Source organism: Sinohyriopsis cumingii, chromosome 10 (genome assembly GCF_028554795.1).
Source record: "Sinohyriopsis cumingii isolate HCF-2022 chromosome 10, ASM2855479v2, whole genome shotgun sequence".
NCBI lineage: Eukaryota > Metazoa > Mollusca > Bivalvia > Unionida > Unionidae > Sinohyriopsis > Sinohyriopsis cumingii.
Genome location: NC_142970.1, coordinates 106,576,665 through 106,648,753, shown reverse-complemented (window position 1 = coordinate 106,648,753; position 72,089 = coordinate 106,576,665). Strand labels below are relative to the sequence as shown.

Sequence of the window (72,089 nt, the reverse complement as noted above, 5' to 3'; positions counted from 1 at the left end):
TCATGAAATTGCATTACTTTGCACCGGATGTGACCACCTACCACATATGAGTCACTATTGGTTATGGCGTGTGTGGTCATTGTAAGATCAGGCTAAATGCCAAAAGGACGAGAATTTCAATATCAATGACATTTCTAACCAAACTTCATTCATACATGTAAATATCATGCACATTTTACATTTGAAGGAATTTGCATTATAATTCCAGTATAAGCCCAGCGGATTGAATCAGTACAGTCATACCTTGAAGAGATGATATACCGATTTATTAACTCGCGGAGTATGGTATGTATGACTGATAATGTAAGGTTCCTCGATTTATAAAAGAACCATTTACTGCTAATATATAATGTAAACATGCTAAAATTAGCACTGTTGATAGGACTAGGATGAGATAGGAAAGATTCATGATAATAGAAAGAAATTGTAGAAGGCACACGTTTTAAAATTCTTTATATACATGTTACACATCATTATCTACAGGAGAGAGAGAGAGAGAGAGAGAGAGGAGTTATATTTCATATTTTCTTCTGACATCATGTATATTTCTCTATTAATAAACGTTTATTAAATTCAAACTTTTGAAAATTGGAGGAACGTAAATTATGAAGAGTGAAGTTTATTTTTTGGTTATGTTAACTACATAGTTTCAGGTTGAAATTGGCATATACCTACCGGTACAGTGAAACTCAGCACTGGTGACTTTGTCATAGATAATCACACAATTTGAGCAGTAATATCTCATACCCTGCTAACACTAAACTTTAGGTTGCCCTCTTTTGTGTGCCATATATAGTCATTTTATGGATTAACAAAAATGGACTGGAGCATATGCAAGATGGAGTGATTTTACTTAAATGTCCAAGAGCCTTTTAAGCCCTTCCAAAATCAGACTTTCAGCTCAGCCTTCGTAATCTTCTGGTAAATAAATCACGTGATTCCCAAATCATTTCCAGAGAGATTTATTAAGACTTTACTAGTGTTTTCAGTTACCTGACATTGTGACAATCTAAACATTAATATGACTCTACAAGCATTTGTGTTTTATTTTATTTTCTGTTTTGTCTGCATGATAGTTTGTCCTTGATTTTTGTCGTTTGTTTTGCTAATTTGTTATTTTCAACGTGACATATAAAAACGCTTACAGTTATGTATATTATATTTTGATTTGACCCGAATTCCGGTCGTCATTGTGCAACTATATCTTGTTCAGCGTGGCTTGGTGTCGCATTCGGACACGTGTAATTTGATGTCGTATTCGGACACATGCAGTTTGGTGTCGTACTCGGACACATGTAGTTTATATTGGAAAGTTTGCTGCCCATAAACCGCCACGGTAGCCTATTCCTGCTGACCAGATAGTGCTAATCGAACCAGCACCCCTCTGGCCACGAATCCAATACCTTAACCATTGATCTACTGCTTCTCATCCGATTATATTTAAAATGCACAGTATAATAATTCACTGCCACAAAACAAAGATATAATTTTTTTTATATTAACATCAAGACACCGACACAATATTTTGTTTTTCCGTAATTGTTCTTGAAACATATATTAATCTTTGAAATAGGTGGCAATTAATAGCTAAACAGTTTGCATATGCGTCAAGTTACAGTGAAATTGATACTGAATAGTTGTAGACCAAACATACACATTTTATCCATTTGACTGTTTGTATTTTATTTATCTATGCTAATCCTAGCTAGACGACGCATCTCAATACAAACAAAATTTTAAAATCGAATTCAGTCAAAAGGAAGTTCTAAATGACTTATGGTAAATATTTGTTCAATGTTGAAATATGTTTTCTTTCATAGACAGTCAGCAAAATGGTAAAATCGACAATGGAAATCTTTGAGATGTGCAGATGAAGTGATTGTAAAGAATAGTAATTGTGCTTAATTAACATCATTCCAATTATGAAAATACACTTGTCTTGACATCAAGTCCAATCATAAAGTCACAGCCTTGGGATAAGTATTAAATAGCTGTTGGAAAGCAATTGCTAGTCCATGTGAGATAAGCTGACTTTGAAATAATCACGTGAATAAGTGTCAATTGACCATATAACTGTGTTGTAAAGTTTTATCTTATTAGTTTAATACGATTTGATCATGAAAACTAATGCTAATCAATTATAAACTCGAAAATGAGATTCACATTTTTCCATAAGTTGTCTCAGCATTGTGAGGTTGGATGCCATTCAGATCTGACTATAACAGATAAACAGGTATTACTTCCACTTTTAGCCGGTGTCTTTCGTTTCGCACCCTAGGAGATTTAATTCTGTCCTGCCTTCATTAGAGGAGAGGAAACGATTGAGGTCTGAGATGACGTGTGTGTGTGTGTGTGTGTGTAATGATTCAAACAAAGGACAAATGCAAGTGGTTAATGATTGGTTCTACGACTCCTTGTAACAAAACCTGCGTAAACGAATTCTGCGGACATCTTTTGCAAAGCGTTCGTAGAAGTCTAGGACCAAAACCGTGTTTGAAATGCGGTGTTGGAGTGAGAGGAAAAAAGCGGTTGTGTTTGCAACGTGGTGGTAAAAAATATAGAGAGCTCAATAATGACAGTGACAAGGTTATAAAAATTGTAGACGATTATCTAACAAGATTTTCAAAGTAAAGATTTAGACAAATTGTTATTTAAACAAATGATGATATATACAAATGGAGCAAGCGGAATTTGTATGACACCCTATTATAACAAATTATGAAGCGACTTGTGATAGTGCAATACAAGTCGGTTATGTTAATAATCAATGTTATCTCATATTCAGTATCATTGAAAATAAAATAAAAATATATCTTTGTCATAAATGTATTTACGAGTGTTTCAACGGAGTGCTTGAAGACGGTCTTGTGATCGATCATATTTACTCAAATTCCAAAAATAACTCTTTATCAAATTTACGAGCTGTCACATAAAGCCAAAATTGTAAATCCGGTATTATTGGCAAATATTCAAAACTTGCAAGATCAGTTACATCTAGAAATATAGAGACTAGCAAAGAAATTATATTTCAATCAAAGAATGCAGCTGGCGAGTTTTCATGTCTTCGGTATATTTTGTAGTAGAATATACAGCTAAATCTACTCTCTCTCTCTCTCTCTCTCTCTCTCTCTCTCTCTTCATATCACTGTTAGAAATATTATGATAGAACGATTATTTGACCATTTAAAGACTTTGGTGAGAAAATATCTATAATTATGTATATATATATATATATATATATATATATATATATATATATATATATATATATATATATATATATATATATATATATATATATATATATACACACAGAGAGAGAAAAACAATTTTCCTGGACAAAGAGAAACATCGGCATCGAAAATGACTAGAGGAAAATCAAAAAGAGATAATCAACAACCTAATCAACAACCAAATAAATCAACAGATGAAATTGACTTCATCAATGTAAAAAGGAAACGTGTAGTAGCTAAAAATCACACACGGAATAACCAACAACCAAAACATGAAAAGGAAATAAAACAAGCATCACCAAGAGCAAGAATTACCTATCAACCAAATCACATTGAAAAAAATAATAGATCCATTCGAAACAATTGCAGAAATGATCAATCAAAAAACTTAACAGCCCCAGGCACACAAAAGGCGACCTATGCAGATGCAGTAAGAAATGGGGTGAAGAAAACTACACAAGAATCCAACAGAACCGTTATAGAAACAACAGAAAGTCTAATGGAAACCCCCAAGGATCTGTTGAAAACAACACAAACAGAAGAAAGAATAGGAGATTCATTAGATTACAAAACAAGAACAGATGGAGGAAAGAAAAGAGAAGAAAAAAGAAAATCGAAAGAGGAAAAGAAACTGTGTTAAACCTTTCTAAACGAATTCTAATAGTGATTACATTCTTCTAGGTAAGGGATTATCATATTGTCCGAGAACCAAAGTGCATGATAATATTAATTTAGCAGAAGCATTTTTCAAATACACAAGATCGTTAAAATTAAAAGAATTTTTCTCACAATCATGTACATCTTCACAATATGAAAATAGTTTTCATCTACAAAATAAGCCCTTTTACAATAAAAAAGAATCAACATTTACACCTTCTAGTGGACGAGATATTCTAGTGGACGAGATATTATTTATAAAATACTTCATAGTAAGCGTTATTTACACCATATTGTTTATTATATAAATTGAGTTCTAATAACCTATTTAATAGCTGTAAAAATGATATTAGTACATATATTTTATATATTTATCTTTCTATTTTTTTTAATTTTATTAATATTTTCTCGTTTTTCCTTAATTTTCTTCTTCTTTTCTTTCTCTTTTTCTATTTATTTATTTTCTATACCTCTAATAAGTGTGCATTATACAGAATACAAATGTTGCTAAAACTGTTTATCTCTATTTATTAATATATATATATATATATATATATATATATATATATATATATATATATATATATATATATATATATATATATATATATATATATATATATATATATATATATATATATAAATTGTATGAAAACGGAAGTTTGCGAGGTCACAAAACATGTAAGATATAATAATTGTTTTTATCTTGATATATTATTCAAATTTCGAACCGCTCCGGTGGCCTAGTGGTTAGAGCGTCCGCCTCGGATGTGGGAGGTCGTGGGTTCGATCCCCGGCCGAGTCATACCAAAGACTTACAAAAACGGTACTAACAGCTGCCTCTCTTGGCGCTCAGCATTAAGAGGTTAGTGTTAGGACTGGTCGGCCCGTTGTCAGGATAATGTGAATGGGTGGGACGTTATGCTACATGTCTGCGGCATAATGCCCCAGTGCTAGACATCACTATAAACTGTCACACTGCAGACATCGTAGCGATATGACTGAAAAATTGTTAAAGCTAGGTTAAAAGTCTAAATCACATCACATCACATCACATTCAAATTTCAGTAGTATGGAAGGGAGAAAACTCTTCGCTCCTTCACAAAGTAATTTAGCGGTTACCTCCCTTTCTTAACGTCAATGACCTGAAGGACGGAGATATAACTTTGTAGTATATGTTTGTCCGTAGATCGCAATTCATTTTGTCATGGTAATTAATTAATTAATTAGCCATCTGTGTCATAATTAATATCAGTGAATAATTGTATAATAGTTCAAATTAGAAGAAGGATAATGTATGGTTTCTAACTTACAAACGAAATCAAGGCAGAACATGTACAATATAACAAATCTGTTACGCAGAAATAAACCTGACTTTGTCAAAGCAAAAATACAGTTTCTAAACAGAAAGGAATTCACGCTTTAATTTTACACAATACTGTATCATAGGTAACTTTATAATAATTTCTGAAACGTATGTAAGATTGGAGCATGGCGTAGTGCTAAAGCATATCACTCTGATACTCGCGGTCTGGCAATCAAATCCCATGACTGACAACTGTCGATAGTTACGAATATTTCGCTATGTTTCTATATAAAATTGGTTGCCCAGCTCCGTCTCGAACTTCAACAGAAAGAAACACACACACCATTTCACCATCTTTTCCCGGATTTGATTTTGAAGTGTGTTTGTGTGTGCAAAAATATGTTGAACGCAGAGAAGGCTCCCGTATGTTGTGCCGTCCTTAAAACAAGTTACTTTTATCTGTGACGTCATTAGAATTAAGAATGTACATATCTAAAACCTCACGTTGGTTATTCTTCACTAGGCAAATCATAAGTTGGCTATTCTCACTAGAAAAATATTAATTTGGCTAACTAGAAAAATATCAATTGGGCTATTATCACTTTGACGTCTTTAGAATTAAGTATTTATATACGCTGTAAATACATGCTTATATATACGCTATACATATATGTTTCTATACAATGCTGTGTATATGCTTCTATATGTATTTGTGCCGTCCTCAAAAAAAAATTATATGTTGCGTCGTCCTCAAAAACGGTCAATGATGACCTAATATATATATATATATATATATATATATATATATATATATATATATATATATATATATATATATATATATATATATATATATATATATATATATATATATATATATATATATATATATATATATATATATATATATATATATATATATATATAATAATAATAATATAAATTTCGAAAATTCCAATGCTATTATTTCTGCAATAAAAAAGTTAAAAAAGACGTCATAAAAATTCAACTTGATCCAGAGAAAATCTTTTCTGATTTTGAATCATTACAAAATCGTCAAATTGAAGGTGGCTATACACTATCAGCAGAAGATCGACCGATCAAGACAATCCAGCAAATTATGTTACAATCTTTATCAACAGTTAAAGATACAGAAGTAGAAAAATTCTTCCCTATTGCGATCGCAATTGAGAACATTAGATCAAAATTATGTAACGAATATGAAACGAAATAAATCATCAATACACGCGTAAGACAACTAAAAAAGATTATATAAGATCGTGAAAACGAAACTGCTGTTATTTATGAAAGTGATTGCAGTAACATCGTCACTAGTGAGAGCGATTAGTGAAAATCAGTATAAAAATATTGTTATAATAGAAAAATTATCTTTTAATTTTTTAAAATTAATGAAATGATTTTTTATTCAGAATTAGACAATATTTTTTGAAGTTGATCAAATTTAATGCAAGAATGTGCATAGTTCAGAATCTTATCTCCATCACACGTGATCATATAAATATGTTCTCGCCACAGTTGACTTAATTGTTCCTGCGTCAATAAAAAGTCTTCGTTGCCGTATTCATAAATAATTATATCAGCACTTAATTGTTCTGTGTTGACTGGAGACTGTCATTATTGTTCTGATCGCGTTTTCAAGTAACTCCTTCTTGTCGTGTATACAAACCATCACGTGTTGGCACATTTTATAATATACCTCCTGATTTTAATTAATTATAGAACACTCTGCATGGTCTAAAATCTACGGACAATATTTATTATTTTTGTTTTCCTGAAATATTCTGAATTTTATTATTTTTTTCGTGAAAATTAGTCAAAATTCATCATTTTTTCACCTATTTAGGTCATTTTTGTCATGGGAAAATCTATCAGATTTCGTAATTTTTGAGAAACGCTGGGGTTTCCACTTTCCAAAATTACGATATCTGATATATTTTCCTCGACAATTTTATGCAGGATAAAATAAATCTGATTTCACGCTGAGGTTGAAAATCGTTGAGATCTTTCGTAGAGATTTATATTAGAAATTCTTCACGCAGGTCAAAAGAATGTCCGGATTGGTCAGTAAGTTAGAAATTTATTCTTGATAATAACGGATTATGACATCATAGATAAACAGGATTAATAGGTTCTTATTCAATCAAATATACAGAAGGTACTTGCGGAGCAAATGTATATAAAATATATCCTTGCTCAGATTGATTTGATTTGTCAAGATCTATTTGAAACCTGCTATCAATTACGTCGCGAACAAGATTAACTACAATTGTTCAAGTTATATTAACTATTCCTGGTGAAATATGACGAACTTAACCATGCGGATTAACATTATTGGAGGAGGGGCTATTTTTTGCCATGACTCGACGATTTTAGGAAAGTTTTCGTTGATAAGATCGTTGAGTGTTTATTAGTTCGTCTATATTAAATCCAGGAAGTACAAATGTTGGGAACTCTGCTTCGGTTATTTTGTAATGATTGATACACAACTGTTTAAGGGTTGTTTGATCATTCGCGCGATAAGTTCCGACGATTACCGTTCCAATATTAACTATGCTGACATATTCAAGGTCTGATGCAACCTGATTTAGATGTTATATAATTTCAGTGATTTGCTTTTTAAAATTGTTGTTGGGATACTCATGAATCTAACTCCGGAATAACTGTTGTAGAGTCGCGAATATAGTTTGATGTTCATTTTTTATTTAATCAGAGTATGGTCTAAAACCTTTTTCATAAAACACGTGGAATACGGGTTTTGTAATCAATATCAATTAACGATGATGTCGGTACAGTAAGTTTTTTTTTGCCATCATATATAATATAATCAGGTAAATATTCATTTCCCCTATTTTCTTCTAATCGATGCCATATATCATCATCCCTTCCATACTCTGGAAGCTTTATAAATAGTTTCTTGTCCGTGATAAAATTATCAAGTTTTGGTTCTGGTATTTCTTTATATTCTGGCGGGATTTCAGGCCATCCTAAAACAGATCTAATCGACGATTGATAAATTTCTACAACGTAATCTGGAGAATGTATCTCTATCGTAGCCGATAATGATGGTTCGTGAACTGAAATAGCTATTTTCGCTTCTTTTCCTGTTATAGCTTTTAGTCTGCGTTGAAATTCATAATTGATTTGTTCGATTTGATAACTTACTTTAGGAATAGAAACAACATTCCAATCATCTTTATTTCTATTTGCAAATACAAGCGAATTATTCGCCTGTAATCCACCAAATGATTTTGATATGATATTTGGCCAGCTGTACTATACTCGTAATTGCGCTAGTGCGACTTCTTTTTCACTGGAATTGCAGTTGGAAAGTTAATACTAAATTCAGGATTAGTTGAGCTTACCGATATCATTGTTGTTTTTGACGGAGTCGTATTCGTTACGATTTGTTGTAGTAGCTCGCTTGACGATGTCAGTGGAGTTGACATTGTTATTTAAATCCTGATTTTCTAAATCAATCACTGTCATTGCTTCTTTGTAGATTTTGATCATCTCCGTGAACTAAAAATCTGATATTTTTCCATCACTAAGGCTCGTTGATAATAACGAGGATAATTTGGAGTATGCTAGCGTTGCTGTATGTAATTTATTATATATTCATACAATTTTGCATTTGTACACGTACATATTTTTAGGCGACGATGCTGTGAATACCGGCAATAGTTGCTGCAGTTGAAACACAAATTGTTACAACTAATGGTGCCATCATTGCTATTGTTGATAATAACACGCCGGTTCCAGCAATAACAGCAGACGCTGAATAAACAATTACATCAATAAATATTACACGTCTGCGATGTTTCATTATTTTTACTAAATTCTTGTCAACGATATTTTTTAATTTTGTTTGCCCTTCACGTGCTTGATTATATCTATAATGTTGCGCTGCAACATCACGATGAACGTTGATCGGAATACTCATTATATTTTGTTTAGTAATCAATTGAGGTGTTTCAGCAACAAATTCTAGACACCACCAGTAAGACGTTGCGGTAATTTTTTATCAGATGCTTCAAGTATAAATGTTTCTTCGTCTCCTATATTTAATATAATAGAAACAACACCAGAAAAAGTATCGGTTGAATGACGCTAGAGATCCGCAGTAAATATCTTAAATTTTGCAGTGCTGAACATGTACAGTCTATACACACTAGTGATTTCTGCAGTATGTTTGAGAGTGTTATTTTGCTGTGACCATTTTGAGAATCATGATGAGACAGTGTATACTATGTTAGTAATCTGCCAGTGGGGGATTTTAGTTAGATTAATTTTTTAAAAACTATATCAGGAATTCCATTTATAATATTTTCTTGTCTTTTACTAATCGTTTCAATATATGATATTGCTGTTTTAATATCGCCAAGGTTTGTGTTAATATCAACTTGTTCTACGTTAATAGTCAAGGGGGTGCCAAAGAAATCATCTGCGAAATCATTGTTTTCGAAAGTTTCTACGAAGTCTTGTAAACGCGCTTACGTGAGGGTCATACTCAGCTCGTTGCGTGGATAATTTAGTATCTACTGTATTATAGTTATTATCTACATAATTTTTGTTGTACCATCCTCACCAGATGTTGGATGTCTTAAAAGAACTATTTTCTTATTTTCGTTCATGCTGTGTTCGCCTGTCATTGCATCACCGGTGTTCCGCAAATAGTTAGCAACGCTTCTTGCAATTTCATTTCTAATAGTTGAGAATGATATATTTGAGTCTCTGATTCTACCACCGTCAGTAAATACTAGAATGTTATCCCCAGGAGCACCGAGAACTATACTAACTATATCATTCCGTTTGATGTTGCTCGTCTTTAAAACACCGTATTTATCCTGAAAAATATCAACTTCATCTCGGTCAACTCCAGAGAGGTTCACAATATCGCCAAGTTCATCTTTAGGCGCGTAATTTGACAAATCAATACCATCTTCTTTTTTCTTGCCCTTAATTGTACCACTAAGAGAATTTTTTTGTAAATATGAACCATTATACTTTAAGATCTGTTTAAAACGACGCGGTTACTTGTATAATCGTGCACGACTTTATAAGGTGCATTGGAAGATTTTGATATAGCGTCAAGTACATTAATTACTTCACGAACACATATCGGTGTATCAGTTAGTGTTTGTGTTGGTAATGTTGATTACCAGACTGGAGTTTTTATTGTGTTTATATATTTTAAAAATTCAGTTGGGGAGCCAACCCAAACGAATCGAAATAAAACATTCCACGTGGATCAATTGCGTATGCCATCCAATGAGTACCAGGCCCTGAATTAGCATCAAGATTAACAATACCTGTTTCAAAATGGTTTGGTTATTCTGGTAATTGGTCACGCATAAAAACACCTCTGAAATTTTTTATATTTAATTTTTTAGCAGCATCAAGTGAATCAAAGTTAGACATTGGAAGAATTAACGAAGTGTTCCTGGAAGTCTCAAACCTTTTCCGTACCGATATGGGGTTCCCGGTAATCTTAGATCACTTCCCTTTTTATATCCATGTCCTGTTGCTTTCTTTAATGCCATTACAGCGGCGGTTCCAACAGCACCTATTGTAGCTGTTTTTGCTACAACTGGGCTGCAACGGCTATTAAAGCTGGTATAGCTGCAAGAAGTGGAAAAATACCGGTTGTTTTAATTGAGTCTTTAATAGCGCTCGGAGAAAGATGAAGTTGAACTCCGGTTTTTGATTCTAAAGCCATATTAAAATGTTTGAGCTGAGTCCTGGTTAATGATAATTTGTTTGGTCCACCACTTGAAATTTTTTTAGTTATATTTTTATTCTGCATTTACTTGCAAGTTTTGATTGTAATTTGTTCAGAGTGACTGTAACGTGACTATACGACATTTTTATAATATCATGAGCGATTTAATTACATGTTTTCTACTGGTGCGTCAATAACTCTCATTCTTCCACCAGCACCTTCAAGTAACATTGCTTTATCTGAAAGCATAACTGCAACTGCTCTGTATACTCACACCACCAACTGGGTTTACACGAGCACGAAAGTGAATATCAATAACAGATTGTCTAGATAAATCAAGATGTCCCAATGAAAAGTAATCGATCGGATACATATTTCTAAAATCTAACTGCGATATTTGTAAACCTGTATCTATATTTTGATCACGTCCCATAAATGTCATCTACACGTACTACATGATTGTGTTCAAAACTTAATAATATATCTTCAGACGGTTCTTGATGTCCATTGATTCGTAAGGAAACTTCACTAACTGCAAGTGTGTCAAATATCATATGACTGCGTTCTTGTGAATCTAGTCGATTAGTATATTGTAAAGCGATAAATATATTCCTCGGTTCAGAAACTCCTTGTTGTGATACTATTTGCCATGTAAATAACCCAGCAATATTACTTTGAACGCTATCTGTTGGTATTGTCAACCATGATAACAATGATTTACCACATGAATCCATGAAATAATTTTGTTCTTCAACAATTGATGGAGTCATTATTGGCATCCATAATGAGAGTTTTGTTGATCTTACCATACAATTGTGAGCAGCAGCAGGAAGCCAGATTGCATCACTGTCATTGGCTTTACTTACAAGTACAACTGTATGTTTAGTTCCAAAAATAACTTTCTAACATTTCTGCAAAATCCAAAGATATGAGATAGTTGAATTGCACATGAAAACACCTCTTCATGATTTGACATTGATATACGTGCAGCGAAAACTAAGTTGAAATTTTCGTTCATTGATGCAACTTCGGTTCCAGCTGCATTCATTGTTACGTTTGCATGTTCAGGATGAATAGTTGTATCTTTATTGATTGGCCGGTTGATCTTGTATAATCATCTGAATATCTTGCTAAACCTAGTATCGTTGTAGCAACGTCGACGTCCTTCTGAATTAATTCAATATTTCTTCCATCAATGATATATGTGGCGCTTTCAAACAACACTTTAATACCATTGTTAACAAAACCAGGAAAATCACAGAGTACAACTGCTGCACCATCATCTTGCAAAATTCTACTATCTACTTCAATAAATTCTTCAGCGGATAGGAAGTATCTACTTGTATCTTGTAATTCGATTCTTCCACACTGATTTGTTTGTCTTGCGTCATGATAATAAAATTGATAATCATGTATCGATTCATCTTTGAGAACTGGTGCATCCATATCAAATGCTGGATCGGATACACGTTTTAACATTTTATTTTACTTGCTATCGTCTAACAAAAGACCACTTCCAACTATCAGGCTAGCAGTTATATTTTGTATGCTTCACCAGCTAACTCTGATAGTTTTTGATTTGCAGCTTGATTTATTATTTTACTGACATTTGCAGGCATAACTTCAGTGCTAGCCAGTTTCACTGGTGGCTGTGGTTTTCGTCGTATTAATCGTGTTAGTATATCCTTGATTGTCGAGAACACTTTATCGGCAAGATTACCAATAGCACCGATGTCTTTATCACGAACAGCCTCAATAGCCTTCATTCCTAGTTGTTTTGCAATCGGTATTGCTTTTTGGAGCCATCCTTTTGAATAGACCTTGAACAAGTCCATCTCCGTAAATCGCTTTGTACGTTGGAAATCGCAAATTTACTACTCTAACCATGATTGGTCTACGTTGAGCATGATGTATAATCATCTTTTTAATTACATACTGATTAATTAGTTGTTTTTATTCGTTGTGATAATCATCAGCAATTTCATCCATGAGAGAACGATAAACATTGATATCCATAATACAGCCAGTAAACAACCTTCCATAAATATCAGATATTTCATTAATTATTCCCGGCTACTTATTTCCAGTACGTTTTCCTCCAATCACAATTTCTAATCTGTCTACGTCGGTAAGAACACTGCCAGGCCAAGTAATAAGACCACTTCTCCTGGCGTAGTTGAGTAAAAACCACTTCCAGTAGCGCCTGACCTAGGTTAGTAAATTTCATCAGGGTCATTATATTGCTGTTTAAGTTTTTCAACTGTCTTATTTGTTATTTTTTATTTATAGCAATTTCTTCATATATTCTCTCTCTGCGACTCATTACTTCTTGTTTAAAGTTAATAAATTCCTGACTAGTAGTATCTAAAGAATCTCATTTTTATGGGCGGCATATACTGTAGCAATTCATTTTTCAGGTTCTACCCATTCAACAAATTCGTCCTTCAAATATTGTTTTCTATTTTCAAAAAAAGAAGGAATATCTGCTGGGAATGTTTGATTATCAAGTGTTCTATGATCTTTTTCATTAAATAGGTTGTTGTGACCGATTAATTCTTGACCCATGTAGTTGTGGGGTTTTTCTTTTCACTCTATTTGTTGCTGCGGTGGAGGAAGTTGATAGGAAGGTTCTTGCTGGGGAGGTTGTGTTTCTGATTGTCTTGGTAGCCTTGGTAGTTTTTGTTTCTCATCTTCTAACTGCTGTAGAAAATTATTTATGCCCCTAGCATAATTAATGTAGTTTATATCGTTACTATCTATCTGATCAAGTCCTTGATGTACACAATACACCCACTTATACCATGTGTTACGACTAACACCTTTAACATGTTTAGGGTTTTAAAAATTCTTCTTCAAGCATAACCTAACACAGCAAACGCAGATAATTTAATTATATCTTTATGACTTTTTATTTCATTAACACCTTTATCAGTAAATTTTACTATAAATTTAACACCTTTTCTTCCCTTTGGATTTTCTCTCTTGTTTTTTCTATAGATTATTTTATATCAGCCAATTGATCAAGTATTTCTTCAGGTACATCATCAGAGGAGGCTGAACAGCAACAATTGCGGCTGGAAGTTTTTGTAAAAGTCTTTTTGTTTTCTTAGGATATTTAGCAGTCTGTTCTAACGTTGGGTGAAGACCTTCAGTTGCTTCTGCAACTCTTTCAGTAACATTCGTAATAGGTTTAAATAGTTTAATAATTTAATCTGTACCTTCTGCATATTCAACTTGTGATTCTTGATTTCTTGAAGTTTTTGTCGAACAGGCAAAACATTTTGATTGCTTCCATTCTTTCTCGAGCTAATCTAGCTGTATAAGATTCCGTACCTGGTGTCAATATTGATATAATAATGATCTAATTATAGCAGCAGAGGAGGCGCGAACTCATTGAGACGTCAGGCGGGTAAACGACTACATATATATTTTAAAAAAAACATAAACTACAAAAATAAAGTAACCAAAGTTAGAGGTTTTGGTTTAGCGTTATTGAACTTTTTTATTTTTATTTTTCGTATGAGGTTTAGTTTTGAAAGTTACGTTTCAGCAAAAGGTCTGTTCACCTCCTCTGCTGCTAGTCTACGCAGGGTTTGAGTATAATCAAAATGATAAGCATCACAAAATTGGATAATTGTTCCCAATCAGAGAATGAATCGCAGTTTCTTTTCAATAAAAAGTATATATTGATTGCTTCGGATTTTCGGGAATGTCATCCGCAAAGGTAGCCTTTGAAGTTAATATATTAAAGTTTTGATACGAGAGATCGGTACAATGTAATAAAATAACCTCCATTTATTTCCAATTCAGTTATAACTAATTCAGTATAACACATCACTAGTTAGATGATCCTGCGAAAATGTGTCCGTTTCGTAATCATTTTCATGCCTTCAAACTCAAGAAAATAAGTCTTAAACAAGCATAACGCCGAGCGCAGTGCAGTGAGCAGGGTACATTGTACGCCTAGGATCATTTAGGACCTAAGTACGTTTCCAAGAACGGTTTAGGCCGAGTAGATATGTGCCGTTTGTTTTGTTCTCTTTCATTACAGAAGTTGTATAGATAATGAAAAACCTATTTGAAGGTATAGGCCCGATTTAAAAATATCATACTAAGTAGAATTTATATTCACACCAAAATTATAAGGAAAGCTGTTTAGTATACATCATTTAAGATAAGATTTGTACCAGAATGTAAATCGCTTAGTGAGGAAGTTTTATTTTCTCAGACTGATTAAAACAATAACATAAAGAATAACAACTAAAACAAATAATAATAATAATAAACTGCAAATCCTATCGTGCGTATCTCGGTGCGCTTATGGCCTGCATTTATTGGAATTCACGCACGAAGCGCATGCTCAAAGTTATATTTGTTTACCAGATAGTTTAAAGGCAATCCTTAGATCTACACCTACCTAGATCAATAAAGAGAATATGCATTTTGCCGTTAACAAATTAACTTTATCATCCTTTTGTGCTCAAGATCGTCATCTCTTTCTAGCAATATCCTAAATGTGTCGTTGTGCAGCACTACAAAAAAACGACGGAAATATGGAGTAAAATGCTTTGCCCAAGGATATAGCTGAGTAGCAGATCCAGGCTGAACTGAAGGTAGGATTCATATCTGCACCCTTTCTGTCAGGAGTTCGGCACACTAACCAAAATACATCACTGCGGCTCCCTCCTCTTAAAATCTCATCTAACGTGTTACATACATAGAAGGCTGCATAGGACATATTCTACAGGACGTTAACATAAAAAAAACTTGATTGTAAAGGCTGTTAAAATTCTATCGAGCCTTTAGTGTTTAAAAAGTGTTATAAAAAAGCAACCCATAAACTACCCAACATACCTTATTCCATATTATATTCTCGCTTCCCTGCGCAGTCTGTGTCCGCTTTACAAGGGACATTGCTTCCTACCCTGCAAGTCGGAGCACGATTACTTAAGTGTTATTTTCTTGAGTAAGAAATGGACACACGCAACAGATTAAGTCTGTTAATACCGTATTTGAAATGAATGTTCTAAAATGCTTGCATCGTTCAAAGACAAGTTTTGATATGCTACTTTCAGAAGCTATCTTTTCGCTGGGTATGTCCAAACATTGGACAAAAGTAGTGTATACTAATTGCTAACTAATTCGTATCATACCGAAACGAAAGTGAAACTTATAGTTAGTTTTAAGGAGAAACAAAGAAAAGGTTCCGAATTATCATTCATCCTAAATACTTTAACCCTGCGTTCACTTGATCGCTATGCTTTCCTGACAACGTTCGCGATCATATTGGGTTTAAAGTGTTTTGCCTCGAGACACACCACACTAGCCACAGAAGGCTGATCTGATTATAGGATTCGAGTCTAGTTGCGAGTCAGGTGGTAAATCAAATTGATATTAACATCAATATTCAAGCTGAAAATGATAACACAGATGTCATATTGCTGATTGCTTCTACTTGGATTCCAATAATAATATAAAGGGACAGAGTTTAGCCTACTGGTGAAATTATTCTGCCGATTTTAAGTATGCGTTTCACGCACGGCAATAGAGAACAATCTTAGAATATCAACTTGACGAGGACAGGATTGTATCATTCACTACACTTAAAAGAGATCAATCTTGGAAGGAGCAAGAAATATGCCGCAAGATATACATTTTGGATTATATAGCACACGAAAACAAACAAACCTTCACACACCCCAAACCTCCCACCCAAACCCAACAAAAACAGCAATAACACCGAAAACACATTCTCGTGAAAGCTATTAAACGGGGACAAACGATTTTTACTATCAAAAATGGGGACATCTTTATCTAATACCTTTGGGAGGGAAAGGTCAGTTTTCTATATTACTATGCTTTGGATATAGTTATGTGTTTTGCACACGATTTGTAGTCACTCTTAAAATATTTTGTATTTGAAATTTTACCTTCAGAACAAGGTCATAGAAATATGCCCAAAGTGTAGGAATTTATCAAATCAAATTTGGAATAGTCCATACAAATATATTTTTATTCTGTACAACTATTTCAAATATTTTAGTAATATCAACTCATGTATATAGTTACCTTCCACAATAACACGCTAAAATTTAAATTTATGTTGAAGTTCTATATTACGTTTGATTTATGCATATTTTGAAATATAGAAAAATTGTAATCACCCCATCCACACTACTTGAGGGCAGGTGAAACATCATTTTAAAACTAACGTTTTCTAAGCACATTTAGGATAATCTATCTCCGTCTTTTTCAATAAGAAATCTGAAACGAAACATGAAATATCTTTATTTGATAACGATTTAAATTGTAAATTCGACGGTTGGATTCTTGTGCAAAGTATGAAACCTTGTCTGAACCTATCATTTACCTCCAAGCGTTTGTGAAATATAGAAAGAAAAGAAAGTGATGCTAGATTATATCGATATTCACATTCTGTTGTCATTATTTTGTGCATCAGAATATTATTTTTCCGGCGGTGATTTTCTACGATTTATTCTTTTGTTTAATGGAGTTCGAGTTTAAAACGTACGGTGGATCATTTTGATGGTGACAGCTTTAATCTTAAATTCAAAAGTGTAACACCTTTACTGGAAAAGGATTTCGGATGAACATCGCTATCTGCCCCTCTATCTTATCGTATATTCACTACAGTATTCACAAATTCACTTGTTCCATGGTGCTGCATTGTCGCAGAATAGAAACCGAGTGGGTGTTTGGACTAAATGAATAAGACAAACACAATCTGAGAAAGATGGAAATTTATGAAATGAATTAATAAAGAAAAATATATGATATGATGTAAAAAATACAATGATTCTCTCACGCTCTCAACATACGATTGACTCAGTGACTCTACACAACATTCACACATTGAAAATAAACCAAAAATATGAAATAAATATGAAGTACAGATCCAAAAAACCTCATGGACTGTAGATACGCTTCAAACAGTATTATACACTACAAGAGAGATTCACATAATCTCAAGTATGAACTCCGATTAAGATTAAAAATAATCTTATGAACACAACTAAGATTCAAAATAATCTTATGAACACAACTAAGATTCAAAATAATCTTATTAACACAACTAAGATAAAAAAATCTTATGAACACAAAAATGCGATTGGAACAACAATTGAACCAAACGTATGCTTCTAGACCCCTTGTACAGTTTCACGATTCGTCGGGTTGGCCCACACTCTTGTCGGCCGCACGCACCCTTTATGGATCCACCACATGTACAGTCATACTTATACACGTACAGACAGCATACAGCCCCCTTTTTGAATTAGCTACTTCTACGTCCGTGGCTCAGACATACGTACATACATACATACATACCTATCGACAGCACGTAGCCTTAAATACTCTGGAAACTCCAGACAGCTCTAAACAGCTTCAGATAGCTCTAGACATCTCTAGTAAACTATAGTCAGATCTAGTCTTAGTCACAGTCACAATCACAGTGACAGTCACAATCAGCTATAATAAAACCTAATTGGTCATAATAGTAGTTTCTGTAAAATCTCTAGATATATGCTAATACATTAACCTCTAATAGTGACTAGTAATTCAAAGTTCAAATCTGCGTTGTAGTAAATGCATTATTACGCGATAAGACATTACAAACCGAATAAGCTTCGCGTCTCAAATGAAATGTAAATTTAACACTTACTCTATGGCTGGAGAACAATGGAGAGCGTACACTCCTTGACGTGATCCTAAACGACCAGTGTCGGTTTAGAAATCTATCTTACTTAAATCCATAGGAGAGTGAGCAAAAGTCAGGGTAAAATACCCGTGCATATCAAGTTATTAATGTCCCTTCGTCGCAAGTAATTTCCGGCGAGGTACATGTTAATACAGTCACTTACCTGGAAAACACTTATTCACCCTAGATAACGTTGTACGCATGTACAACGAGAAATAGTCAAATAGTTCTAAGGCAAAACCAAGATATTTTTTGCCTAATTCTGTGACATGCATATCAGACACTTTTGATATAATTATCCATGTTAATTCCATCAAAAATTCAAATGTCGGATTCGATAAATTGCATTCATTTCTGTCTAATTCCTATTTTGTGTTACAAACAAAGCACTAATGCGTTGTCACGTTAAAAGTAACAAATACAAAATTAACGAATCCGCAATGCATCATAAATTTAAAAAATATGACATGTTTTCGCAAATGACTTAGGAAAGAGTTAAATATACATACTATTCTTGTAAATGTGTTGTTTTGTTTTGGGAGATGGACGAATGATTGTAGCACATGTGGTTCATACAGTTGTTTGAGAATTGTCAGCTTTTCAGGAGTCATATAAACGTATACTTGTCTGGTGCTATGCTAATGGTAGCTAAGTCGATGCAAACTAATCACGCTGCTTGATTACAATTACTTATTACAATGTCAATATATTATGCACGTCTGCTAATACAGACATGTTTCTCAATCAGAATTGTAATCTGAGGATATAAAGTCTCATCTTCGCTAGCCAAGGTTCCGATATTTTAATCCTCGATACACCTTGGCGGATCGAGCAGATATTTCCGTGCTTTGGGTCTGTGAATTTCATTAGACACTCCAGTAAGTCACAGAATACAATCAAAATTAAGGAGACAAGGGGAGCACAAAACTTAAATGGACTCATAAATAAGCAATTTTCCATATATATATTAAAGAAAAATATTTTACCATCCTATGTGAACACCTAGGGTACTCATATAACATTCTAGTAAGTCCAGAGGGGTGCTTTTTTACACTAAGGACAACACAACCCATATAATACTCTAGGGTGCCCAAATGACATCCTACCAGGCTCAGGGGCATACGAAACACAACCCCCTATGTGAGCCTCTAACTTGTCAAACAACAGTCTAGCAGACTCAAGAGGGCGTGTTTTCGAGGACGTCATAACACTCTATTTACACTATTTACATCTGGGACGGCAGAATTTCCTCATGTAAACACCTAAGGTGCCACCGCATCTTAGCGAGTTTACAAGGATACAGTAAACCTTAATTAAGTATCACACAATACATAAATCTAAATTAACTTAATTCTAAGGAGGAAGGCACAATAGCCCATGTGAACCCCTAGGGTGCCATCGCATCTTAGCGAGTCCACAAGGATACAGTAAACCTTAATTAATGACGGCACAGCATATACATCTTAATTAACTTAATTCTAAGGAGGATGGCACAATACATTTACAGTATTTATGATAAGGTGTTCATATTAAGGACGGCACAATACATATGGTACGGTACAGACGGACATCTGGTCATTTTCTACGCTCAACAGATTTTGCACACCCTCCCGAAAATAAAGCACTGGAGGATGCAAAAGGCGCTCGTCACGTGTTGACATGGCGGGAAGGTGTGTTTCTCTGTTGAGTTTCGAAAACCCCAATAAAGAAAACGTGTCCTATAGTATATAAGCTGACTGATACTTGGAAATTCAAAGATAGATGTGACTTATATTCTTAATTTTTCTTAATTATAATCGCAGAAAAAATACAGATGAACCAGAAAACCAGACGGAGTCAGCAAAACATATATGTTATCTGTGAATGTTTTTATTTATTATTTATCTTTAATAATCAATTACACCTGCCCGTGTTGACAGTCCTTGATTTTATTTACTGGAAGTAAAGAGAGATAGACCGTAGTTATTTTACTTCCGTGTGTCATCGAACCTTTACCACAAAAAACTATTGCCTACATGTATTCTGAAATCAGAAAAAGACTAAACGCGAGGAAAGAGTGATAATTTACCTTTGAGTTTATAAGAAAACACCCGGCTACACACTGTTGTTAAAGGTAGCATTGTGGCTTGTATTTTAGATGCGCAGTACAGAACAATGACAGTGAAACCAGGAGGCGATTAAACAGAACAGGAAACGAGGATAACTCTGTCAACCCCGTTACATATCATCGGTAGAGTTGTCTCAGTTCATTGCCTCTACCATTACATAAGAGGATGAGATCCAATTTTCGGACTTGTTTCAAACAGTTGATTTGTGTATTTTATCTGCTGCATATTGAACCCCCTGCGGGTGAATACCGAAATACTTGACAACTGCATTTATTGATGGAAATATTGTTTCGTTACGGGCCTCTATAATGAAAGATTTGACGGCTCTTCTTCTAAAAATTCTTTCGTATTTCCAAGTCCTCCAACGTGCAGAGTTCTGGCGCTGTGTGATAGCTTGAATATTTCGTAAAGAATTATCGAGTTTATTGTTGTTAATATGATCGATCACAAGACCATCTTTGATCTCCCCGTGAAAAACCTCGAATACAAACCTGTGACAGTAATAATTTTCTTTCAAGCCTTGAATCTAAGATAACCCCCTATTACCAACTACTTTTTTTAGTCGACAGTGTCTAACTACACCATCACTAGATGCTTCATAATTTTTAATGGTGGGGTGTCTGCCAAATTCTTTTTGCTCCATTTATATATAATCAGATTTGTATAAATTATAACTTATCTTCAAATCTGATTATATAGTCTTCAGGGGATCTTATAACTTTATCAATGACAGGTTTGTTATTTTTTATCACAATATGGTTTTAATTCTCTGTATCTATTACCACCACAACACGCACACAGCTGTATTTTTCCTCTAACTCCAACATCACATCTTAAGCAAGGCTGTAGACCAAGGCTCACCCGTCGCACACTTTGCAAATGTTGACCGCAGAATTCCTTCACGCAGGATTTATTACAAGGAGCTGAAGACCCCACCATCGACCACCGACACTGATTTCTTATTTGAGCCATCGTATATATATATATAATACTTTTTATTTAAATGCTTGTCTGAAATATAATATCGAATATTTTGAGAGATTATCTACAATCCAGCCTTGGAAAAATTCCAGATTCGATCTTGACAGAAGAACCCCTGACTTGCGGAGGCGAACTCTGACTGATCCGACTATTAGTCTGATTAATATTATCAGAAATGCTGAAAAAGAATTTCGTGATGATGGAGCATCTCACACGGGGTAGACATTCAAAATTGCACATGACACCAAAGGTGTCGACGAAGTCATTGATGCTACAATGAACGATACGGCTGAATCGGTTAAGGATACCGGAGCTACAATTAATGATGTTGCCGAATTATCAAGTAAATTGAAATCTCCAATAATAGTACAAACGTTAACCGGACAGGTTTGGTTTGAATCAGAGAATAAACGAAAGAGGACACCAATTGAAATTGTTGATCACCATGCATACGCGTGGACCAGCGCAGTAAAAATATTTCCACGAGATCGAACTGTAAGATGTACCCCCCCCCCCCGAGAACTCTGGGAGAGGTATGTTTGATTTTATTCACGAAATAAGTAAGAACAATCCTGTGTCAATATGGTTATTTAAAAGTTCACATGATGAAAAATATGATCAATTTGTACGACCTGACGGCACAATATATCGTAAAGAATCTCTTCATGAAGAAATGAAAAATCTTGCGTAGAAATTTTCAACAGAGAATACTGAGCAATTATTAAAATAGTATTTTACAGTTCCGTCAGTTGCAGCTCATTTTGTTAGAGAGAGAAATTCATGGAAGCCAACGCAATTTGAATTTCTTAAATATGTTCAGTTAAGTTGTTGTGAATATGGCCATGGCGATTTGTGGAATACCAAATACAACCACAATGATGTTATTTCATTTGACATGGCCGCGTGTTATCCTGGAAGTTTTCTTCGATTGAGTGAGTGTGCTGAGTATTTTAAAAGATTTGGACATCCCTGTCATGAAATGGCAAGAGTAGCAGTTAACGGACCATTGCCTGATTTTGATCTGACAGGGTTTGCTTGTGTTTTATCATTCGAAATAGCTAATGGTCTTCATCCGATCTGTTATGTTTGGTTTGGTAGACACTTTTCAGAAAAACACTGGGCACCAATAGTTTTATTATGATGGATGATTGATTGTAAAATATTAATATCACTGACGGTCAGTGAGGCAATTATATCATATCGGAAGCAGACCAAAGTTTGGTTATCATCATCAAAACCGCCCTCTTATCCTACTGACCTTGACGACTTCGATGCGCGATTAGACATTTTCGCGAAAAATACCACCGAAGAAAGCATCGCAAAGAATCTCGATAGAAAAATAATCGGTAAATTCACTCAAAGTGGTGCAAATGATCATAAACGACATTATGCACGATTAATTCTAGATGATGCTGAATATGATTTTATAATCGTTGATGCAACATCGAAAAATATATTACCTGTCCAACGGATAAAGGTTAGGCACAATGTTTAGTTACATTGATGGAGAATCACATACACATATGTGTCGCTTATGTCTCTATAAATTTATTATCAATGATAAATAGATTTCCTGCAACGCAGTTAGAGTTGCAACGGATTCATTTTACATCGATAAAAAATAGGAATCATTGGTAACTCGCTTTACAGACATTAATGACTCGTGGGGTTCGTGGAGAATAAAAGATGAAAAGTTGTATTGTTATGATAAATCTGCGGATGTTACAATCGAAGATAATTATTACAAAGTAATAAAATGTCAGAACTATCGTCTGCGGCATTTCTGTATGATCCAGTATCCAGACACAAGAATGTTTATCTAAACGGCCCAGTAGGTTCTGGTAAGACGACTCGGGCGATCGAATTATTTCGATAGAATTCAAATGACATGATGTGCTAACACCAACACACAGACTTGCGAGAGAGATGAAACAACGATGAGTACAATCGTGTACTTAACACAGCTTTTTCAGATACAAGGCTGACACATGGATGAAGTGTGCACAGTATCTAAAGATATATTAAAAATGTTTATCGATTAGCTGTTACTGAAAAATACAGCTGTGATAATGTGCGGCGATCACGGTCAACCACCACCGTTTGTTCGACCATCTCCGCACGATTGGTTAAAGACTTTTATACGAGGATATAAGTGATGATCACAGATCACTTGATGCAGAAATAAGTGAGTTAAAAAAATTATTCAGCTTACAACCGAATAAAATTCAATGTGAAATAATGCGTAAAATAATTTTAGAAACCCCTATTAACAATTTTTGGAATCTGTGGAGACCAAATGATATGATAGTGGCAAGTAGAAAGGTAGTTCGAAATACACTTCCACAACAATTATTTCAGTTGCATAATAAAAAGTTTCCAGCGCTGCCTGTACCGTTGTGTTATATACCAGCAGATACACGACGACAGAATATCAACGTTGATATACCAGGACAGTCAAGAAAACAGAATCTCATATTAAATGATGTCGCAGTTGATAGTAGTATTGTTGAGGATGCGCTGAGTACGGATAAATCCCCGTGGACGTTAGGATACGCAATGACAATTCATTCATCTCAGGGGTTAACCATCTCTGATACTCGAGTTTGGATTGTAGATGATCGTGTCGAATAGTCAAATTTAGTTTATCTCGCAGTGTCTTGAGTCAGAAGAATATCTCAGCTGCGGAGAATTGTCATGGATGTTACAGAAATTATTGATGATGTTATTTACAGCGATATAGTACGAAAATAATTAACCGGTTATGAACAAAGTGGCAACAAAAAAAAGTGACTTTGATCTAGATGTTGAATTTATCAACGCGCTGAAGCAGCAGCAGAATAATTACTGTGCGAGGTGTAATTGTGTAATGTTGTGGCAGTACTCGAGTAATAACCCAAGACAATTTACCTTGGATATGAAAGATAATCGTCGTGTTCATACACGTGAAAATACGATGCTGACCTGTCGTGAGTGTAATCGACGTCGTGGTTCTAGTTAAGTGATCGCGGTAGTAATTGCGTGTCTTTGGGAATTACTTGTAATTGTTCACGTGTAAATCCACGCTGAAGAGCAGTTGAATGTAATCTGTAGATTGCAGGTCTACCCGTGGATCTTACCACGCTAAATACTTTATGTGTCGTAATACTCCAGACAGGATCAGTTTTTTTATCACCTTAAAGTTCACCAGGTTCATATAAATATATTACAGTCACATTACTCAGTACTGGCTGCGATGAAAAATCACGTGGTTGTATTGGTATGTGTTTTTTTTTTTTTGTAATTCCATTAATAGGTTTCATGTTGGTTGTTCGAGTAATTTCATTATTTAATGCAGCTATCACACTTGGTAATCTCGCAACCCACTCGCGAGATCTCGTATCTTGAATTATTTACTCTTGGTGAATAATAAATCGACTCCATTATTTCAGTAATCGGTTGATTAAAAATTACCGTTTCAAATAGAAGCTTACCCTTCATTGCAGATCTCACCAACCAATTAGCTAGTGATTCTTTGAAAGATTTATTTTTTTATGGAATTTAGCGCGTGAATTAATTTCCCATCTGCTATGTGTCTGTCTTGCAGATCTTTACTTTTGTAAGTTACATCATGAGCGTGACACGCTTTGGCAATAGCAATTATTGGATATTCACCTGGTTTTGGTTGATCTTGGTTATCAAATCTGATATCAAGTCTGGTACCAGGACCACGGTAATTATATCCTGGAAGATGTTTTTCTCCTGGGTATTTAGCCCATGGAGTTCCTGGTAGTTTGGCTAACTTGGCAGTAATATCACCTCCTCGCTTTTTTTAAAAACCGACTTGTCACCTGACTGTGTCAGGGGTATAAATTTAAATTTTTATGTACGCGACATACATTTCACACAATATAAATCCATATTATATTTATATTTCTATAACATGAATGTAATTGATTTCTCGGCGACAAGAAAAACAAGAGCCGCTTAAACATCATGCTGCGCATCCAAATTCTGTCCGAATGATCATCATATGCCCATCTGGATCTGGTAACACGCAACTGTCCTTTATCTGATTATGAGGTGTTTGAAATGGAATAAGTTGTATTTAGTTGCTCCGTCTGTAGATGACCAGCGATGTTACGAAGTCTTAAAAGACTTTAATGAAAACGCAAAGTTGTTGGATGAGCGGGGCGACGATGTTATTGATTTTATTACTGATATCGATGAAGCGCCATCTGTAGATGATATTGATAGGTTCATTAATAATTTAATACTATGATATAATGCTGGATAAACAATCTAATCCTGCTAGAATATTTTAATTAATAGCAGCAGAGAGGGTGAAGTCTCATAATTGTCACTCAGTCACTGCAATCCCTTTTTTGAGCGATTTTATTTTTGGCGATTTCCAGGAAGGCTTATTTTTGCGAATAACGAACGAGTCAATTAGAGGTTGTTCGCCCTCTCTGCTGCTTGGCACCTTATTTCTTTGGCACTAAAGGGGTGTCCTTCCTTATGCTCTTTAGCAACACCATTTCTCGTTTTGTGGAGATAACACGCTCTTTCTAGGCATTTTGCACTTGTGCATTATATACCAATCACATGTATTTGGTAATTTCTCATTTGCGTTAATCAACGTTCTCGCCTCCTGTGGACACTGCTACACAGTTGCGCTGCACGATAACCCACCAGGGCCCGACTGTGTTTCGGCGAACACAATTCGTGTTAATTCATTCTATAATAGAACGTTTTGAGTAGATATCGGGCTGTTCAGGAGTTTTAGAGAAACACAGCCCTGGGTAAATAGGGAGTTGCGAAGCCCCCACGAGCTCCCCATTTTTCAATGCAGATGCGTGTGTCTTATAAAAATAAGGTGCCAGTTTTTATTTGGATAAGCCGATCCAGGCCCGGTGGGGTTGTACAAGTCGGTATATTCATTTAAAATCTATATATCCTACTTCAGCCCAGGAACATATTCCTCTGACACTTCGTATGTAGAATGATTATGATTGAATATCCCAACAATTTCAAATCCGAAAGTCGAATGCGCTGGACCTATTTCTTTTTGTTTTACTTCTAATATTCTAGTTGTGCTTTTCTAATGTAGCTTGTTTTTAGGTTCAAAGTAACGCTTGAAACATGGAAATAAACGCGTTTGATTTTGTTAAAAGGTTAAGTCATATCTAGCGTAAACAAGCTGGCTGTCTATTCGAATGCGTTAAATATGACGAAACGTATCAGTCGCGGTTTCTACCGTTTTAGGTGTTTATAGTCGTTTTCGCACCGAGTTTTGACACGAGCTGCCTTCAGTAACCAATGTAAGGAAATAAAAACAATTATTGTCTGTATCAGTTGCACAAAGTGTTGTGGCATTGTGGCCAGAAGATTATGTATCCGATATTTGCTTGACGTTTGTTCATGACTGGAAATTGTTTTAAGACCATGGTTATAGTAACTAACATGTTTACATAACTAACTTTTATCTATGATTGTAAGTTGAAAATAATATGTTGAAATAGCTTCATGAGCTATTACAATTCTAGAAAGAGACTTGTTTAGAATTTGATTGGAACTTTCAATTATAATGACTCACATCTTGGTCAAGTGAAACTGAGTATAAATAGGGACTTGGTAAATAAATAATTCCTTCCTGTTTTACGATCAGTGTGTGTGAAATCTTTACAATTGTGTCGTGATATTAGAGCAATTATTTATTTACATTATTCTTTGGACTAACTAAGTGATCACTGATGCTGGATTAACACAGTACTTTGGAATTCATGTGGACTCATTCAAAGACATTCTGTATTGCATCATTGTGGTACACAAGAACATTCTGTACTTTTATACTTGTGATAAGACAGTTTGGATTATTTGGGATTTAACTGACAATACTATAAATGCCTCTTGAAGTTTGACTTAGTATTTTAGAGAAATAAAAGTGGTGGTTTCACTTCTTTGTGTTAATTTAAATTCTAGATTCGTAACATAGCGCTGTGCCATGTTTAGCCAAGGGACTTGAATGTATTTACATCATAAATGAAAGCGGCAAATTGTTCACATGTGTCACAAGCACTGTCACCTATCTCCCAAGTGCATTGCGAGATGTTATCTCGATAAAACCGTGAGCGGAACGATGCCAGTTATGCATGAGGGTGATGAAGAATGCAGGCTAAACAGATCGTAGCCACATTTTAAGAATAACTTTCGATACATTCCTGAAGTATCATTTATTATGCATTAAACGATAAATATGAAGACGCATTTCCGACATTAGCATCATATCGTAAATAACATTGCCACTTTTGAGAGATAACATCTTATTTCTATAACCTAATGTGTCATCTCCATTCGTGATCTCTATAATGTCGGTTGTACTGGTTTACCTAGGCTGTATCGACACAACATTGCGTACTATGCGCGTCAGATTGTTGACCTGGACAAAAGCAAGTGTGGGTCATTGAGTTTTGTATGACAACACGTTGCATAAACTATATTTGTAACAACTGTTGAGCAATGATATATATTATATACCCATTCGATTGCATGTTCGTTTCAGAACGCTTTAATTCAGTAAGAAATTCCTTTTATATGTAACTTGAAAAAGAATACGCCTGTCATCGCACAACAATGTATCAAACCTTTTTATGGACCATACCTTGGTTAATTACGAATAAAATAATCGAATTACTATGGTTTCTTGGCATTCAACTTATGTATCAAACATGCTTAAGTATCCATATACGCATGGCATGCACCTTGCGTATTAACATGTTTAAATACCATATACTGCTGGCATAAAGCGTACGTATTAATCATGCTTACATACCATACATTGATGGTATACAACTTACGTATCAACATGCTAAATGCCGTACCCTACTGACATACAACGTACGTATCACACATGCTTAAATACCATATCATAATGGCATACAACTTACATATCAAATATGGTTACATACCATATTTTGATGGCACACAACTTACGTATCAAACATGCTAAAATGCCATATACAGCAGGTATACAATTAACGTAACAACCATGCTTAAATATCACATACTGCTTTCATACAACTTACGTATCAATTAGGCTTTAGTACTATATCTTGGTAAACAATGTATACTGAATACGTGTATGCTATATCGGTAATGTGATTCATGAAGACATAATCTGTTTCTATATACAGGCCTGATTTACAACGAAACAGTTAAGTTTACCGATTCTTGTAGGGGTATCACATATTTTAACATTGCTTTGTCTCTAACTTGGACGAAGAATACTCTATAATCTGCTTCCGCCGACGCTGAATTGTGTGCATTTGTTTACTTCTGAAGATAACTAACCTGACATTTCGTATGGTTCTCCTTTAGAAACAAGAGTTATGTTTTACCCTCCCAAAATATAAAATCGTCATGTCCATGTATTTTACAAATGGTTTTTCCAGGTCAAGGACATATTGCGTTATATTCTTCACTCTCCGTGTTTACTTTATATAGGACCGAATCGTCGAATACAGGTGAGTGCTTTCTCATCTCTCTCTCTCTCCACATGATGAATAGATCTTAAAATATGCCAACACTGTACAAATATGTAATTTATGAAGAAGTACCATAAGAAATACATAACACAAACTCCGAATAATAATACGGAGCTTCCATGTATGAGCTTTTTTATAAATAGTTTTACAAAAAATGTATAACATCTTCCCGTTATATTACTATTTTTTCTAATATATATATATATATATATATATATATATATATATATATATATATATATATATATATATATATATATATATATATATATATATATATATATGTATATATATATATATGTATGTATATATATATATATATATGTATATATATATATATATATATATATATATATATATATATATATATATATATATATATATATATATATATATATATATATATACCTGAAATAAAAACAGCTATACTACATTTTGTTTCATGGCCCCATAATATGTCAAAGGATAATTCAGTGAAAACCGTTGAGTGCGGTGAATATATCGTCGAGGTTACATTGACCTATCCACATTTTTCTCCCTACCTAAGAATACACTGAAAGATATACTATAACGAAACTACTGTCTGATCACTATTGGATATAGGTGGACAAGATTCAAATGAAACTTTGATTTAAACATGAGCTTATATGGGGTGTGTTCATTTTTAGGATGCTATTTTGAAATCATGGTTAAGTTATTTACTTAGGACAACCACCCTTAATAGGTAAAAGGAGTGTCATTCAGTCATTTGTCCGCATCAATCCATGATAATTATCATAAATGAGCTCGACATTGTAGTTTCGGTTACCTGTTGTTTTTTCTTTGGTTCGATATCTATATGGATATACGTTGCAACGTGAATATTTGAGTCATGTATTTGTCACGGTGCTATTGTACCAAGATGGTTAATTACTAATGTGTGTGCAGTAATTAATTTGTTTGAACATACGTTTTAATCAGAGAACTGAGTAAAAGGTACGAGCTACACAAAGATTGATAGTTTTGCAAAGAGTGAATCGTCGATTTATTTATTTGTGCTGTTCTCACACACGTTAAATGATAACAAAACTGATTATTTCATTGGCACCACTCCACTGTACCATTATACCCAGGTATAACTTGTTGAATAATGTTCTTAAATAAACATTTATTTTCCAAGGGTATTTATTTGAAAGTAAGGAGTGATATAATCATGTGATATTTCGTTTAAACGAAACTTCTTTAAAGGTACATAAACAAGTATTCATGTAAGAAGTTTGCATTTCTTTTGGAAAAATGTCTTTGAAACGAAATAACCATCTATGCTATTAAAAATTAAAGTTTATCACACAGCTGACGTATTTATTCTGTCGGTTTCATTACCCATGTGTCATGGAACTATTGTTGTGTCCGTTCACAAATATTCAAGTGGTCGCTCTATACGTTTGAAACTCACTGGGTAGGATGAAATATTAATTTAAGCAATGTTTGTATGGGTTGCATTGTCTTCAATAGGAAAATAATGGACTCAGATCAACGAGCATGCATATTATTATATGCTCATTTTTTTCCCCGATAACTTTTCAGTATTAGAAAAGTTCAGAATTTTACGATATTGCACACCTTCATATTGCATTCATGTGCATAAAGGAATTACTTTCTATTGTAAACAAACAATGGACACAGACGCCAGAAATTTTGATTTGTAAACAAATCATGTACACTCACGTAGTAGGCGCTTTACGTTTTGGTTGATTAAATTTGTTTCTCAATGAAGTAAAGAAGATATTTCGTGGACTGCCACATACAAGCTACTTTGGCACATTCCGCGTTAACTTTTTTTGATATAATGTTTCGGATTTAGGCTAGCTATACAGTAGACGCAAGAAAGGGTCCTTACAAATAACATACAAGTGACAAGGCATAAACTGTCTTCTTTAGCTGGTAATAAGAATGGCAAAAAATATACTTAGAGTTTTATTTCCTGAATTTCCTCAAAATGTACTTTCTTAGTTCTGCAAATCCGAAGTACATGAGCCATGTCATATGTTTTCAATCTTGATTACACATTTCGAAATTGTACTGTAATTTTGAATATAAGTGCAATTATATCATCCTTACTGCACTCAAAATGATAATTGCAGTTGAAAGACTTCATATGTTTCCCACATTATGATTTCAAATATTCAATAACAGAAACAGAAACACATTTGCAGATATCAACACGTTACTCCCTCTCTTCTTCAATCTGATGTATTTCATGTGGAATTGTCATATATAAATCCAGTCCATAATCACGCAATTTCGTAGAATGGAGAAAGAAAGAAACAAAACCACCAAAAATCTATTCATTCAAGATCAAATAGAAAAGTTGTTGCAATAAACATTCATTCACAATATGACTCCAAATTTCAATTTTAACAAGACACGCCATTTTCTTTCTAAAGTTATGTGTAGCGCGCGACTAAGTTCAAATTTATCTGGGTGGAGTTATGTGCGCAGTAATAATGTTGTTCTGTATAATGATGAATCTGCGCTTGTGTATTTATTATTAAATAAGGCATACATTCAGTTACTTTGTTTCTTGTAGTGTATTTTGTTAATATAATTAAGCTTTAGATAGAATAAGAAAATGACATATACAAAAAAGGTTACTGCATTTGTATGGTAAAATATGAACTCGTTTTGTCGGATGGATATACTGCACTCACAAGGTCGTGCAGTATTTACATCCGAAAAACTCGTTCATATTTTCCCATAGAAATGCAGTAACCTATAATTGCCATGAAAATATACATTACAAGACCTACGTTTTGCCCTACTTGTACATCAGTATCGAATTTAGTGATCGATTATGTTGAACCGTTCAAAACACTTTGCTACCTAGGACATAAATTAACGAGTCAAATTTACAGTTTAAGAAATCAATGAAAATGTTAAGTTGCAGATAAGAGTATATTGCTACTCGTGTATGAATAGATTTCCCTGTGCCACTCTATGACATATGCTACATTAAGGATTTCATTGTCAGTAGATGAGACAGAAAATTCAGTTCAGTTTTTATAATATAAGTAGCTAAAAAGGCTATCGTAATACGGTATACAGACCGGTAAGTTAGAAAAGTGAACTTCATGTTGCAGCATTCATTAGAATTACATTTATTTATACTTCACGACCATCAATGACACTAGGTTGTTCTTCGTTTATAACACACTCAGTCTAGTTTTCAAAGATCAAAGTCTGTATTTAGGATACATTCCAGCAACACTCAATATTGAGCTATAGTGCAACAACAGAGAAAATCATATATAAATATACATGTATTTGTTTACTATTTAAAACCATACATTGATTTTATACATAGACGATATTGCAGTACACCCTAATACAGCAATTTCCTTACAAAAACTACTGATTGTTACTTACCGCAATTCGTTAAGTAATATAAACGTTGTAACATTAAGCAACATAGTCCGCTATCTCAACGAAACTATAACCTGCCATTTATGTTATCGATTGGATTTAATAAATACAGTTCGTTTCTAAATAGTGACTCAATTGTTAGTGTAGCTTCCCTAACTGTGTACGTGTTCAATTTCTTCCTGATTGAACGGCCTATCATTTTGGATTCGTTTTACTCGGTGCTGATGACAGCGAACTCAGTGCTTTTATTGTTATAAGTGATCGCTTTGCTTGTCTTTTCATCGACCTGCTCAATTTTATTTTACAATCATCGGGGTTTTTCCAACTGCTTTACATATCCTATGCAATCACCAGAGACACCTGCCAATTACACATTGTGTATTTCCCGTCCAGATTTATATTTTTTCTTAGTTCACTTTTTGTATTGATTTTTTTGTTGCTGTTGTTGTTTATGTTTCCTTTTTTTAAGAAACACAATAATGCAGATTTGACAAGGTTCGTATTCTATTTAATTGTTTTCTTTCCAGTCTTCCTCCCTTGCTATTTAAGCTTTATATATCCGTTGCTGCTCCATATCACACCATCAGTGTCTTGATATTTTGTGTCTATTACCTGAGCTGTTGCAGTGTATATGAGGTACAAAATGTAACATAATTTTTTCAATGGAAATAAGCGATCCAATAAACTACACCAAATAAACCACAGTAACCGATATATACAAAAGAAGGTAGATTTTTGCTACGCGTGTGATGACTTATACAAGAGAATAGGCCTACATGCCGAATCTAATCGTTCCAAGTTTCATAGGCAATAAATGTTCGGATTTGGTCCCCTAATTTCTTTAGAAATGATTTACAAAACTCTCCTCATTTGTTTTCCACAGATACAGAATGAAATTCAGCTCCATATCTTTTATGTTTATAATTGTATCTTCAATGTTATAACTTGGTATATTATATAACGTAAACATTACCTGATTTGCATTGGGAGTGATCATAAACAAAACTATCGAAAACTTCAGGAATAACAATAGAGGTAATAATAGATACACAAACGGATCTTTATGCCCAAAATATTTGTCTTCTGTGCGTTTGACGTGTTTTATTGTATGACCAGGAAAAGTTAAAAACTCAGTCCAAACTTAGATGTTCACAAGAATAAAGGAAATTTATTTATATAATGAAAAATACATTTTATAATACCTTTTCTACTTTGCAATAACTGCAAAAGAACAGTGATCAACTGCAAAGTCATTTTCCAACTACATCCCACCAAATATGCATTAAAACGTAATTGTTGGTTGGATCTAAAATCTCCGTAAATAAAAAAAAAATAGATAACATATTCTGACCAAGATTCATAAATATGTTACGACAGCGAAACAAAATCGAATGCATTATTAGACAGATGACATAAACGACAGATTCTTATTGTTCCCAAATTACAAAAAAAGTATTTTTCTTTGATCGATCGATTAGCCACACAGGTGTACTTATCACTAGCTTACTCAAATTCAATTATAGATATTATTAGTGTGAAAAGTCCATCTGACAAACTGATAACACTTTAAATTTTAAATTCCAAATCAGAATTGCAAATTTCAACTCCATTTACGTAATGACGTTTTTACAAATTTGCAAAAGCATTTTATTAATATATATATATATATATATATATATATATATATATATATATATATATATATATATATATATATATATATATTACTGAGCACTTTGTATAGCGCCTAATCTTTGGAAGCTCTAAGCGCTTTACAACATTAGACAACACCTATAACATAAAAAACATATAATATATGATTACAAAAACACACACCATGAAATCAGAATGGCCTCAGTTTTATCATCATATTCATCTGCAGCTTGTTACATGTCACCCATGATTTCACATCAGAAATGCACCTCTCCACACCTTGGATGGTAGCATCAACTTCAGTTGGGTGGCTAGATTTCTACAATTGGTGAGACACTGGATGATGATCTATTACACTTGAGAGCGACTGAGTGTACAGAATGAAGAGAACAGGTCCAAGAACAGACCCCTGTGGAATACCACAACATAGATCAACTGGTCTGGAGTGTATTCCGATTGCAGATGCAATTTCTGTCTTGTTGAGCAAGTAGGATTTGAACCACAGTAAGGCTGTATCATGAATTCCAAATACATGCTGGAGACGGTGAATTAATATATTATGGTCTATTGCGTCAAATGCTGCAGACAAATCAAGGAAGGTGAGGACCGTAATCTTTCGCAATCCAACGCAGAGAGAATGTCATTAACTACTTTTAGAAGAGTAGTTTCAGTACTGTGGCAAAGGTCGATATGTAGATTGTACATTGCTGAAAAGACTGTTTGAATTCAGATGAGATAAAAGCTGGGATAGAACAACCTTTTCTAAGATTTGTGATATGAATGGGAGATTAGAAACTGGGCAGTAGTTCCTTAAATCGTTATGGTCTAGTGTTGGTTTCTTCAGCAGCGGTTTTACAATGGCAGTTTTAAAAAATGATGGGAATTCCCCGGATGAGAGAGAGGTATTAATAACATCAGTTAGTGAAGGCAATACTGGATCTAAGCACTCAGGCAGCAGTGATGTTGGAATTGGATCAAGTTCACATGACTTTGGTGCACTCTTCATCAGGATTGCACGTACGAAATCCATAGAGACAGGTTCAAATGTTGCTAATGGTTGCCGCTCAAATTCTGTATGCCAACTGTATGGTGACGACGAGTCATTTGCAATTGTGGTGTCAAGCTTATTTCTAATGGTTTGTACTTTGTCACGGAAGAAATTTGCAAACATGTCCGGAAGGTCGACTGGAGAGAAGGTAGTTGGAAGTGGTGTAGATTTGTTCCTTGACATTAGCTTGTTAGTAATCTCGAAGAGCTCTTTGCAGCTGGAACTTTCCTCGATCTTAGTAGTGTAGTGGGCTGATTTTGCTGCATGGACTATATTTGTGACATTCTTCTTAGCGGCTTCATAGATTTGCTTATGAATAGTGAGTCTGGTGGAAAGCCAAAGCCTCTCAGATTTACGGCAGTCTCTGTTAGCAGTGCGAAGCTTGTCCCTAATACTGCTATACCATGGAGAACACTATTGAATTGATACTCTGCACTTGGTAGCTGGGGCATGTTTGTCGAGCAATGAACGCAGGCAGTTATCGAGTTGTTATGCTGTAGGAGGTAATCAAGTTGTTATGTTTGCTTGGATGTCGTGCATTTGATTGGTTCTATTTATCATACGGAGGTTTCTCTTAATAGCAGATTAAGGTGGAGGGTCAAGGACTGATACGTCAAGATGGCATATAAGCAGAGGTGATCTGATGCAAGGTCATGGGATACCAAGGAGGACCGTAGAATGTTATCATCAGGTCTATGAAGAATCCAGTCTAAAATGTGACCATGTTTGTGGGGGGTGGGGGTGGTTAACTGACTGTTTGAGGTTGAAAACATTAATGGAATCTATGAGTTTTGATGTGTTTGGGTTTCCGGGACAGTCAAAGTGAAAGTTGAAATCTCCAAGAATAATCAGGTTGCCACCTATCGAATTTCCATACCCCCAATGAAATTCGGAAACTGCTCCAAAAAGAGAGAGTCAGCCAGATTTTTTTTTCTACTTGGAGGAGGGCGGTATGGGCAGAAAAAAATGTACCTTTGCTCCAGTGTTAGTGTGATTTGGACTAAGTCAAGCGATGTGTGGTCGAAACTGAATGTTGTGGTGTGGTTAAGACGTTTGATTATGGAGTTCTTTGTGATGACAGCAATTCCACCTCCACGAGAATTACGGGGGAACGACTTGATGGAGTAACCAGTGGGTGTTAGATCGCCGAGGTCCTGTCAACAACTATTTCTGTCATGTACGCCACATTCTAGTTCGAATGGAGATTAATTAAACATCACTTGAAACTAGGGGTGCATTTGCCAAGTAGAGGTAACATGCTCACCCGTGTTGTTCATTGGCTCACATATTTGAAAAGGTTAGATTGTGGCTGTTAGTTTGTTTAGAAACATAGTGATTTTTATATTCTAGCATATTTTTATTAGTTCCGATATTCTTGATTTGATGCGTATTATGTGGCTATAAAGGGTAATTAAATATGCACCATATCATTCTTTTTATTAGATGTTGAGAAGAAATCGTAATTTATTTGCAATATCTGTTCCTTGGATTAGTATTGTTGAAACCGTTAATTTAAACAGTCAGTTTCTTTTGGATTACGTTACTTTATTCAAGAACTTAAATATTTATTAAATATTTACATATTCTATTGGATTTTGTGAAACTTTCTAGGATGTCCGTTGTATTCTACATTCACGGTATTATCTTGAAGTAAAACCAATTGGATTAAGAAATGCAACTCTTCACAAACACCTCAAAACCTTCATTGGTAACCTCCTTTGGACAGTTTCTAGACTATAGTGAAACTATAGTATTCATGGAATTCATGCACTTTATGCTATTTTTGATTCTTTCACCTTGTTTGATTTTATTTTTGATAAAAATTAAATTTATGTTCGAAAATTTACTGCTTGATGGGTTTACATTGTCTTTACTTATGTTAAAGCCTATAGGCGTAACACGGTTAATTGGTGGGTCGTCGCAGAAGTTTTGAAGATTAATGGAAACTCGTTTCGGAATTTGAACCATTCTAAATATTTTCAAGATTCGAAAGTATTTAAATATTTTCGAAGTTTTGATATTTCAGTGATTTTGATATTTCAAATGATTGTTTTTTGATGTTTTAATTTTATTGTTTGAAATGTTTGTAGTTTCTGGTATCTTGATTTCACAGCTGGGAAATTAATACTGATACTGAAACCCACAAGCTTTCACCATAACATCCAAATCATAGTATTGCATTGTAAATCATATCCTTTTGTTTTGGTCATTCTGCTTTAAGACCATTAAACAAAGAAGAGGAAGAGAACGCTAGGAAAAAAAGGTTTAATTTCTAGAAAAGGATGGAATTGGGGTCCAAAATTTATCAACATAACCTAATAAAAATGATAAATTAATAGAAAACTTCTTATTGAATCGAGAGTCTTTAAGTTCCAGTCCGTCAAAGAGGGAAATTGAGTTAGGAAAGCTTTTGTTTCAAATAGAAGTGCTGATGCAAATATACATTGAAGAGTTGTTTAATCATATTATGTAGTGACATAATAACTTTCCTCGATGTGAAAGGGATGGAAACTTTAGAGAATGCAGCTAGTACCTCTGATGATTATATTTTGATTCAAAGAATCCATTTGTAAATAAACCTTTTTCTCAACGAGATCTTGTCAAGAAACCGTTTCGGTCTCGTTTAAGTACTAACAGTCTCAAACTGATATAAATGTGAAAAATTAAATTTCTGATAAGACGGATTAGAAATACTTTTCTTCCCACTTGCACTAATTGTAAGAGGAAACGACACGTTAGTTCGTATTGCTATAGGACTAAGTATAGGCAGCATAATTATAACATAGCAGTCGCAAATGCTACTTGGTTCTATAGGTCATGGTCACGGTCGTGTATTGAAAGAGATACTTGTGTGGGGGCTATCTTACTAAAGTCTGATTTGTTTATGAAAATTTACTAACCATTCATGTCGAAGGGTTAAGTATCATTTGTTGGTGATTTAGATAAGGCAACTCTCAGATATCAGGAGACACCGGAACTTATCAGAGCTTATTAAATACGTTGTCCTTTTCTGAGAATAGAAAACAATCCATTCATAAATGAAAAAATATTTTTGCATACATACAGGGCAATTATAAATATCATCTCAAACATGTTGCAGATTGGCCTGTTCTTTCAGATACATATAACTCAGGCGAATATTACTGGTGGTCTGTCTTCTGTGTCATATCCTTGGGCAAGAAACTTCTTTTTTAGCCTCGTACGTCGAATATGGACGTAAGTTGGGCGGTCGCTCGCATCGGAATCTACCGACTGAGCACATCAAAGAACCACTGGAATCTATTAAAAAACGAGCATTGTAAAGTCTCTCATTCTTATGAATCTTTCTCTCTGAGGTAACTCTAAACAACCCAAATGATGCGTTGCTGAGTATTGAAACAACAATTGATTTCAAAGGTTATCAAAGCTAAGCTTTCATTTTAGCAATAAAACCTTGAAAGTTGTTTGCTACTTTCACATGAAACATATAATACATCCTACCCACTTATATTGACATCACTTATGTTGACCAGTCGCGTACGTCGACAAAAATGCAAAGTCCCAGGCCCATGTTTTCTTATTACTACTAAATGTATTATGCTTATGTCGACGTTTGTTGGTAGTTTGTTCTATTGTACAACTGTAGTGTGTTTGCCGTCGGGCTTTGGTATTGCGTGGCGTTAACAAACGTGTATTTGTTTGGCCCCACAAAGTTGGCTTTTGGCAGCAACTTCAATAACATTATGCATCTTTGATCAAAGCGGCTACAATCTTCATTAAACCCAGCGCACCCTTCATCAAAGGAATGAATAAAAGGAATGGAATCTATTAGACTGATGCATTGTCCAAAGTTGTCGGTGATTGGAACAATTTGCGTATGAAGCTTCATCAATAAAACACGACGCAAGTTTGTAACAACACCTTATCTGTTCTATGTTGTATCAATACAAAAAAACTTCTTCTGTGCTCTTAATATACAACATAGTACATAAAAGGTTATTTCTTGTTGTTTCAGACTGTCGTCATAAGTTATTCATGAAACGTGAGTCACCTGTGTTGGAACACGTTTATTGTTCTGTGAAAGTGTCCTGATTGCGATGGCTACCAGCGGCAGCATAACAATGAAATAAAATTTACAATTACTTGAAATTAAATATCTGGCCGTCAGCAACTTTGAATTTACATCATCTCACAAAGCTGTTTGTGAAACAGGACTCTCTTAAGCAAATACTGTTTTCAGCCCCCGTTTTTATGAAAGGGTAAATATTGTTATGTTTCATGACTCTTTATCTAATTATGTTTTTCAAGATACGACTGAAACTCTCCTCCATTAAGTATGCTTTTAGAATTCTGTTTCATGCCGAAAAACGACCGCTGAACATGAACTGGTCTTGGAATTTTCGGAATAAATACTACATTCAGTAGCTTCAAATTATATATCAGCACAGTCTCGCTGCACGAAGAAATTTCTATGACTAAAATAGTTTTTACGATATCACCGTTGAGCAAAGTGGCGCTGATGCCTAAAAACTAAATTCAGGAGTTTTATAGTCCACATTTTGTAATGTCCGTCTCCACTACGTCTATATAAGTGGTCTATAATATATACAGCATTTGCTCTATTACGTTTTGTACACGCATACAATCACATCCGACAATAACGATTGTTCTTATCCAAAGAGAAAGATCAAAGCTAAATTACATTTAAGAAAATTTGATTTACAAAATTTTTCTCTAAGTTTTAACAGTATTAACGTTAAAACAAACAGGCCTGCATTGTACGGTACTTCCATAGAGTTTATGGATTGTTTTCAAATGTACTATAAAGTAGACAGTAATACTGCCTCATATAAAATGTGTACTAGCTAATTCAATTTCTCCAACACTATAAAAACAATTAACGTAGGGAATTGTATTACCATGGTCAGTTTGAAAAATGGCTGCTGAACAGAACTACATGTCAGTTTCAAGCTAGACAGCGTAAGACAATATACCTATTTAACCTAAATTTTGGTAAAGCGTTCGGCAGCCAATTGTAGAACTAAGTTTGAAATTATTATACTAATCACATGTATTCTGTGATTTCTCTTTTGCTTTTATCAACTTTCTCGCCTTCCTTTGGACGCATGTTTCTCGGTTTGATTGCTCACTTCCTTCGGTGCATCTGCGAACGTGTTGCTCTACTCCGGAACCCACCGGGACCGGATCGTGTTTCAGCGAACTAAATACGCCTTAACTCATTCTGTAACATACTTTTGGGCAGACAACGGGCTGTTCTAGTGTTGTACACAAAAAGAGCCTGGGCAGCCAGATAGTTGTGCAGCCACTTTGAGCTCCCCATTTTTTCATTGCTAGCACGTTTGTCTTATACAAAAGGTGCCATATTTTGGTTTGGGGAAGTTGAACGGGGCCTGGCTTACTTGCTAAAGTCGGTGTAGTCATTTCTACTCCATGTATATACAACTTCATATCAGGCGCATATTTCCACGACACCTCACATGTAGAATGATTATGATTGAATATCAAAGCAATTTCAAATCCGAAGGTCGAACTCACCGGAACTATTATTATTGACTTCTGATGTGTTAGTTTGTCTTTTCTAAAGTAGAAAACTGACATATTTATTTTTTATTCAAATAAACGCGTTTGCCATTACAGATTTAAAAGTTAAAATTACTTATATCGCTTTGCAAGTCGGTTGTTAATTCCAATGTGCTAGATATGTTTAAAAGCATTAGTTGCGATTTCAACTATTTTAGCTGTTCCTAGGCGTTTTCCAATTGAGTTTTGATATGGACGGTTTTCAGAAACAGATTTAAGGAAACAATTACACAACTCTTATCCTTATCAGTTAAGCAATGTGTTTTGGCATTGTGACTGGAAGATAATATATATTTTTTAATTGTTGTTTAGAACCTTCGTTCAGATGAAAATAAACTGACCCAGGTTTTGAATTAGCTGAACCTAGATGACAAAAACATCTGAATGGTGGTTTAGGTTGAATCATATTCTGGTCACAAGCGCCAAAACAAACCCCAGTATGATGCATATTTTTATTGCTTGCTTAATGTTTTACATGACTGTAGATTGTGCTTTAAGATAATGGTCTCTTGTAGCCAATATGTTAACATAAACTTGCGTCCACGATTGTAAGTTGTAAATAAGATGTTCACATAGACACAGACTAGTTTACAATTTGATTGAAATATTCAATTAATAATACTCACATCTAGGTCAAGTGAACATGAACATAAATAGGGACTTGGTTAAACAAATAATTCATTCATGCCTTAAGATCAGCCTGAGGGAATTCTTAAATATTGTGTTGTTATTTCAGAGTAATTATTTATTTAACTTATTGGAATTACAAATTGCTAATTGAAGTTGGATTAACATATTACTTTAGAATTAATTTGAACTCGTTCAAAGTCATTCTGGATTGAATCATTGTTGTTCGCCAGAACATTCAAGACGTTTGGACTTGTGATAATACATTTTGGATTATTTGGGATTTAATTGAAAATGCTCTAAGAGTCTCTTGAAGTTTGACTTTGCATTGTGGGGAAATAATTAACTTGCAGATTTACATAAATTATTATTTTCACCTCTTTCTTTTACTAAATTTTAGACCTAGAGTCGTAAGTTGTAATGTTTAACCCTAGGGAGTTTGAATGTCTTTACATTAGAAATGCAAACTGTTCACATGTGTCACAACCGCTCCGGTGGCCTAGTGGTTAGAGCGTCCGCCTTGGATGTGGGAGGGTCGCGGGTTTGAGCCGACTTGCAAAAATGGTACTAACTTCTGCCTCCCTAGGCGGTAAGCATTAAGAGGTTAGTGTTAGGACTAGTCGACCGGGTGTCAGGACAATGTGACTGGATGGGACATCATGCAACATGTCTGCTGCATGATATCCCAGTGCTAGATATCATTATAAACTGCCACAATGAAAACATCGAAGCGATATGACGAAATATGTTTTAAGCTACGTTAAAAATCCAACTGACACACATACACACACTTACACACTCCATTTTGGTTTATTGAAATAGAATCGTAACTGTTTTGATAACCCTCAGACTGTCAAGCAGTAGAACTTGGAAAGATATTCTTATACGTGGAGTATTGCACACGAAAACCACGGTCCTCTGTAACATATGCACCATATCGTAACATATATAGTTTTGAGAGATAACATGTGGAAGATAATCAACGAGTCGAATTATTTATTTTTATTTGAAAACTTGATATTAGCAAAGAAAAATAATGTTCGTCTTAATTCTCCAGCATAAAGTGGCGTCTGCTTTCATTTTCCCTATGTTCTCGGTTGCATCGGTTTCTGACGTTTATATGGACAAAACATTGCGTAATGCTTACATGACTTTGCTGACCTTGACAACGGGATTGGCGATTCATTAATTTCTGTCCAAGAAAACTTTGCATACACTATATGGGGAATACCTACTGAGTAAATATATCATCATCATCATCATTGGCGACTCGGTCTCGAAAGACCATGCGAATAGCGCCCTTGGGGTGTTGTCTGTCTCTGTTGGCAACGTCTGCTGTGGCTGTGCAGGCCTATACGTGAGTGACAGTCCCTACTGCAGTTGGTGCAGACATACTGGGAAGTCTGCATTACTGTGGTTGCTGTTGCGTTCTTCTTTCTCCTACGTTTCTCTGCCACCAACTGGCCTCTCCTCGCATCAGCGACTGATATGCCATTGTTTACCATCAGTCTCCAGGTGCCTCGGTCCTCAGCCAGCTCTTCCCAGCCATCGGGTGAAATGTTGCATGCCTTCATGTCCCTCTTGCACACATCTTTGAAACGGAGTGAGGGGCGTCCGACTCTTCTTCTTCTTCTTCTTCTTCTTCTTCTGATATATATATATATATATATATATATATATATATATATATATATATATATATATATATATATATATATATATATTCTATTCTCGATTCCTTGTTCATATAAATTTCTTTTCAGGATGTTTTAATTCGATGTGAAATTCCTTACATATGTAACATAAAAATAAATGCGCTTGTCGTCTCACAACCATGAATCAAACTTGCTTTTGGACCATACCTATCTTACTTACCATCAAAAATTCTTAAGTAATATTCCTTGCGGGCGTTCAGCTTACATACGTATCAATTGTTCTTAAGTATTATACCTTACTGACACACAACTTACTTATCAATTATGCTTAAGTACTACATCTTGCTTTTCTTTCACCTTGGTAAACAAGGTAAACGTGAATACGTGTATGCTATTACTGAAGCCGTGATTCAAGACATAGTCTATTGCTATATTTAGAACTGATGCACAAGAAAATTCTGAAGTTGACAGCTCTGTGTAGGGGTGTCTCAACTATTAGCATGGTATTTTCTCTAATTTAGATCAGTCAATTATCTGCTTCGACCGAAGTTGAAATGTATGCATTTATTTTCTTACAAAGATGACTAACTTGACATTTGGTATGGTTCTCCTTTCGAGGTTTTCTTTCCATCCCATTATGTAAAATTGTTATATCCATTTCGATCTATCTACAAATGTTTTTTTTCCAGTTCAAGGACAGCTTGCGTTATATTGTTCGTTCTACGTGTCTAGCTTTTAGAGGGTCGAATCGTTGAATAAAGGTTGGTACTTTCTCATCTACTCCTGCCACCTACTGTCTGTCTGTCTCTCTTTTCATCAGGATGAAGAGATGTAGAAATAGGCTAACACTGTACAAATATGTAAATTATGAGGAGATGTCATAAAAAATACATAACGCAAGTTCCAAAGAATAGCACGTACCATACAAATATTAGCTTATTTACAAATAGTTTTCCGCATAAATCGTGAGTAGTAAATAGGGGCACATTAGCGACAATGGGAATTAGCATTACAGACCCCCTGGGTCAGATTAGCGACAATGGAAATTTAACATGGCGAAAATTCGTGGGTCAGATTAGCGACAAGGGAAATTAACATGGGAATAAATCGTGGGTCACTCTAGCGACAAGGGGAATTTAACATGAACTATAGTGTGGGTCTGTCTAGCGACACAGGAAATTAACATGGGGGAATAGAGTTTGGACTTGTCTAGGTACAAGGGGAATTGAACATGGGATTTTTTTTTATTTTTAAAAAAAGGGGTAGGCAATTGAAAAGTCATTCTCTTTTCGAGAAATATGGGTGGCCCTGAAAAGGGCCTTTGGGTTTATGTTAATGTATCCATTAACATAAAAGCCACCGCATTGGTCTTCTTCTTGTCCTTAGGCTGCGTCTCACTGTTGGTCCGTAAATCAGCACTCTTTTGAGGCATCCTTGTCTTTCTAGGTAGATCTTACGTATCCACAGACTGGTGTTTGTCCTGTGCACAACGGTCCACTTGGATCGGACATACATGAGCATGTCCGTCCTAAACATCATGGAAGACACAAGGGTGGATGATTCGACTGTGGTCCACATCTTGAAGCGACGAGAACAGGTGAATCAATGCAGTGAACTGCGCTTATTTATAGGTAGCGGAAGGATTGAAACGGATTGAGTTCATTCACCAATCCGAACACGCGTTACAAAATTCAGTCAGCTCGCATCCAATCCGAAGAGAGCAGTCTGTGACGTCAGTTGGTCTATATAGATTCGCTACCGCTTGTGTGCAGTCAATCTATACGGCAGTGATTCAACATGACGGAAATTCAGAAAACGATCCATTGGGGTGCACCAACAGGGGAGACTGCCCAAGGGAACCCGGACTTACTTTCAGAAGAGGTGAATTGGGATTTTGTGGATTTTCTCTCCTCGCAAGAATTTGTTCCGGAACCTTCGTTACCTTCTTCATTACCGCAAGTGGAGAATTTTAGACAGAGACAGAAAGAAGAATTGGAGAAATTTATACAACGACAAAAGGAAGCGGAACAAGCTTTTCTCCTACAGCAACAGCAGCAAGAAGAAGAGGTAAGAAAAAAACAACAGCAACAACAGCAAGAAGAAGTAGCAGCAGCAAAGAAACAAGAGGGTGAAAATCAAACGGTCACGGTACTGTTGGACATTTTAGCGGAGTTAAGAAGTCTGAAACAAATGTATCAGACTTCTTTATTACGACCGAAGAGAATACGACCTTCCCGAGCTAAACACGTTAACCCTGTGACTAAGCCTACCGTACCACCCTTAGTGATTTCAACCCAATCATCATCAACATTACGCAGTCCAGAAGTAGGCCTTGGCCGTGGCAAAGGCTTAAGGCAGTTAAAGTTGATTAGTTAAACTTACCCCTACACCAAAATAAAAAGGCCCTTTTCAGGGCCACCCACATTTCTCGAAAAGAAATACAATTTCAATTGCCAATAACTCAAAAAAACCCCACCCATTTTACCCTTATAATACGTGTCTTTTGTATGAGTGCGTGAGTGTAGCTTCTTATTTTAAAATCAAAACTCAAAGACACTTACCTTATATCATTAATTTATTCTTTTATCCATTGTTACAATCCAATTCACAATTCACAAGAAAACACTTTTAAAAAAAGTTCATTGACTTCTTCTTTCTCCTTGTTTAGTCTCTCTGTTTTTTAAATTTCTTCACCGTCTTTTCCTCATTTTCTTCCCTTCTTCTTTTCTTCTCCTGTTTCTTTGCCTCTTGTAAATAGAATTGTCTTCTTTCTTCCTCTTCTTCCTCTGAAGAATCCCTCTCTTCTTCTGAAGAATCCTTCTTTTCTTCTGACTCCTCTTGTTTCTTTTTTGGGCAATCTGGAGACCAATGTCGTTTTTCTTCACAATAATAACAGGTATCTTGGCTTTTGTCTTTTTTAGTCCCTGTTTTTTTTCTTTTTTTACGGTCTGGACACTCTGAAGACCAATGCCCTTTCTTCTGACAGATATAGCAAGTATCTTGACTTTTATCTCGAAAGGAAGGAGAGTAGTCCGTGGGCTGGTCTGAAGAGAATTTTCTAATGACCCCTCGCAAAGCTCTGACGAAACGTTCGATTTGGTTAGTCTCTTCCATCGTTGTGCTCGGCTTGAGAGTGAAATGAATAGTGAAAGGACAAGACACACACCCTTTTTTATACGCTGGTCTGCCATGACTATAAATTAGTCTATGGTGTTTAAACTTGAGTCATTTGACGTTTTTCACTCAAGATGAAACGATCCTATTCATTTGAGAAGAAAGAAGAAGAAAGTAAGAGGCAGAAACGTGATCTATCGCCTCGTACCAGGGCTGAAATCTTGGCACAAATTCATGCCAGTGATTTTGAAGAGGACATGAGTCAACCAGAATCCAAACCTTCTAAACCAAGTTCACCACCCTTAGTCAACCCTGAAAAATACTATTCCATTCGAGAGACGGAAAAGCGCTCCTCTAGAAAATTTAGAACCACGGCTTACAAATACACGGTGAAGTTTAAAGATTTCAAGTCCGAAGTACCGTTAGAAAAAGCAGAAGGGTTCATCACTGGGGTGTGGGATTCTTTGCTCACTGCACTCAAGCGACAATGTCAACCCAAAGAAGACGATCGCTTGAGAATTTCCATACAACACGACAGTTTGAAATCCCCTGTTTGGATCGTGTTTAGCACCCCTGCAGAATTGACCGCTTCCAAAGTCATGGACAAGATTCAACACGTACAACAATCTAATGATCAGTTTGACATCACCGATGGAAAAGCCACACTGGACATGACCCACGTCTCTCCTCCTCAAGGGACTGGACGCAAAAAGATGTTATTGGTGGACGACCTTCGCAACACCAAAAAGAGTCTCGTCCGAATTAACAATACTCATGACCAGATGTGTATAGCCCGTGCCATCGTGGCGGGACGAACCTATGCCAACAAGAACGACACGGTAGAATGGAAAAGAACCTGGAAAACTATTCAACGTTCCGATCGAGCCAAACAACGAAATGAAGCAGAACTCCTGTTGCAACAAGCTGGCCTGTCCAAAGACACACCCTGTGGCATTCCTGAGATGCAAAAATTGCAAGATGCCCTAGCTCCACGATACACCTTGAAAGTGCACCCTCAAGAAGTGCGCGGGCCTCTATTGTTTCGAGGCCAAGATTTTAGGGATGGAAAATACATTCATGTTTATTATCACGATGACCATTTCGATACCATTACCACCATCACCGGATTACTGGGATATGCTTATTATTGTGAGAAATGTGATTATGGTTATAACAATCGAGAGCAACACAAGCATTGTGGAATGAAATGCCCAGGATGTTTGGCCTCTCCACCCTGTCTGAGCGAAGAACCAGTGCATTGTTCAACTTGTCTGCGCACGTTTGTCAGCCCTGCCTGTTACCAACAACATTTGAAGACGCAAGGTTCACAGAAGAAATGTGCTTGTCAACTGCTGAGATTGTGCCCTACCTGTGGACAAGGCATATGTACCAATGCTGCCAAGGCACACGTATGTCGAGGAAAGAAAAAATGTCACATTTGTCACCACATCGTGGACTTGGAACACCAATACTACGTGCAAAAATACCAACCCCCACCAGAGAAAGAGGACGGTCACAAGAAGAAAGGCAATTTCATCTTTTTCGATTTCGAATGCATGCAAGAGACTGGCATTCACATTCCTAATTTCTGCGTGGCTCATCGAGCGTGCGAGAAGTGCATTCAAGAACCTATCTTCAGTCATTGCCCTCAATGCAGCAAGATTCCCGGAGGACGTGAAAAAATCTTTCGGGGACCGAACACGCTAGCCGATTTTGCCCAATGGGTTTTAGACCCCATCGACAAGACGTGGAGTCAAGAGGACATCGAACGTTACGGAGATTGTCATCGTCATGCCACGGTGATGGCTCACAATTTCTCCGGATACGATGGACAGTTTCTTTTGAGATACTATACGGAACAAGGCACCGAGCGTCCTAAAGTGACTTTGAACGGAGCCAAAATCATTTTCATGCAAGTGGGACAAGTGCAGTTTAAAGATTCGATGAGTTACTTGGCCATGCCTTTGAGTCGAATGCTTAAAACATTTGGAATGACAGAAATGGCTAAAGGTTACTTTCCTCACTTTTTCAATACGGAAGCCAATCAACACGTCGTTCTACCCCATTTACCTGAGGCTCACTATTACGACCCCGACAACATGCGTACCGAACAACGAGACGCTTTCTACGCTTGGTACCATTCTCACGCCTCGGACCCTTTCGACTTTCAGGAAGAAATGCTAAAGTATTGTCGTTCCGACGTGGACATTTTACGGCGTTGCTGTGGAAAATTTCGAGAACTGTTCATGGAACACGGAGGGGTCGATCCTTTGAAAGAAGCTTGCACCATTGCCAAAGCGTGTTCCTTAGTGTATCGACAACGATTCATGCCTGAAAACACCGTGGCTGTCATCAGCCCTCAAACGACCCACTTTGTCAAACGTCAATACTCGGTCAAAGCCCTACGTTGGTTACATTACTTGTGCGACAAGGAAGACAAATGGATTCAGCATGCCCGCAACGGAGGGGGTGAAAAGACCATCGGAACGTATTCGGTAGAGAAAACCCTAAGATCGTGTACGAGTTTAACGGTTGCTTATTTCACGGATGTCCCGTCTGTTACCCTGACCGTAGCACTAAAAATCAGTTTTTACAACGAACCATGGAAGACTTGTACCAGGACACTTGTCAGCGACGCCTAAAGTTGGAACAGCAAGGATACCAAGTGGTGGAAATGTGGGAACACGAGTACGATCACCGTATGAAAACCGATCCCGAGTTTAAACGTCTCGTGGAAAGTTACCAGTTCATGGACCCGCTGAACCCGAGGGATAGTTTGTACGGAGGAAGGACCAATGCCACCTGTTTGCTGTACCAAGCCGACGAAAGGCATTTTCGCCGACTACGTGGATGCCTTTTTGAAACTGAAGCAAGAAGCCAGCGGCTATCCTTCCTGGTGTCACACTCCCGAAGACCAAATAAAATTCAAAGAGAAATACTACGCACAAGAAGGCATCTCTTTAGACCACATCGAAAAAAACGAAGGCAGGCGATCGTTTGCCAAAGTGATGTTAAATTGCTTGTGGGGTAAAATGGCACAACGACCGTGTTTACCCAAGACGGAATATTTGACAGAACCTTCCCGCTACTTCCAGATGATTCACGACAAAACCAAATACATGAAACACGTGGACGTCGTTCGAGAGGATTTGATTTTGGTCAATTACGAAGAAGATCTGGACTTTATACAAGACGACCCTTTTGGAAATGTCATCATTGCGGCTTACGTGACAGCCCATGCTCGCTTAAAATTGTACGAAGCTTTAGAACTGTTAGGAGAACGCGTCCTGTACTTTGACACGGACAGTTGCATTTACATCCATCACCCGAGTCAACAGCACCCTGACATCGAAGGAGATCGTTTAGGAGCCTGGACAGACGAGCATCCCGACGACAAGATTCTAAGTTTCGTCAGTGGCGGTCCCAAAAATTACGGCTACGAATACCGGGACAAACAAGGAGAAGTGCACACGACGTGCAAAGTGAAAGGACTGACTCTGAATTATCGTACCAGTCGTGTGGTCAATTTTGGGGTATTGAAAGAAGCCTTGCAATCGGGAGAGGATGGAGACTTTAAAGTGACCACCTATCAGCCGAACAAGATTGTACGTTTACCCACTCACCACATCGTCAGTCGGCCCTTGGAAAAAGTCTATCAGATCGTGTACCAGAAGCGAGTGCGACTTCCCAATCATTTCACATTACCGTATGGACACGTCGGTATTGGTCTGTATATAAAAAAGGAACCGTAGGCAAGATCGATAGTTCAGCGTGACTACCAAGACCGAGCGAACAAGATGAATACTTTCAGAGAAACACAAAACAAGTTGTTTAGAAAGGCACAATTCAAGTGTGAGGCTTCTGAAGTGGAATGCGATTGTGAGCCTTGCGATGGGTACGATGCTGTACGTTGTGACCTGAGCGATGCCGTAAAGCATCATGGGAACTTTGTTCTTACGACCACTATCATGGAAAGTGATGCTGTGCGTGTCAAACCGGAGGGATGCGATAGTGATGCCGCTCGTCCTCTTGGACATTTTACTGGGTTTCGTTTTAAAGGGGAATGTTCACCTTCACGTCTACCCCCCCCCCTACGGATGTCATCCAGCCCTGAGCAAACTCCTGCCCATGTCACTCAACCCTCATCGAAACGAACCTGTGAAAGACGAATATTCGTTCCCTGTGCTTTTGTCGGAATACTGCGACTTTGAAAATCGTCTTCAATCGTTCAAAGGAAAATGGCCTAAGTATCTAGGAGGACCGACCCCCGAAGAATTAGCCAGAGCCGGATTTTTCTACTAGGGCGAAGGGGATAAAGTCAAGTGCTTCAGTTGCGGTGTGTCACTTCATTACTGGGAACCGCAAGATTCGGCCTACGTAGAACATGCTCGATGGTCACCGAATTGTCATTACTTACCCTTAGTGGGACCGAGACATTGAAGTAACTTACCATAATCTGTTCATGGATACTTTACAAGAGAACATTCGTGCTTTGCCTGTGGAGTTGAGAGAACGCATTTACCGAGAGCTGGTCAAAATACAAGTGAAACGTAAAGAACAATTGCATCCGTTACGTCAGCGGTGTTTGAACCACTGGTACCTGAATGCTATACAAGGACTCATTGAGTTGAAAGTGTTCCATTGGACAGACATTGATCAACGACCCCCTGGTTTTAAAAAGGAATGGTTTGGTATGGACGATTCTATCTACTACATTGTAAACGTACTGCATCGAATTCCAGAGGAAGAGTTAACGAATTACCAACATCTTGTACGCAATGTCAACTTGGTGAAAGAGGAAACTTCTGAACGAATTGTAACGTCTAAATTAGTGACTAAACGATTTAGATTCGACAATGAATTGAAACCATGTCTGTGCAAACAGTACATTTCTTGTGTCAGACCAAAGAGGATTTAGTATGACCTATTCATGGATACTTTACAAGAGAACATTCGTGCTTTGCCTGTGGAGTTGAGAGAACGCATTTACCGAGAACTGATCAAAATACAAGTGAAACGCAAACGCAAAGTTATTCAACCGTTTTTAAATTATGCTCTGTTCCAAAGTACAAGAAGACTGATTATGAGTGGATATTACATTAGGCACAAAGTTAAAAGAGGCTATTGGCCACCACCCAACGATTCCAAAAACAGTGTATATACTTATGGATACTTTACAAGAGAACATTTTGGGCTTGCCTGAAGAGTTGAGAGAAAGGATTTACCGAGAGCTGGTGAAAATACAAGTCAAACGTAAAGAACAATTGCATCCGTTACGTCACCAGATCTTTAACCACTGGTACCTGAATGGTATAAGAGAACTGATTCGTCAGAAATTGTTTCAGTGGTCAGACCTTGTTAGTAAGTTAGTGAATGAACGAAATGTTCATCATTTTGGTTACTTTGAGATTCACCTAGAGCAACACATTGAGGAAGACGAGTTAAAGGATTACCAACATATGCTACGTGGAATCTACTTAGTGGAAAAGAAAACTTCTAATCGAAGTTTGAACTGTAGGTTACAATATTCTAGATTTCCTTCTGGAGAACGAAGATATCTGGGTAGAATGTACGTGTATTGCTTCCGAAACAAAGAGAGTACAAAAACAGGAATCCATGCCACGGCTTATGTCACAATTGATTGAACAGATTCCGTGGAAGGAACTCAATGACCATATTCAAACCGTGGATCATTACCATCGATTATTACAAGATCTGTATCCATTCAATTTGGGACGACAAGTGGTGTGTGTCTTAGTGACTTGTTTTCTGGGATTTCGTTTACCAGCCGATTCCTTGTGGACTCTTTACGATCAGTACTTACCACCTCAATGGCCTTAAATGGTCACGAAAAACTCCTTTTGCTCAAAGCCTTGCGTTTTCATCTGGATACTTCTCGACCTCTGCGGGAAAAAAAGATTCGTCAACTTTTAGCTACCCAAGACGTGTATGACGATGTGTGTGTAGCTTGTGACTTACACCCCCATTGGACAGATGTCCGTGCCTGGAAAGAATGGGATTTTGAGGTTTGGACCCAAGAAGTGGCCCAGTATGCACGAGAATTGTTCAAGGAAAAAAGTTACTTTTCAACCCGTGTTAGTGACGGTGCCAGAAGAACCCATCACCCAGGACGGGACTGTCGTGGACAGGCCTGAAAGACCCTTTCGGGAGGACACTTGTGTGACCTTACTACCCCTACTATAGAACTGGTTAGAACATTACCCAAAACATGTTGTTGTACAGACACTTGTGTTTATTCCACGTTATTGGTTATCATGTGCCTTTTATTGTTGTACTTAAGCCTTTGGCTTTTATGTATTTTTGTCTTTCGTATTCATGTTTGAAAAAAAAAAACATTCAATAAACGTGTTCTGAAAAAAGTATATAAACTCTTGTCTTGTTTCTTTTCGTGTCACAAGTGACATTTCTCACACTATGGCCACCTCAGCGGATCGTGTGGTGTTACAAAGAGTGGCAAGGCGATTCCATCGTGTTTCTGGAAGGCATTCCTAAAGAAGACGACGGCATCGTCTCTGACTCCCGTCAAACCCATTTGGTCATTTTCGACGACATGTTAGGAGAAGACGAAGAAGAAATTAAACTGTTGTTCACGTGCAAAGGGCATCACCGTAATGCCAGTGTCGTTTACATCACCCAAAATTTGTTTCAACAAAGTAAAGCCCATCGCACCATCAGTCTCAATGCGCATTACGTGGTCTTGTTTAAAAGCCCTCGAGATAAATCGCAAGTGCAAGTCTTAGCTAAACAGTTAGGAACGCCTTGGCTGACTCAGGCGTACGACGATGCCACTCAAACTCCACACGCCTATTTACTCGTCGATTTAAAACCTACGACCCCCGAGGATTTGCGATTTCGTACCCACTTGTTTCACCACTGGTGCCAAGACGGAGGGCCTGTCCTGTACACGTCTACGTCCTCGACTTCATTTCACTCCACATAAAAAAAATCTATAAAAACCTCAGACCCTTTTTCGTCTGTCTCACACAGTGTGAACATGACGTCCCTTCAGTCGCATCTTCCCGTCAAATTGATTCGTGCCTTGTATGGCATCAGTCGAGAAAAAAATCCACAAATACGAGCTCGTGTCTTAGAAGCTAGTCTCAAAGAAGTCTTACGATGGTTCACGGTGACGGCACGTCAAATGCTCCAAGGAATCATTCAGATTCCTCATCAAACCAAACGCTTTTTCGATTGAAACAAAGTCGCTTTGGTCCAACTGGCCGATCCCCGCATCGACACTCAAACCAAAAAACAAATCATTTTGAAACCTGGAGGGATGGGTACTCTAGGAGGGGTCATCATTCGCTCTCTCTTAAGATGGGATCCTAATGCCCCCAAAGTTATCCCCAAGAAAAAAGTCCAACGAAGCCCCAAGAAGAAAAAGAAAAAGACCAGGTCCCCAAGAAGAAAAAGAAAATCTTCTCCAGTGGCGGGACCCTCCTCTGACCAGTCACCACCCCGGACAAAGAAAAGAAGCCCCCAAAAAAAGAAAAGTCCACAGAAGAAAACTAGTCGCAAGAGAGGTACTTCTTCGGCCAGGACGCAACCTTACACTCGCAAACCACGACCTGCCACGGCAGTGACACGTTCACCGGCAGCCTCACGTGCATCCACTTCTCCGTTGATGACACCAAGAACTGAAGAGTACTTGGAGACGCTGATCACACCAAGAACTTCTCCGTTGATGACCCCAAAAAGAACTTCCCCAGTGGCAGGACCCTCCAATTTAGCGGCAGTGGCTGCTGCTCACAAAGTACCTTCTCCTAAAAATCAAAGTCCATGAAAGATCGGGCATGTTACAAAGTTTACTGGATTTGTCCAAGCAAGAACTGGCTCGATTTAGTCCGTTACGTACCCCTGCACGACGTGTCATGCCTGTCCTCAAACTGATACGACGTAAAGACAATCAGTGGCGACGCGTTCTAGTATAAAAAAGGTGTGTGACCAAGTCGGGGGTATCAGTGTTTTTTGGTGCTCCTGAAGACTCAAAGATGTCACCCTCCAGAAAACCCCAAGGAAAGAAAAGGAAAGGACTACCACCACGTTTAGTCAAACATGGGGACATGTTATCTGTCCTGTCCAAAGCTTCTCCACCCCTATGAAAAAAACTCATTCAATCGGCCTCCAAAGAGGTCATCGATACCGTGTGCGAATGTTGTTTGAACGTCTTGAAAGGCACGATCCCTTTGTCCAAACACCAGAAACAATGATTAGGCAAACATCGTCACGTTCTTCGCCAAATGGTTCAAAAGAAAATTCCCATTCGTCAAAAAAAGAAGATGTTGGTCCAACGTGGAGGTATTTTACCCCTCTTGTTAGGTCCCATACTGAAAGGAGTCTTGGGAACCATGTTGGGAGGACTGGTGGGAGCAAGATAAAAAGGCCCTCGGAAGTCCCAAGATCTCAGAATCGACCCCTGACAACCCCATGGAAGGACGAAAACTAGCTTTAGTGCCTTACAAACGATGGACGGAATACCATCGGTGGCAAGAACAACGCACCCCGCATTTACCTCTCAATCCCAATTTGAGCGAGATGTCCCAGTTACAACACGAATTGCAGTCCTTGATGGATCGCCAAGATTTGTCCGAAACAGAAAAATCGCAAAAGTACGGTCAACTCTTGCAACGACTGCAACTCTTTCACCAGAAAGCTTTAGACGAAACAGCTCTACCCACTTTGAAAGATTTTAAGACCTTGATGAAAAGTCCAGCACCGTCACCAGTACCAGTACCAGTACCAGTACCACCACTACCAGTGACGAAGACAGAAAAAGGAAAAGGAGAAGAAGAAGAAGAAGGGTTTCAAACTCCACCAGAAAAACTACGCAAGTTAACAACACCACCTACCTCCAGAATTGGATGGATTAAAATGATGATGACCACCCCTTCTTGATCACAAGAGAAAAAGAAAGTGAAGACAGAAGTGAAACAAGAACCGATATCCCCCGCTCAGACATCCTCCTCTTCAACACCTATTGCCGGTCGCACACGCAAAGCATTGCAATCCAAGAAAATACCCCAAGAGAAAAAGAGTAGCATCCTCCAAGAGTGGGTGCCTTATTAACACACAAACACAAAAAATGGAAAAAGTCTTAGCCAGCATTTACTACGATCCCTCGCATCCTGCAGGTTACGCAGGAGTTCAAAAATTGTATCGTGCTGCCAAAACGCGACTGAAAAGTCTCCGTTTACCTCAAGTGCAACGATGGTTACAAGAACAAGCTACCTACACTTTACACAAACCCATTCGACGCAAGTTTGCCAGAAGTCGCACCCGAGTGGAAGGCATCGATCATCAATGGCAAGCCGATTTAGCCGATGTCTCTCATTTGGCCAGCTACAATCGTGGCTACCAATATTTGTTTTGTGTCATCGACGTCTTTTCCAAATTTGCTTGGGTCGTGCCCTTGACTTCCAAATCGAGCAGCGAGTTAGTGCGAGCCCTGCAACGGGTGTTGAAACAAAGCGGTCGTCACCCTCTTCGATGGCAAACGGACAAAGGTACCGAATTTCTGAACCAAGCTTTCCAAAAAGAATTAAAGAAACGTGACATTCATTTCTTTACCACCGAGAATCCCGAAACCAAAGCCAGCATCGTGGAACGTTTTCAACGCACTTTGAAAGAACGCATGTGGAAATATTTTACGCATCACCACACTCTGAAGTACATCGACATCTTATCGCACCTAGTGCAAGCGTACAATCAATCTTACCATCGAAGCATCGGACGTGCCCCGCAAGACGTGACTCCCGACAAAGATGTGGTGGTGTTTGAGCACCTGTTTGGTACGTCCCCGACGAGGGCTGGCCCCAAGAAAAGTGGAGAGTTGACCGTAGGAGATTGGGTGCGCATTGGCAAAACCAAACGCACTTTCGACAAAGGTTACTTACCTAACTGGACGACCGAATTGTTTCGTGCCACTGGACGAGTGAATGGCCGTCATCCTACCGTCTATAAATTGGAAGACATGAATGGAGAAGTGCTCAAAGGAACGTTTTATTTGCCCGAGTCACAACGTGTCACCAAAAAAGAAGACGACGTGTACGACATCGAAAGCATTCTCGAACGCAGAACCCGTAAAGTGGGTAAACGACGTGTCAAAGAAGTCAAAGTACGTTGGAAAGGATATCCACCCAGTTTTGATTCTTGGATCGACGCTTCGCAAGTCATCGACTATAAAAAGAAGTGACCATCATGTCCTTTCACACAGCAGACGCAGCTACGTCGACCACTCCTCCTTCACCTAGTTCTTCTGTGCAAGATTTACAAAAACAACCCTTGTGGGTGTGGTGCGGAGAACGTGTGCCTAAAACGCAAATCGTCTTTTTCTGCCAAATCTTCGTGGTGTATTGTGTCATCGGGGCAGCCATTGCCAATTTGAGTTTGCAACAAGGAGACAAACAATTGTGGACCATTTTATTGAGCAGTTGCATCGGTTACCTGCTTCCTAATCCCTCCCTGAAATTCTCTTCCAACGGGAACCACGGGAACCTTGTGTCCAGTGCCAGTGTCAGTCACCACTCCAACCGCAATCAGAACCCCATTTTGGGCGGAGACACGCCTCTGACGTCCAGTAATAACCCCTCGGACAGCCACAGAACTCTGGAATTATGAGTCACTAAAACCAATTGTACTTAACCTTACCCAGTGACAGTTCCATGGAGGTGTTTCCCCACAACACGTTGTGCTGTTACACGGCCAAATTACCTCAAGCCATCCCGTTAGATCACGAAGCCCATTGGGAAGTGGCTTTAGTGGAAATCATTCACCCGACCCAAGTCCTCAATGTCCTTGCCAATCAAAACGTTTTTCATGTGGAAGTTCATGACGAGCAAGTGCAACAGAACTTGAATAATGTCAAATATGACAAGAAAACCTATAATGACAAAACTCGAACGTGGACCTACCACTTGTTTATTCCCCCAGACTATTATTTTAGTGGTCAACATTTGGTCAGCACCATAGCCACCAGGTTTAATGGCGTGTTTCTGAGAGCTTTGGAGGATGTCAAAAAAGGTGTCATCACCCTGGAGTACCACAAAACAGCTCGCCGCTTCCTGATGAAATTTCCTGAGGGGCGTAAAATGATGTCTTTCTTATTTTGTCCTGAATTGTTTGACATGTTGGGCGGAGACATGGAGATGAGAAAGAAATTTGAGCAAACAGGTGAGGTAGCAATCATTTACGACAACGAGTCTTTTAGCAAGTTCTTTCGTACCCCGGTAGAACTGAATCAAGGACTGAATTTGATGTTCGTGTATTCCGATGTGGTGGAATACAACGTGGTGGGACACACCTCCGTACCGTTACTGCGTGTCATTCCTTTCAAAGTGGATTCTGCCACGAACGCTGACGAGGAAGGTGGAAACACTTACTACGTCCACCGCGAATTTGTCCATCCTCACTATTTGCCGGTCAGCAAGTCGTATTTGGACACGGTCAACATTACTATAAAAGGAGATTTGGGACAAAATATTCCATTCACCAAAGGAAAAGTCACGGTGAAACTCCATTTTCGAAAACGGTTCTCTCACGACTCTTAAGTCATGTATCCAGTGTACCGAGGGGTTGCACGACAGCGAGGACACGGTTTAGGAGACATGTTAAAATCCGCCTTTCGTTCGGTGGCCCCAGTATTGAAACCGATGGTGACACGCGGATTGCACGCCTTGAAAGATGCGGCACTGACGCAAGGCAAAGAATTTCTCCAAAATGTCATCATCGACAAACAAAACCCTAAAGAAGCCTTCATGAGGGCTGGCAAAAATGTCTTGCTGCAAACGGGTAAAGACATTTTAGGCCGACGAGACACACCTATAAACGCCCTGCACGCTACCGAATCAGGCATTCAGCAAGGACAAGGCAGAAAGAGACGACGCAGAAAACACCCTTTCACCAGACTTCAAGCTAGAAAGGCCAAGAAAAGAAGAACCGTTCGACACTTAGACGTTTTCGATTATTGAAAAAGAGACAAAAAAGAATGATGCACCGAGAGTCTTGCGCTTGTTCCAAGACGGAACTGGATATGTTTGCCATGCCCCCCACCATGATGACGATGCAAGAATCCCAGTGGGTGGAATTTCACCCCGTCTCCTCACTGGCCGATTCCGCTGCAATTGAGTTTGAAATCAAAGGACAGCCCGAAGATTACATCAATCTGAATAGCAGTTACTTGTACTTGAAAGTCAAAGTTCTAGATAAGGATGGTAATGGAGTAGAAGACACTGAGAATATAGCTCCCGTCAACAATTTCATGCATTCCTTGTTCAGCTCAGTGGACTTGTACTTGAACAACAAACTGGTCAGCAGCAGCATGGATACTTACCCTTATCGTGCCTACCTGGAAAATTTCTTGACATACGGAATAGATGCCAAGAATACTCATCTCAATGCCTGCGTGCTGTGGGAACCTGACGAAGCGGAGAAGTTCGACCTTATAGATGGAACCAATAACGGCTTTGAGGAAAGAGAAAGCAAAATCTTAAATAAGAAGAGTTTAGAACTGATGGATCGTTTGCATTTGGACATGTGGTTGCAAGAGAAATATTTGCTGAACGGTGTCAATGTCCGCTTGAGACTGAATCGTAGCAGTACCGCTTTCCATTTGTTGGCTGATGGTGATGCTATTAAGAATGGCAATCCTAAAAGCAAAATCGAGGAGGCCAAACTCTACGTACGACGCGTGGAAGTGTTACGCAAAGTGGGAAACGACATCAGTCAAACGTTGAGCAGAACAACCGCCAAGTATCCCATCCGACGCGTGGAAGTGAAAACGTTCACCATTCCCGCTAACCATCATTCCATGATCGAAGATCATCTGTTCCAAGGACAGTTACCCAAACGTTTAATCCTTGGTATGGTCGAGAATGAAGCCTTCAACGGAGCCTTCAATAAAAATCCTTTCAACTTTCATCACTTCAACGTGAAGAAAATCGAAGTCAGTCGCGATGCCAAGACCTTGTGTACCCGACCTTTCGAACCTGACTTTACCAACAAAAATTACTTGAGATCGTACTTGTCCCTGTACGAAGCCACTGGTCAGTTAGGAACCAACACCAGTCACGGTATTACGTACGAGGATTGCACAGGAGGCTATGCTTTGTGGGCTTTCGATTTCACTCCAGACCAGGGCAGCGACGAGGGACATTTCGACCCTATAAAATCTGGCCAGATTCGTGTGGAACTTCAGTTCGCAGAACCACTGGACAAGACAGTGAACTTCCTCCTGTATGCAGAATTCGATAATACCATAGAAATCAACAGTTTGAGAGAAGTCATTCTAGATTACTAGAAACCATGGAAGACTGTTATCCCTCTTTACCTAGTGGAGAAACTTTAAAGATGGAATGTAAGGAGACCGTGGAAGGAGAAAAATCTCAAGACAAAGACGAAGAAGATATCATGATGAAGTCAAGATGGCCAGAACAAGAAGCCCATTTAGTCTGCTGTTTTGCCAAACACTTGGCCGAAAAAATGACGGAATTGCTCAAGAAAGATTGCTATGGATGTCAAAACGATCATCCCAGTCAAATTCAACACGATAAATGTCTCATGTTGAGTCAAGAAGAAAAATTGGACGAGTATCTGGACGAGGCTTGGAGTCTCATCTCGGACGAAGACATGTGGCACCAGTGGTATAAAGACTTGCGTGAACATTCTTGTCCACCATTAACCACTCCAGAAATCCATCGTATCAAAGCTCTCCTGAATCAAAGTGAGGAGACGAAACGAAGAAACGGTTATTTGTCAGACATTTTCAAGCAAAAAGTCAGGATCGAATTGACGACTTATTATTACCTGTGAAGAAGAAGAAAACCACACACAAAACAATGGATACCTGGGAACTTTATTACCTTTTGAACCACAGTTCGTATACGGCTTCTTGGAATCCTGTCGTCTGTGCTAAAGATGAACTCCCTCATCGCAAACCTAAAGACCATCTAGCTTACGTGATCAACACGGACGACAGTCATCTCCCAGGAACCCACTGGGTAGCCGTCTACTTTCCTCAAGAAGGATGTGTGGATTATTTCGATTCGTACGGACTGCCCCCTTTGGAAGACGATATCATTGACTTTATGAGAAGAAATGCTCAAACCACCCGATTCAATAATGTGAAATTACAAGGCACAGATTCCTTGGTGTGTGGACAATATTGCGTGTATTTTCTGCATCATCGCAGCCTGGGCTATTCCTTAGAACATTTAGTGACTCATTTTGATCCTCGTTCTTCTTCAAGAAACGATGTGAAAGTAGATCGATGGTTTTGTGACAATTATGCTTATCTTTTTTCTCAAGCTAGGAAACGTAGTGTCCATCAATGGCCTAATGATTTCCAACAGTGGAAATCACAATTTCATTCACAACGTTGCCAACCCTGTTTAAAGTAGAGTGTAAATTGAAAAAATGTTTGTCATTTGAAAAAATTGTTTGATGTTATGATGTTGGATTATTGTTAAAAATGTTAGAGTTGTTGTTTAGTGTTAAGTGATTTTTGAATAAAAAAATGTTGTGTTTTGAAAAAAATGCCTTTGTCTTTTGTTTAGCTATAAGAATGTTTGATTGATGCTCTTTCATTTCTTACTATCCCTCTCATGACACTCACTGAACGTTGCGGCTCGAAAACCGTGTGGGGGATGTTTTCCTTCACGTCCGCGCTTTGACTTTAAGAACCGGGGCAGTTTCCAGTCTAACCATCCATTGTCGACTCATCCTCCTAGATGTGCTCCAAACTAGCTAAGCTCAACGAAGCCTACGTGAATTTGCATAGGGTCAGACACAGTCTGATGCCGAAGCCAGAAGAAATAGAGAATGTGAGAATGCTAAAAGTTACTGAAGACCTGATAGAAGAGCTCTTCAGAGAAGAAGTGAACAGGGAGAAAGAAGAATGGACAGAGAAGTACAGACTTCAGAGACAGCAGCAGCAGCAACAGCAACAACAACAACAACAACAACAACAACAACAACAACAACAACAGCAGCAGCAACCTGAAGCTGACAGAGGCTTTGTCGATTGTCGTATCGACACCAAAGAGTTCTTCTTCTCTTTCCGAAGAAGCAGACCTATCGCCAGAAAGTCTATCCTCAGAGGACATCGCATTCTTAGAAACTAAAAAAGATTGCCATTGCAAACAAAAAAAAAAAACAGCCCTTTTCAGGGCTACCCCAATACTCTAGAAAAGAAATAACCATCAATTTGCCAATGTGTGTAGGTAGAGTAGTGTGAATATAAACACTAACTCTTTTTTAAAAAAATGTGAGGGTATGTGTTTGTGTATAGGATTATGTGTTTGTAAGTGCTCACGTACGTTGGTGTGAATAGTAGATTAAAATAATGTTTTTTTTGGTGTTTGAGGTGTAGATGTGGGGTTAAATTGGATTGCTTTGCGTATGTAAGTAGTCTATTGAAGTGATTTATAAAAAATTTTAAAATAGTAATGGGTTAGCATAAAAAAGTGAGTGAGTGCTTCTTTTAGGTCCGCGCGTTGTTGTTTTTGGTCATGATCTAGGTAAGATCAATTTTATGTTTTTAGGGGGATGTTTTCCTTCACGTCCGCGCTTTCAGTATAAATTGAAACTCGTTCGGCAGTCTAGCTACCCTTGTTGATTGATCAACACCAAAAATGAACACGAGATTGGCGAAACTGTTGGAACTTCATGTGCATCTGGAATATGCCAGGCGCATACTAAATGAACTGGCCGCGGAAGCCATTGTGGAAGAGGGAAGGATAAGAGAGGAGGAGGAAAGAAGAAATAAAGAAGAGGAGGAGAGAAGATACAAAGAAGAGGAGGAGGAAAAGGAGAGAAGAAGAAATTTCAGAATCCCAGAAACCGAAAATTGGGATTCTGAAGCCACATATCCTGCCTCTGCTCTCTCCCCCAAAAAAGTAAAAAGTAACTGGGGAACAAGATGTGTATGTGGCGCCAGGCCTGGAAGGTGCCACCATTAACCAGGTGTCCATGAAGTTCCAAAAAAAACAGCCCTTTTCAGGGCTACACAATACTCAAGAAAAGAAATAACTATCAATTTGCCAATGTGTGTAGGTAGAGTAGTGTGAATGTAAACACTAACTCTTTATTAATAGTGCGAGTGTTTGTGTTTGTGTTTGTAACTGCTCAAGTAAAGTTTGTGTGAATAGTAGTTTCTTTATTGTTTCTTAGCGTATTTGGAGAGTATAGTTTGGGTTTTATTATATGAAATGAGAAAAGTGGGGGATGTTTTCCTTCACGTCCGCGAGTTGTTTGGTCATGATCTAGGTAAGATCAATTTTATGTTTTTAGGGGGATGTTTTCCATCACGTCCGCTCTTTCACTATAAGAACCCACCACGTTCGTCGTTCGAACCATTCTACGGAATAATAAAAACGAAGATGGTGGTTGCAAGTGACTTGTTCAACAATTTGGTACATATATACAACTGGATAATGGATGGTATCTATGTAGTGGAGAGACTAGAAAAAGAATGGAAGATAGCAGAGTACCTGGACTACGCTAAATGTCTAAACATAGCAAAAGAAGTGATAGCAGGAATGATAGAAGAGGAGGAAAAGAGATTGAGAGGTATGATAAATCCCACCTATGTCAGAGTGGGAAGCCTAAAGGAAGCACTTGACAATGCAAGCAAAGTCAGGTGCTTTCTTGAAAAAATGTCACATGGGACAGAGTGCTCTTATGTGGAGAGAGGTCAGGAAAGACTGAGGAAAGGAGAGGAGTTGATGAGAAAAGTGATGGAGGTAGAGGTAATGAAGATTAAAGAGAGATGGTATAAAGAAAGAAAAGATCAGGAAAACAAAAAGAAACAGGCTGATTTTGAAAGGCTAAATCAGAATTGGATCAAAGTCCAGGAAAAGTTTAGAGCCTTGGGCCATCCAGACTGGATGCCAGAAAAGGAGAAAAAGAAGACAGGAATAGTGACAAAAGTGAGAAGATGGATGAAGAAGTGGAAGTGTTAGAAGAAGAAGAAACTCAAAGGCCCTTTTCAGGGCCACCCATATTTCTCGAAAAGAGAATGACTTTTCAATTGCCTACCCATTTTTTAAAAAAAAAAAAATCCCATGTTCAATTCCCCTTGTCCCTAGACAAGTCCAAACTCTATTCCCCCATGTTAATTTCCCTTGTCGCTAGACAGACCCACACTATAGTTCCATGTTAAATTCCCCTTGTCGCTAGAGTGACCCACGATTTATTCCCATGTTAATTTCCCTTGTCGCTAATCTGACCCACGATTTTTCGCTATGTTAAATTTCCATTGGCGCTAATCTGACCCAGGGGGGACTGTAATGCTAATTCCCATTCTCGCTAATGTGCCCCTATTTACTACTATCGTGCAGTGTCAGTGACTGATCTTAGGTGACCTGTTTCTATCCGATATTCGCTGATGATCATATATATTTTATTCTACGACAAGTGGTAAAAGCTTTCTAACCAAACCCTGGAGTAAATGATACTAAAAAGTGTTTAATCAGTGATATTAACTTGCCGCAAATTCATACTCATATTTTGAAACCAACGGTGAAATCGGGGATGAATGTGTTGATAGCAAATCGAAATTATGTTACAATCAAAATGTTAGTGGAGCATCTGTTACCGAGAGAGATTGCATGCCTAAAATTGCTGCATAATTCACCCGTGAATGCAGAAATAAACAAAATAAATCAACAAAGTCATAATAGGAAACTCACTATTATTAGACTCTTTTGCTTATAAATTTTACGTTATGAGAATATTCGCTGATGATTGCATCCAGGAATGCGGACCCAGGTTACATGCATTACATAACCGTCCAATATCCACTACATTTCATCTGAGATTTCGTAGGTTTTAACAAGTTTCTTTCATGCATTAATAGGAACATGAAACCACATTTAAGAAAGTAAAAACACTTGCACCAAATCTTTGCAACATGCCAAGTTTACATTATTACTTTCAGATAGAACAAACGAGCATGCCCAGGTATCTACAACTATATGTTCCTGACCTTTCCCCGACACTAATCGAGGAATTCAGAGGACGCTTTAGGTCTCTGGAGATTTGCATAGACAACAAAACTTCGGAGGCATTGTCACATATTGATAGCTATTTTGCCACCGGCGGATTGTTCATCGATGGGCGTCCACGAGACGTTGTACCTCGTTCAGGCTCTCTTTACTTTTTAGCCAACACATCTTATTTCACAGGTGTAAGTGGTGGATGGAAGTTTAAAGTAGTTGGAAAAGATTTATATCTGTATATCGGTTTCAGCAATCCATTATTCGGAAGCTACAAAACTTTTGTGAGCCTTAAAGAAAATGGAAGTATACCTGCAGAATGGCCCTATAATATGTCAGAGGACAGTTCAGTGAAAACTGTTGAATGCGGTGATTATATCGTCGAGGTTAAATTTACCTATCCACACTATTCTACTTACCGAAGAATACACTGCAAGATATACTACAAGGAAAATATTGTCTGATCACTGTTGGCCGATAACTCTTATAGGCGGACATGATTAAGTTTTAGTCTGAACTTTGAAATAATGGAAAGGCATTTATTTTGGACGAATAGAATTACATATCTCTTGTTTGTAAATATCAACCGCCAGATTCCTTAGTTTTAATTATAGGTTTAAAGATAAAGGTAAAAAGGGTGTTATTTAATTATTTGTCCAGATATATCCATGATGTAATTATCATGACTGATATGTGTGTTTTGCTATGGTTTGAATCAGATAAGGACCTGAGTTACAACGTCAATGCTCATGTATTGATCAAGGGGCAATTGTACCAAGCTGGGTAATTACTAATGTGTATGCAGTACTTGATTTATTTAAAACAAGTTTTAATCAGAGAGCAATAAAAAAGTACGTGGTGAGTGCTGTGTTTTACATTGATAGTTTTGAGAAAAATAAATCATCAATTTATTTATTTGTACTCTTTTTATATACGTTAAATGTTCACAAAATTGATTATTTCGTTGTCACTAGTCCTCTATACCCAGGTAAAATTTGCTGAATAATATTCTTAAATAAACCTTGTTTTTAAAGGAAATTTATTTAAAAGTAAGGAGTGAAGTTGAGACCATTTACGCATATATTTGTTTCTAATCGATATCATATTTCAATATTTATTTCTTATTTGTCAAGACTTACATAAAATTCTAAATATTCTCATTATCATGTCTACTGCAATAGTAAATGCTAGACTGAACCTGACCAGACGGAAATGACACATACAATAGATGACGAAAATGTTGGAAAAGTAGATTGCACATCGCTAGTTTTATTTATTTAATCCAGACCACCGACTCTGAAAAATGTTCTCTTATAATGTTGCCCTCTCCCAAGAATTCGGACTTGCACATAAGCAAGTGACTTTCAAATGTTAGCTTACCCGAACTGAATTTGCGTTTGTCCAGGGAGTCCGGAAAGGAGATTTTTAAATCCCAGAGTTATCTAACTATTGTAAAGCACTTGGCATAAACGTGTTACATATAAATGTATAAAAACGTGATCATAATTCGCATTTTTTATTCTACAAATGAACGCAAAAAACTCATCTTTTATTATCAGCATTTTTTCTTTTCTCGTGTAATGGATGATTTGTTCTCCATTGTTCCGCAACCTTTCAGAAGGTCACCGGAATAAAGCTCCAAGTTTGAGAACCTATGATATAATATGTTCACAAGGTACCTAAAACTGCAGTACAAAATTTGTTGTCATGGTCTATGAGCCTGAATCAGATAACATGAATAGAAAATCAATGAACAGTGTGTAGCTATCGCCACATGCAAATTGATGAAAGCTACAATATTAATTTGTTTTCAAACGAAGTTATTTAAGTCGCACAAATCAAGGTATTATTCAGTCAATTTTGGCCTAACTTTTTAATTGTACTAAGAATTTAGAAATTCTGGTACCTAACAACTTTACCACAATCTTACAATTAAATATAAGTTTCTTTAACATTTCAAATAAATAATTTTATTTTTATTACAATTAGATTCTGTCAATGTCATACCTACAACACAACAACTACCTTTAAGAGAGCCAAAATCAACCCTATATAGCTGAGAAACTAACTTTCCACAAGTACAGTAATAAAGCATTCAGTATTATTTTCCCGATTCTTGGTAATATAAGTAAATACAAGAGTTCCTCGAATGCACTGATGCTCTTCTGTCCAAACATTAACATCAATTCAAGACGAGATCATGTCTATTTAACTCAGAAGACTTTTGTTGAAAACCCATGCCAATATGACCACCCATTCAGCAGCATTGCAAAAACGATTTTCAAGATGTTCATTATGGCAACCGTACCTGTAGTCTACATGGCATCATTTAGGACTAACTAAATCTAAGCAAAATGTTGATGAAAACACTATGTCAATATAACCAGAAACTGGGGACGTAGTGATAATTTATTTTTAAATGGCACTATGTTAGCCATACTGGAGGTCCGATAGGAATTGTTTTCAATCAGTATCAGCTGGACAGCAAAAGAAAACTTTAATAATCAGGAGGATTAGTGACAGGAAGGGTTTCAGGATGGAAGCCATATCTGATGTCAAATTGGCATCATTTTCATTTAGGACCAAGTCAATATGATTTTACAATGAGTAGCACAAAATACAATTTCAAGGTGGCTGACGCGGTTGCCATATTGGCTTTCTGAGTGGCGCCATTTTCATTTAGAAAAAAATTGACATCATAAAAAGTCGTTTTGGGAAACCCCAGGTCAATATGACTACATGATGAAAGAACTATATTTTCTGGTGGCCACATTGGACTTCAGATTGGCACTCTTGTTGTTTAGGAGCAGCTTGACATCATAAAAAGTCCTTTGATCTAAACCAATGTGACCACCCACTGAGAAGAAATATCGAAAACCTGGTTTTCAAAATGGCTATCGTAGATATGCAAGTTGCATCATATTTGTTTCATGTAGGACTAACTAAGCATCATATAAACCCCATGTTGATAAATCCACCTATTCAGGAGACAAACCTAAGTGAACTACGCATATTTTAGTCACTGCCACATCAGAAAATATGAAGTGCAAATTAACAAACCTTTCAATCAAGTCGTGAATTGCTTTGAACAGGAGTGTCCAACACTCGTAGGACAAATTGTCACGTTCCCAGGAGCCATATTTGACTTCTGAAACTAAGAAAAAAAAAACGAATTTTTCAATGAAAGTGCTGAAAGGAAATATTTCACTGTTGTTGACTTGCACATGAATGGTGAGGCATATTTCTCACTTTTGGATGGCAGCATCAGTAATCGTCAACAAAGCTTAAGGTGTTGTGTTGAATCATGCTAACTCTAACAAGCATGGTATGTGGTGAACTTTATTACATCGCTTGCGTATAATTTTCTCAGATTTATAAACAGCCACAATTTTACACCTTTGTGACCTGACATGCTAACATTTTTCAGTCATCTAACAATCACGAGTCAACGTTTTGCACCATTATTTAGAGTACAGATTGGACATCTTACATGTTTTCAAATCAAAGAAACCCCATCTGTAACATGATGATACTGTGAGGCAAGTATATTTAGGTCAACAAATGGAAGAATGGATTAGGCTAGTCTTTTTTTAAATGTACCAAATAAGCATTAAAAATAGAAATTAGTTTAAGATGTTATTAAGTGAAAACCTGTGTTATGATTATGCTAAGAGCATGATGTTAGCAAATCAACCAATCAAATAAGGCATGATCTAATTCAACGGTTCTATTTCTGCAATATACAAATCTTTAGTTTGAGCCTACAATTGAGGCAAAGATCCATTAAGTTGCAACTTGTCATACCAAATGTGCTGCAAGAGTAAACAATTATTGTTTTCAAAATTAAAGGCCAATGTCTAGAAGATTTTATTTATATTATTCACCGTCACATCCCCACTTTCCAAGACAAGCTGATCTTTAAATGTAAACTTCAAATAAACACCATCTATAAAAGGTATTGATAGGTATAAAGGATTCCAAAGCGTCACGAAAGGCTAAATTTTATTTTGTCTCCCTGCTTTGTGATTTGGCCTGGTTAATTTGTCAGGCTATGTTGTTAATAGGAATACTCACTAGGCGGAGAGAAAAACAGCCACAAGTTTTTTGTTAGAAATTTACCACAGTGGGAGAAAGAGAATCGTCTTTTCGCTAACCCTCCTATAACTTTTAACTATTTTTAAAAAAATAATCCTCTAATTTTGAGAATAATGACTTTTCAAGTGGATCACTAGAAACCCAGCACTCGCAAATTCACTGGCTCAGCAAAAGTTTTTACTGGGTGCTATCACAAGTTAACAAATGGACTAGAATCAGATGTAAAGTACAGCGCACATAATTATTTGATTCCCCACACTCATTTGTGGGAGTGGAGAGAGTAAAGTAGATTATATGAACATCCCATAATATCTTCACTCATCCTGACAAAGTTGCTGCAGCCACTTGTGAAGAATAGCGTTGCCAAACATTTTTTTGCCGAGTAGTATCTGAATGGACGTGGTGTCAATAAAACGGCCTTAGCTTACAGTTTATGACCCTTGCAAGTATGCTTTATATAAGGTGTGGGAAAGAGGGACATCGATTTGTTTACATCAGTACATCTTTCAGGACCAATCTGCTTACGTTATGTTACCAAAAGCATATTCATTCAGTTAATTATAAACATTTGTTAGTTTTTAATGAAAATAGGGTATGATAACATAATGCCAAATCTAAAACTTAGATAACAACATAATGACAAGGACTCACAAACTGTATTAAAACTACATTTTGTGAAATTAATTTTTGTTAACAATACTAATTTGTTTGAATCTATATGTAATAGGAAAGTCGTATTCATAACTGACTCAAGTGAAACAATATCGCACAAGTTGGGCAAGTTACCCAATGCACGTTTTTCATTCATATTTTGCATGTACACGTTTTGAAGACAAGTGCTCATGTGCAAACTAATAACCTCGTACAACCTAGCACAACAGAAGTCATCAACAGGGATTGTTTTTCTTTGCCATGGATGTGCTAATGTTATGTGTGAACTGACAAACCAATTGCACAACAACAGCTCCTGAAGGTTTGCCATTATGCACCATAATTTATTGTATTGAATAAGGGTTTTGTTTTCATACAGTATAACCTGCAGGCTATTGCAGTGTTTGATTCTCATATAAGGAACATCAGTGACAGAAAGAATAACCTGTAAACTAACCAAATCAGCTAGAGCAGCAGGGGGGGGGGACGAATCCGACATTTTGTCCAATCGTCATTTGGCTTAATTAATACTTTCTGCAACTCAACGATCTAGTGTCGTCAGCGCCTGGTAAAAAAAAAACGACGTCGTCGTCGGGGGATCGTCCAATCGTCATTTGGTTTAATTAATACCTTCTGCGTGCCGATCCCCAGCGTCGTCAGCGTCCGGTAAACACATCGACGACCGCGTCGATGTCATCGCCCCCTCTGCTGTTAAGGAGTTATTCACAATGAGGGTCTTTATGATCTTACAAACAGAGTGATCACTAACTCCTCCTCCTGTAGATCAATTAGGTTATTTGACTGATCGGTAAGTCTAAAATTAATTCTCGTTAAAAACCGATCATGGCATCGCATATAGACCGGATTAATCGGACTCTCAACGATTAAAAATCCCGGAGGGGCTGTTGGTGAAAATGAATAAAGGATATATCCCTGTTGAGCTTGATTTGATTGATTGGTATCTACCTGGTAACTTCCTTCGATAGCATCACACACTAGATTAATTGCTATCACCGATGCGATATTTACGTTGTACGGGGCAATATGCCTACCATCATCTCCATTATCGTGTCTGAGGATATAAGTTGATGGACTGAGAAAATCATTAAGAGACTTTTTTAGTTCTGGCGCGTTGTATCCTGGAAACCTAAAATCGGGTAAATCGGCTTCTGCGATATTATACTCGGTTAGGAATTTTTGTTTATTATCATCGCTGCTATCGGATATTGTTTTAACGATTCGTTCATTGATATATTCCATGTCTGATATAAGTTGATTTAACACCTTAACGTGTTTTCGTGCTTTTGTTTTCCGTAGCTGTTCTAGTTGTGATTGGTAATTACGATTAATCTCGATAAAATACCTATTAATATCACTTAAACTAACTGTGGCCGCGGCGGACAATTTAGGAGTTCCCTTATACGGAAAATACCATTGCATGTTATTCCTGTCTTGAAATATAAACCTACTGGGTAATAACGCGCCTTTTATAATAGATAAATCAATTTGATAAGTGGGATCAATCTCATGATACGGTTGCTCATTCGTGTGCAAGTCCGCGGGGATTTCATGAGGTGGATTCTTAGGCCATCCTAGTATGGTTCTTATTGAACTGTTATAGATATCAACCATATACCCCGGTGTGCTTATTTCAATCGTCGACGATAACGTCGGTTCATGAACCGTAATAGCGATTTTTGATTCTTTTCCTGTGATCGATTTTATCCTGCGCTGAAATTCTTTATTGATTTGTTCTACTTGGTATGACCCAGTTGGTATTGTAACCTCATTCCAGTCTGGGGTCCCATCGGGTTTATTTGTCCATGCAAAAACCAGCGAGTTATTAGGTTGTTGTCCGTTAAATGCGTCCGCTCGAATATTAGGCCAACTGTGATATATTCGCAATTTTGCCAGCGCTATTTCCTTCACTGGAACCGGCGATGGGAAGTTCACACTGAATTCGGGTTTCGTTGACGTTATTGATATCATATTTGTTTGTACCGGAGTGGTGTTCTCCGCGATCCGTTGAAGCAACTGAAACCCTTCGGGGTTCAGCGACATTATTATTATTCGTTGTCTCTAATTTTAACAACCAGAGTCCATTAAAGTGGTTCCGGCTACCAGTTGAAAATCCTCAATTTTTGACATCGCGGAGCTATACAACTGGACCATCGTGGAGAATTCAACATCGGATACGAACAAATTTTTGCACGGTATTGTTCGGAAAGCGTTTTCAAGTTCGCGGAGAATTCTTTTGCGGTATCGAATCGATATTGATGTGACGTCGGTGATACCTCTGATTCAATTACCCTGGTGGTCATTTTTATTTTAAAAGAGCTAGTGTTTTTAATTAATTAGATTCGCTACAAATTCCACATACCATGTGATGTTTGCCCCGGCTAAATTTCCATCAACGGCATAAATTGTAAACTGTTCAGTTGCGTTCCTGTCTATAATTGTTGATATTGTATTGTTAAACCCGGATGAACTCGACGATAATATATTAAACTGCATCATTGAAACCAGTGTCAATCGATAAATACCCTTAACAGTTGCGGTAATATTTACTGTATTCTGTGTAGGAGTCCAATTGAATGATCCATGCCGAATTGTGTATACTATGTTGATGATGTTCTCATGAGGGGTTTTTATTTTTTCGAATTGCTCTGCTACTCTCGGTAGTCCGTCTTTAATCGCTTCAACATCAGTTTTGATTGTTTCTATTCTTCGCAAATTCGCGTTTATATTATTCTTGTTCGCTGCAACATCAGTTTTGATTGTTTCTATTTCCCCTGTATTCTCGGTCATACTTTTTTTGTTCGCTGCAACATCAAGTTTGATTGTTCCTATTTCATATGTATGCACGTCTTTGCCTTTTTTGTTCGCTGCAACATCAGTTTTGATTATTCCTATTCCCCGCCAATACGCGTCTATATTTTTTTTGTTCGCTTCAATATCAGTTTTGATAGTTCCTATTTCCCGCCAATACGC

General features: G+C 37.2%; 1 long non-coding RNA gene across 1 annotated transcript; it reads left to right on the top strand.

Moving 5' to 3' along the window:
- The first annotated feature begins 29,122 nt into the window (after nt 1–29,122).
- On the top strand, nt 29,123–65,267 carry LOC149790780 (uncharacterized). The gene is made up of 3 exons (XR_016423647.1): nt 29,123–29,241; nt 43,917–43,988; nt 64,295–65,267. It is a non-coding gene; the product is annotated as an uncharacterized LOC149790780 (long non-coding RNA).
- The last annotated feature ends 6,822 nt before the right edge of the window (nt 65,268–72,089 follow it).